Below are 72,089 nucleotides of genomic sequence, written 5' to 3' on the forward strand. Positions count from 1 at the left end.
TTTGAACTTGGAGTGGAGGTAAGATTAGGAATTGGAAACTACTTGTGCGGAGCTCTTAGTTCATGCGGCCATCTCGTTCAAGGGGTCACGTGATCCCCCCACATTTCACATTCTTAAAATAAAGTGGTGATCCTAACTGACCTATGACAGGGAATTTTAACAAGGATTAAATGCCAGGAATTGTGAAAAACTGAGTTGAAATGTATTTGGGTGACGGATCTCTGCTCTGCGTGTCTATGGTATGGATGGCAGCTGGCTCGGGAACAGACATAGAGATCAGTGGAGGCTGCTGAGGGGAGGACGGCTCATAATACTGGTTGGAATGGAGTTAATGGAATGGCATCACACACATGGAAACCACGTCTTTGATGTGTTTGATACCATCCCATTCACTCCATCCCAGCCATTATTATGAACCGTCCTGCCTTCAGCAGCCTCCACTGATACATATGCTTGAGGACTGAGCTTGAATGATGCCAGGACTTGTCACAGACACTGGAACTAGGACATTTGTGAATGGCCTATAAACATCTCTTCCCTCAAAAGGAGAATACTCCATTGAGAGAGTGAATGTGGAGAGTGAGTGGATGGACATATGTCAAATGACAGCCAGTGAGTGCACTACTTTTGACCAGATAGGGCTCCACTCTGGATCTGGTCAAAACTAGTGCACTGCCGTGTATACAGAACAAGGTGTGTTTTGAGATCTAGCCAGTGTGATGCTATATTTCTGTCAAATCAAATCAAAGTTTATTGGTCATGTACACAGATTTGCAGATGTTGTCGCAGGTGCAGTGAAATGCTTGTGTTTCTAGCCCAGTAATACTGAGACATGCATAACAGTACACATCATCAAAAACATCATCAAAAACATTCAAATAAAAAAATAAAGAAATATCAGAACGAGCAGAGTCCGGAATATAAATATATACAGTAGGGTTGGGTGGTATTCAGATTTTCATACCGTCATACCGTTTCTGTACCATACCGGGGTATACGGTATTATCGGAAATGCACACAAGGGGTGCAATTATTATGATTATTTTTTAAACAGGGATCTTGATCCAAGAGGAGATTGAATATCTCTGCTGTAACCAAGAAGCTTGATCTTCACATCTAGCCACTTAGCTAGCAAGTTAGCAAACCTGTATTGTCTTGAATCCATCAATAGCCTAGGCGTAGGTGTGTGGAGACACACATAGTGTACAATATGAGGAGGAAATTATAGTGTCCTAAAAAAAGATTTCCAGTTTTACTGACTCACCAAATGATGCTCAGCTCACTCACCACCGATGCAATCGTGCCAAAAGCTTTTCAAACAATGCTGTTTGCTCAATAGGCCTATTTGGAAGTTGATAACTTAGTAGCCTACAGACAGATTAGTCTTCTCTTTTCAACAGGATCCCATTTGCTTTACAAAAAATGTTTTCCCAAGATCGTATTTGAAATACACTACATGACCAAACGTATGTGGACATCTGCTCGTCTAACATCTCATTCCAAAATCATGGGCATTAATATGGAGGTGGTCCCCCATTTGCTGTAATAACAGCCTCCACTCTTCTGGGAAGGCTTTCCACTAGATGTTGGAACTTTGTTGCGGGAACGTGCTTCCATTCAGTCACAAGAGTGTTAGAAACGTTGGGCACTGATGTTGGACGATTAGGCCTGGCTCGCAGTCAATATTCCAATTCACCCCAAAGGTGTTCGATGGGGTTGAGGTCAGAACTCTGTGCAGGCCAGTCAAGTTCTCTCACACCGATCTCAACAAACAATGTCTGTATGGACATCGCTTTGTGCACGGGGGCATTGTCATGCTGAAACAGGAAAGGGCCTTCCCCAAACTGAGTTGGAAGCACAGAATCGTCTAGAATGTCATTGTACTGTGTACTGTGGTGTTGAGATTTCCCTTTACTGGAACTAAGGGGCCTAGCCTGAACCATGAAAACAGCCCCAGACCATTATCCCTCCTCCACCAAACTTTACAGTTGGCACTATGCATTCGGGCAAGTAGCGTTCTTCTGGTGTCCGCCAAACCCGGATTCGACCGTCGGACTGCCAGATGGTGAAGCGTGGTTAATCACTCCAGAGAACGCATTTCCACTGCTCCAGAGTCCAATCTCGGAGAGCTTTACACCACTCCAGCCGACGCTTGGCATTGTGCATGATGATCTTAACTTGTGTGCAGCTGCTCGGCCATGGAAACTCATTTCATGAAGCTCCCGGCGAACAGTTCTTGTGCTGACTTTGCTTCCAGAGGCAGTTTGGAACTAGGTAGTGAGTAATGCAACAAAGGACAGGTGATTTTTACGTGCTACACGTTTCAGCACTCAGTGGGCCAGTTCTTTGAGTTTGTGAGGACTACCTTCACAGTAACAGCACTTACAGTTGACCGGGGCAGCTGTAGCAGGGAAGAAATTTGACAAACTGACTTGTTGGAAAGGTGGCATCCTATGACGGTGCCATGTTGAAAGTCGCTGAGCTCCTCCGTAAGGTGATTCTACTGCCAATGTTTGTTTATGGAGATTGAATGGCTGTGTGTTCGTTTTTATACACCTGTATTTATTTATATATTTTTTTAAACAGCATTGATGGTTAAAGGGCTTGTAAGTAAGCATTTCACTGTAAGGTGAATGTTGTATTCGGCACATGTGACAAATACAATTTGATTTGATTTGAAATAGCCAAATCCACTATTGCGAAAGTCCTGTTTTGGCTGCATGCTGTTTACTGACAGATTTGCTGTGTGTTCCCGACTGTAGGCATGCCTTGTGATTGGGCAACACAATCTACAGCTAGGCTATTTAAAAAATATATAACCTATAGATCCTCTGTGGCAAAATGATAGGCCTACTCCTGGTGCAGTATTCAGCATTATTTCATTTCTTTCTGAACAGACAGCAGTAATTCTATTACTTATTTATCAGGTGTCCTGCGGCACCCCCCAGCACCCTTCCGGGGCTGGGATTCTATAAGGAAATAAATTATGAAGTGCAACGCTGCAGAGATGAGAGTTGCAGGCTCATGTCTATCAGAGCAGAGAGAGGGAAAGTGAATCTCATTCTTGTTCTGTGAGAGATACAGATGTACTTCTCTCTCACGCCACAGCAATGGCCACACTTTGGTCTACAGTATATAGGCTACAATGTTGGGCAGACTATAAATCCGGGCTGGCCCAAAACAAATACATTCTTAGAATATCAGGCACGTTTTCACATTGCGGTTTTTAGGCGGCAGCCAGAAGAATTAACAATGAGTCAACTTCAATGAACTCGGATTGCTTTTATTTGAACTCTTACATTGTGAACAGTGAAAAGGATTTTTCATGCCACTAGAGGTACCAGATAAGGTCAAATGGGTTCCGGAACGAAACAGTCCAAAACTGAGAGGTGCCAGATCCTGTTCCGGCAGGATCCAGCTCAAATTAAGGAATGTATATAGGATTAGCCATGACTAGAATGCAGTATATACATATACAGTGGGTAAAACAGTGTGTAAACATGATTAAAGTGGCCAGTGTTCAATAACTCTATGTACATAGGGCAGCAATCTCTAAGGTGCAGGGTAGAGTAGCCGGCTAGTAACAGTGACTAAGGTTCAGGGCAGGGTACGGATGAAGGCCGGCTAGTGATGACTGTTTAACAATCTGATGGCCTGGAGATGGAAGCTGTTAATCAGTCTCTCTTTCCCAACTTTGATGCACCTGTACTGTCTCCGCCTTCTAGATGTTAGCAGGGTGAACAGGCCGTGGCCTGGGTGGCTGTCCTTGACGCTCATCTTGGCCTTTCTGTGACGGTGGGTGCTGTAGATGGCAGTATTCAGCCGGTGATGCGTTGGACTGACCGCACCACCATCTGGAGAGCCCTGCGGTTTCGGATAGTGCAAATGCCTTTCCAGGCGGTGATACAGCCTACCAGGATGCTCTCAATGGTGGATCTGTTGAAATTCATGAGAGTCTTAGGGGCCAAGTCACATTTATTCAGCCCCCTGAGGTTGTTTCGCCTTCTTCACCACACTGTCTGTGTGATAGGACCATTTCAGGTCGTCAGTGAAGGCTGAGCTGTAGTCAATGAACTTGAAGCTTTTGACCCTCTCCACTGCGACCCCGTCGATGGGGGTGATTTGTTGAAGTTGAGGGAGAAGTTATTTTCTGCCTGTAGGCTGTCTTGTCATTGGTAATCAGGCCTACCACTGTTGTATCATCAGCAAACTTGATGATTGAGTTGGAGGCGTGTGTGGCCACAGTCATGGATGAACAAGGAGTACAGGAGGGGGCTGAGCACGCACTCCTGTGGGGGTCCCATGTTGAGGATCAGTGTAATAGAGGAGTTGCCTACCTTCACCACTTAAGTTTGGCCCTTCAGGAAATCCAGGACCCAGTTGCACAGGGAAGAGTTCAGACCCTCGGCACTGAGCTTAATGATGATCTTGGAGGGCACTATGGTGTGGAAGTCTGAGCTGTAGTCAATGAACATACATACTGTAGGCATGTCTCTTGTTCAGGTGGGATAACCCAGACGACACTGGGCCAATTGTGCGCCGAACCATGGGTCTCCCGGTCACGGTCGACTGTGACAGAGCCTGGACTCGAACCCAGAATCTTTAGTGGCACAGCTAGCACTGCGAGTCAATCTGTTATTAAATCCAAGGGTTCACATACTTTTCCAACCTGCACTGTGAATGTTTACATGGTGTGATCAATAAAGACATAAACAAGTATAATTGTTTGTGTGATATTAGTTTAAGCAGACTGTGTATGTCTATTGTTGTGACTTAGATGAAGATCAGGTAACATTTTATGACTAATTTATGCAGAAATCCAGGTAATTCTGAAGGGTTCACACTTTTTCTTCCCACTGTATGTCTCGTGTCTGAGCCGTTGGATTCTCTGCAAGGTGATTGTGCCTCTTTGATTGCCTTAGAGGTCATAGCTGGTCTGTTTGTACATGTTCCCAGTCAAATTAATATGGCTAAATGCGATGGTTCGCGCTTTCAGTTTTGAGCGAATGCTGCCATCTATCCACAGTTTGTGGTTTGGATAAGTTCTAATCGTCACAGTGTGAACAACATCCTCTATGCACTTCCTGATGAACCCCGTCACCAAGTCAGTGTAGACGTCGATACTATTCTCAGAGGCGACCCGGAACATTTCCCACTCCGTGTGATCAAAACAATCTTGGAGCATTGATTCCGATTGGTCCAACCATTGCTGAACAGTCTTACCACGGCTGCTTCCTGTTTAAGTTTCTGTCTATAGGTGAGACCTGATCAAAGACATTGGGGTAGAGCCTTACACAGTTAGTGGGCTGGAAAGTTCTGCCCCTCTGATGAAAGTTTGTCTTTACACAAACTACTTTGTGTCTTTACACATCTCTACTTCTCCAGACACTGTTGGGGTGGAACACATACCCCTGTCTACTGTCAGTCAGACACATACACATGCAGACAGCAGTGATATCCTCTGTGTAGAGTGACTTCAGAGGGGGCATTAGTGAAGGCTGTATAGACAGAGACCGAGACGGAGCGAGTTTAGGGAGTTTCAAAGACTCCAGGTAAAGCCTCCGTGACTCTTTTCTCTTTCTCCTACCATACCCCCCTCTTCAGTACTAATACCAGGCTCCAGGCCCAGTCTCTTTCATGCTGTGCTCTCTCAGAGTCTTCCAGTAAATAAAGAACACTCAGCAGATCACAGGAGAGAGTTGTGAGGAGAGGAAGGCTAAGATGGCAGCCAAGGTGAAAGAGTTTGCCCAACTGTAGACTTTAGAACTGGGTGCCATATTGCTGCCTCTGAAGATTCCTTTTTACCCTCCTGTCTCTCCCTGCTAATGCAAACTACAACTAAACAGTAGTCTCTCTCTATCCAGCCCTAATCAGTCTAGATCTCTCATAGTGTCAGAGTAATTGTGGTTCTCTCCCAGTCAGCCAAACATGACATATCACAGGCTCATTATAACAGCTTGTATGCTGTAATGTACGTTTCTATACTACTATCATCCATATGTTAATGCTTTTATTAGCCAACACTAGCGCTGTGTTGACAAGGTGACATTCCCTTGTTTACCCAAGCTAGGGGAGAGTACACATAGATATAGTATAGCCACACACACACACACACACACACACCAATACATGTGTACACACAGCCTGCTCAAGCATAGCTTTATTACTATGTTCAGATTTGAATTAGAGGCTCTTCATTCTCAGATCTCAAAAATCGCTCCACAGTTTGGTGGTTGAGAGGTGTGGAATGAGTGCCAGCATAGGATTGGCTTTATCCACGTTTGATATTCGGTTCAGATTTGTTTGGTCCAATGCTGGTGGTTTAATAAGGGCAGACAAAGGCTTGGAGGCACAATCCTATTGGTTTGACTTTTAACCTTCTGATGTCTGAGATTCATGAGAAACCATAAGATGTTTGCAGGTTACAGGACAGATAGAAAGAACAATAGAAAGAATGATAGATAAAATAATTGATAGAAAGATAGACAGATGGAGAGAATGATACAATGATAGACCGATCCAGGGGTTAAACTTGAAGAGGTCGTTTTTGAGACCAGCCTGAATCTAGCTACTATTGTTAATGAGTATTTTCCTGTAACTATTTATAGACATTGGTGTATGTTTTTCCCAATGCATTATTATAAAAAGTGACTTGTTATATATGAGAGGATGTATTGTACATGTGGAGGATGCATTATTGACATGTGTGTCTGTTCCAGGAGCGCACACATGAACACACCTGTATGTCGTTACCCTTAACGAGTTCACAATAAAGAAGCTTTCCTTCAGAGGAGACGCTAACAATACTGACGAAGGGCGAAACGCTTGTCTATCTACCTGCCCCTGAATGAAATGAATACTATAATGAAACCTTGAATCTCCTTTTTGGGTGCAGACCAGCTACACAATTTTGGAATTCTATTACATTTTGGTCGACACACCTGTTCTGAGCATAGTGGTCACACAAACGTTCATAACCGAATACAGAAGCGTGTCTGTTTTACGAAATATATTCCTAAATAAATGATTATTTTCATTGTTACGCTGTGTGAACTGAACTGACATGGATGATTGTTGCTGACAGCGCTGATGTTCAGATCAAAGAAATGAAACCGTCTATAATGTGCACCACTGTGGCGCTCAACTCAAACAACGGTGTGTAGCGTACTGGCGAGGAGCCTGATGATCTAACAGTATGATTCCACTTTAACATTATGGTGTATTGTGTGTAGGCCAGTGACACAAAATCTCAATTTAATCCATTTTAAATTCAGGCTGTTACACAACAAAATGTGGAAAAAGTCAAAGGGGTGTGAATACTTTCTGAAGGCACTTTATCCACCTCAATCTCAGAGAAATAAGTAGTACTGCCAGGTTGTACACAGTCACATGGAACAAATAACTAAACATTTTATCAAGAAATGTACAAATCATACACGTGTAAAACATTTACCTTTGACATTTTAGTCATTTAGCAGATGCTCTTATCCAGAACGACTTACATTTTGTGCATTCATTTAAAAATGACTAGGTGAGACAACCACATATCACTGTCAATATACTATCGTCCAGTAGCACCCACATCTATAACCATGAAATGCTTTGAAAGGCTGGTCATGGCACACCTCAACACCATCCAATTCGAATACTGCCCCAACAGATCGACAGATGAAGCCCTCTCTATTGCAATCCACACTGCTCTCTTCCACCTGGACAAGAGGAATGTCTATGTGACTACATCTTAGCATACAATACCATAGTCCCCTCCAAGCTCATCACCAAGCTCGGGACCCTGGGACTGAATACCTTCCTCTGCAACTGGATCCTGGACTTTCTGACGGGCCGCCACCAGGTGGTGAGGGTAGGCAACAACATCTCTGCCATGCTGACCGTCAACACGGGGGGCCTTTACGAGTGTGCTTAGTCTCCTCCTGTACTCCCTGTTCACCCACGACTGTTTGGCCACGCACGACGAGTTTTCTGACGACACGACAGTGGTAGGCCTGATCACCGACGATGATGAGACAGCATATAGGGAGGAGGTCAGAGACCTGGCAGTGTGGTGCCATGACAACAACCTCTCCCTCAACAAGACAAAGGAGCTGATTGTGGACTACAGGAAATGAAAGGGCGAGCACGCCGCTATCCACATTGACAGGGCTGTAGCGGAGGGGGTCGAGAGTATCAAGTTCCTCAGTGTCCACATCACCAAGGACTTAACATGATCCTCTCACACCAGCACAGTGGTGAATAAGGGACGACAGAGCCTCTTCCTCCTCAGGAGATTGAAAAGATTTGGCATGGCTTGGTATGAACTGAACCACCCTAGATCGCATGGCGCTACAAGGAGTGGTGCGGACGGCCCACTACATAACTGGGTCCGAGCTCCAAGCCATCCAGGACCTCTATACCAGGCGGAAAGCTTGGAAAATTGTCTAAGACCCTAGCCACCCAAGCCAGAGAATGTACACTCTGTTACCACACGGCAAGTGGTACCGGAGTGCCAAGTCTGGGACCAAAAGGCACTTGAATAGCTTCTACCCCCAGGCCATAAGACACCTGAACAGCTTCTACCCCCAGGCCATAAGACACCTGAACAGCTTCTTCCCCCAGGCCATAAGACACCTGAACAGCTTCTACCCCCAGGCCATAAGACACCTGAACAGCTTCTACCCACAGGCCATAAGACACCTGAACAGCTTCTACCCCCAGGCCATAAGACACCTGAACAGCTTCTACCCCCAGGCCATAAGACACCTGAACAGCTTCTACCGTCAGGCCATAAGACACCTGAACAGTTCATCAAATGGCCACCTGGACTATTACATTACATTTTTACTCACACTGACTCTATGCACACTGACTGGACTCTACCCACACACTCACACACAGTGCACTGACACTGCAACACATATACACACACTACATTCACTCACACACACACATGCATATTGACGCTTCACGCACATACACACTTTCACACTCTGCACACACGCTGCTGCTACTCTGTTTATTATCTATCCTGATTACCTAGTCACTTTTAGCCCTACCTACATGTACATATTACCTCAATTATGTCAACTACAGTATCTCGTACCCCTGCACATTGACTTGTATATCGCCTCATTATTGTTATTTTATTGTGTTACTATTTTTTAAATACAATTTTTAACTCTGCATTGTAGGGAAAGGGTTCGAAAAGTAAGTATTTCGTGGTAAAGTCTACACCAGCGCAAGTGACGAATACTATTTTATTTTATTTGACACACAGACACACAGACACACACACACGCACGTACACACACACAGAGCCTCTTCATCAGAGCAAGACCACTTTTCCTATTTACCCTAGCATGTTGTTTGGATGGCTTTGAAATGTTCTTTGATATATATACTGCAACCTGTGGTTACGGACAAAGGCACCCATCTTTTCTGTAAAAGTGGAACGTTACAGTAGTCTTAAAGATGGCTTATAGAGCACTCTCAACGGCAGTTTGAGGGATTTTATATACTCTGTTAAAAAAGTTTAAAATAACAGCTAGCAAGACACCTTGGTTTTTTACAAACCACAGAGAAACAACTGTAGTCTGTACTAGAGACAACTCAGAATTGGGTTGTTTAAAGATACAGCCCTCTGTTCGCTCTACCCACAAACACATACTCCGAGTATCTGTTTTAACAGCATCTGTCTAACTCTAATGTAGTCCAATGTGTTTCACCTTTCCTGTGTGTTTCTGATCAGAATAGGAGTGTTAGGGTCCAGATGAGAGAGAGGGCAACAAGACCTGGTCCATGGAAGTTTGGGTGTGTGGATTGTGTGTCTCATGAGAACTAGAGCAGTGAAAGGGATAATGAATGGTGAACAGAGCTGCAGTAGGTCAGAACTGCTGCTGTGCTGTGGTCACACTTAGCAGGCAGAGTCTGACTGGTCAGGGAATTAAAAAGTATATATCTGACCCCCCACCCACGATATGGCACTGAGGGAGAGAGAGGAGGAGGAAGAGGGAGTTGGGAGAGAAGAGTGAGAAAGTGAGAAACCGAACTGAGGGGTGAGGGGGGGGGGGACCAGACAGGACAGGAAAGAGAGGATGGGTAGAGAATAGAAGGACAGCGGTTAGAATAAATAAGCAGGGAAGGGGTGGTTGAGGCATTTCACTGTGTGTGTGTGTGTGTCTGTGTCTGTGTCTGTCTCTCGGATGGCAGATCAAACCCAGCTGTCTCCCATTTGCCCAGGAATGAGTCTGCACCTCTCAGAAGCGTGTGTGTGTGTAGTCCTGCATAATTACAGCTTCATCATAGACCGCCTGGCTCCAGTAAGGACATATAAAACACGTAATCTCACATACATTTAATGCAGTGTGTGTGTCCTCACATACACAAACACTGCAGGTTTCACAGGCATACACATAGACCCTTAAACATTCCCACCGGGTTGGATTTTACTGTCTCCAGATGCGCGCGCACACACACACACACACACAAACACACATACACACACACACACACACACATACACAATGATGCTCTCACTCAGTCTGTTTGAGCCAGATGAGTAATTGTACAGTCTGTGTTCCATCCAGTGTTCCATCCAGTGAATAGCTTGGAGACATCAGTAGATCAGGCGTAGGCAACCCTGGTCCTGGAGGGCTGCAGGCACTTTATGTTCTTCATTTAACCGACCTGGGAAACCAGGTGTGTTGAATTTAGGCATTCACTGAACCGATCAATTAGCTGTGGAGCCTAGTTGTCCACGTTTGTTTGTTATATGTGGTAGTCTTAAGCCATGTTCACATGGGCAATTTGAAGCGACTCAAATTCCCCCAAAAATGCATATCTGATTCGAATCTGTTCTTTTTCCTGGAGTCTGAACAGCCAAAAAGCACATGGGATTGTATACCAATCTGATTCCTGGCTATGTGACTTGTGTCTGAATGGTCAAATCTGATTTATTTGCTTTCAAGTGGTTTTTAGACTGTTAGGGCTTAATAGTTGAAAGTTTTGGGCCAGTAACCGAAAGGTCACTAGTTCGAATCCCCGAACCAACTAGGGGAAAAATCTGTCAATGTATCCTTGAGCAAGGCACTTAACTCTAATCGCTCCTATGAGTCGATCTGGGTAAGAGCCTCTGAAGTCATTTAGCAATGTACATTTGACATATCTAGGTGCTTGCTAGCTACTCTGAAAGTTTGACAATAACATGTGGTAACTTGTCGATTGTTTAAAGACAAATGAGTGAATGTGCTAGAAAGCAAAATGGCGACCTAACTATCTAGTTGTCTGCTGTGGCTAGCCAAAAAGGACTTGTTTTTAGAGTTGGATCATTTTATCCTTTGAGGCTTTAAAAGTGTTCTCATACGATGATTTTGTAAATTCATCCATGGCAGGTATTGTTGTCACCTTAGCCTGCTACACCACCAATCAGACTACACCACCAATCAGACTACACCACTGCGCACACACCCGTTGTTACTATGACAACTAGAGTAGCCATGTCAGCAAATGACTGATGTCTAAACATGCACAAATCCGATTTGGTCATTTGTAACTTTCTGTTTGGACAGTCAATATTCCAAAACGGATTTGAAAAACAAAACTGATTTGAGCATTAAGGCCTCCAGTGTGAACCAGGCTTAAGAGCACTGTACATTGGCAACTCTACCAAAGGCCAAACAACATAGCTTCAGTCAGTAACAAAATATTGCTGTTTCAGTTGTTCTCAACAACTTGAGGAGACATTCATTAACTTTAGAAGAATTCAAGTATAACAGTTCATAGCTTTTTTGTTTGTCGTCTTCATAAGGGTTTTGTGAATGTGTATGTCCTTCCTCTCTCAATTCAATTCAAGGTCTTTATTGGCATGGGAAACATGTGTTAACATTGCCCAAGCAAGTGAGGTAGATAATATATAAAGTGAATATATAAAGTGAAATAAACAATAAAAATTAACAGTAAACATCACACTTACAGAAGTTTCAAAACAATAAAGACATTACAAATGTCATATTATATATATTATACAGTGTTTTAGTTCTCTCTCTCTCTCTCTCTCTCTCTCTCTCTCTCTCTCTGACCACACCTAGCAAGACCATTATCTGGGAGAGACACATATATCTCGCACGCATGCACGCGCACACACACACACACACACACACACACACACACACACTATCACGCACACTAAATGTTTGGGTTCCACTGGTGTTGTGAGTCACACTGTCTCGACCCTGAATGAACACACACAGCCCCAAGAAATAGGTCAGATACACACTCACATACACACGCCTCTGAATGGAAATGTCAACAGAGGGAGTTAAGTGGGCTAGGTTCCGAATTGCTGCAGAACAAGTGTCTACACGCAACACGCCACATGCTACAACCAAATGAAACACCTCTCTCTACTCTCCTACATTTTAGTATTTTTGGTCTGTTTGGTGGTAACTGTGATTGTTCGGGAGTCGCTATGACTACTGTAGGGAGGTGAGTCTTGCAGTATAGTTTTTGGCAGTCTCTCTTGGGCATCTAACCATGTATGAGTGATGTTTGAGTTATCATCATAGTTGATGTACTGGATTTAGGGTTATGGTGAGTTGGGGCGGGTAGTATTGAAATCCTTATGAAACAGGTTTCTGTGTGTGTGGGTCTGGGGTGTGTGTGGGTCTGGGGTGTGTGTGGGTCTGGGGTGTGTGTGGGTCTGGGGTGTGTGCCTGGGTCTGGTATGTGTGTCTGGGTCTGGTATGTGTGTCTGGGTCTGGGGTGTGTGTGGGTCTGGGGTGTCTGGGTCTGGGGTGTCTGAGTCTGGTGTGTCTGGGGTGTCTGGGTCTGGGGTGTGTGTGTGTGTAAGTGTAGGTCTGGATCCAACATTTGATTTGATTTGATTTGATTTGATTTGATTTGAACATTATTCTCTCTTTTATTTTATGTCCTCCATCAAACCAGCTCCATACCCTGTGCTGCTGCCCAGCTCCATACCCTGTGCTGCTGCCCAGCTCCATACCCTGTGCTGCTGCCCAGTTCCATAACCTGTGCTGCTGCCCAGTTCCATAACCTGTGCTGCTGCCCAGCTTCTTACCCTGTGCTGCTGCCCAGTTCCATACCCTGTGCTGCTGCCCAGTACCATACCCTGTGCTTCTGCCCAGCTCCATACCCTGTGCTTCTGCCCAGCTCCATACCCTGTGCTGCTGCCCAGCTCCATACCCTGTGCTGCTGCCCAGCTCCATACCCTGTGCTGCTGCCCAGCCCCATACCCTGTGCTGCTGCCCAGCTCCATACCCTGTGCTGCTGCCCAGCTCCATACCCTGTGCTGCTGCCCAGCTCCTTACCCCGTGCTGCTGCCCAGCTCCATACCCTGTGCTGCTGCCCAGCTCCATAACCTGGGCTGCTGCCCAGCTCCATACCCTGTGCTGCTGACCAGCTCCATACCCTGTGCTGCTGACCAGCTCCATACCCTGTGCTGCTGACCAGCTCCATAACCTGTGCTGCTGCCCAGCTCCATACCCTGTGCTGCTGACCAGCTCCATACCCTGTGCTGCTGCCCAGCTCCATAACCTGTGCTGCTGCCCAGCTCCATACCCTGTGCTGCTGCCCAGTTCCATAACCTGTGCTGCTGCCCAGTTCCATAACCTGTGCTGCTGCCCAGCTTCTTACCCTGTGCTGCTGCCCAGTTCCATACCCTGTGCTGCTCAGTACCATACCCTGTGCTTCTGCCCAGCTCCATACCCTGTGCTTCTGCCCAGCTCCATACCCTGTGCTGCTGCCCAGCTCCATACCCTGTGCTGCTGCCCAGCTCCATACCCTGTGCTGCTGCCCAGCTCCATACCCTGTGCTGCTGCCCAGCTCCACCCTGTGCTGCTGCCCAGCTCCATACCCTGTGCTGCTGCCCAGCTCCATAACCTGGGCTGCTGCCCAGCTCCATACCCTGTGCTGCTGACCAGCTCCATACCCTGTGCTGCTGACCAGCTCCATACCCTGTGCTGCTGACCAGCTCCATAACCTGTGCTGCTGCCCAGCTCCATACCCTGTGCTGCTGACCAGCTCCATACCCTGTGCTGCTGCCCAGCTCCATAACCTGTGCTGCTGCCCAGCTCCATACCCTGTGCTGCTGCCCAGTTCCATAACCTGTGCTGCTGCCCAGTTCCATAACCTGTGCTGCTGCCCAGCTTCTTACCCTGTGCTGCTGCCCAGTTCCATACCCTGTGCTGCTGCCCAGTACCATACCCTGTGCTTCTGCCCAGCTCCATACCCTGTGCTTCTGCCCAGCTCCATACCCTGTGCTGCTGCCCAGCTCCTTACCCTGTGCTGCTGCCCAGCTCCATACCCTGTGCTGCTGCCCAGCTCCATAACCTGGGCTGCTGCCCAGCTCCATACCCTGTGCTGCTGACCAGCTCCATACCCTGTGCTGCTGACCAGCTCCATACCCTGTGCTGCTGACCAGCTCCATAACCTGTGCTGCTGCCCAGCTCCATACCCTGTGCTGCTGACCAGCTCCATACCCTGTGCTGCTGCCCAGCTCCATAACCTGTGCTGCTGCCCAGCTCCATACCCTGTGCTGCTGCCCAGCTCCATACCCTGTGCTGCTACCACAAGAGTTCACCAACTACAGACAACATGTACAAGCCCCTTCTCATCCAGACCCCCTCTTTCACCTGACATTTCCCTATACCTCCCTCCATCCCCCTATACCTCCCTCCATCCCCCTATAACTCCCACCATCCCCCTATACCTCCCTCCATTCCCCCCTGCCCCCTCCATCTCCCTATACATCCCTCCATCTCCCTATACATCCCTCCATCTCCCTATACCTCCCTCCCTCCATCTCCCTATACATCCCTCCTTCCCCTATACCTCCCTCCCTCCATCTCCCTATACCTCCCTCCCTCCATCTCCCTATACATCCCTCCATCTCCCTATACATCCCTCCATCCCCCTATACCTCCCTCCATTCCCCTATACCTCCCTCCATTCCCCTATACCTCCCTCCATCCCCTATACCTCCCTCCATCCCCCTATACCTCCCTCCATCCCCCTATACCTCCCTCCATTCCCCTATACCTCCCTCCATTCCCCTATTCCCCCCTCCCTCCATCCCCCTATAACTCCCTCCATCCCCCTATACCTCCCTCCATCCCCTATACCTCCCTCCATCCCCCTATACCTCCCTCCATCCCCCTATACCTCCCTCCATCCCTCCCCCCTATACCTCCCTCCATCCCCCTATAACTCCCTCCATTCCCTGCCCCCATCCATCCCCTATACCTCCCTCCATCCCCTTATACCTCCCTCCATCCCCCTATACCTCCCTCCCTCCATTCCCCTATACCTCCGTCCATCCCCTGCACCTCCCTCCATCCTCCTATACCTCCCTCCCTCCATTCCCCTATACCTCCCTCCATTCCCCTATACCTCCCTCCTCTATACCTCCCTCCCCTATACCTCCCTCCATCCCCCTATACCTCCCTCCATCCCCCTATACCTACCTCCTTCCATTCCTCTATACCTCCCTCCCTCCATACCCCTATACGTCCTTCATCCCCCATACCTCCCTCATCCCCCTATATCTCCCTCCTTCCATCCCCCTATACCTCCCTCCATCCCCTGTACCTCCTTTCTTCCATTCCTCTATACCTCCCTCCTTCCATCCCCCTATACCTCCCTCCATCCCCTGTACCTCCCTCCTTCCTTCCATTCCCCTATACCTCCTTCCATTCCCCTATACCTCCTTTCATTCCCTATACCTCCTTCCATTCCCCTATACCTCCCTCCATTCCCCTATTCCTCCTTCCTTCCATTCCCCTATTACCTCCTTCCTTCCATTCCCCTATATCTCCCTCCTCCATCCCCTGTACCTCCCTTCTTCCATTCCCCTATCTCTTTCTCCCTCCACCCCCTATACCTCCCTTATCCCCCTATACCTCCCTTATCCCCCTATACCTCCCTTATCCCCTATCCCTTCCTCCACCCCCTATACCTCCCTCCACCCCTATACCTTCCTTATCCCCCTATACCTTCCTCATCCCCTGTACCTCCCTCCACCCCCTATACCTCCCTTATCCCCCTATACCTTCCTCATTCCCCTATACCTCCCTCCACCCCCTATACCTCCCTTATCCCCCTATCCCTTCCTCCACCCCCTATATCTCCCTCCACCCCCTATACCTTCCTCATCTCCCTGTACCTCCCTTCTTCCATTCCCCTATACCTCTCTCCTTCCAACCCTCCTCCCGCTCCAGTTAAATGTTGGCCGTAGGTACAGCGTTCCCTCCCCCAATCCCAACCTTAATCATTAGAGAGACAATGTAAAACTGACTTAAGATCAGCATCTGCAACAACTGAATCCAACTCTACCTTCCTCCCTCCCTCTCATCCTCCCTTCATCCTTCCCTCCCCCCTCCCATCCTCCCGCTGTTACGTCTGGTTTTCTCTGTTGATGCAGATGGCTTGTGTGTGTGTGGGGCTCGTGCTGCATGTGCATGTTTGTGTGTGAGTGTGTGCATACATTTGGAAGTTGTACAGTTGTATCATCAGCACCCTACATGAACACTGTGACTAACTTTATAGACCCCCTCACTCTGCCTCAACCACATCAATAAAGAGAGAGAGAGTTTGTCTATGGCCGGTACACTGATTATGAAATATGAAATAGTGGCTCTTGCTGCTACTAGATGACTATGGTTTGTGTGTGCGCGATGATGTCATGATGTAAAGGACATGTGTAGATGAAAACAGAAACGAGATTGCATTCTGCAGCCCAGATGCTCTGTCTCGCAGTGATGACATCATGCTTGTAGCATGTGTCTGGCGCTGGGCCTCTGACAAGCTGTCTGAGAACAATGTGCAGAGTGAGCTGTTAGAGTGTGTGTGCGTGCTGTTGTGTGTGTGGTGCCACATGTGTGTATGCTATTCTCTTTGGTAGTTGGGTAGTGTGTTTCTGTTTCTCTAGCACATTGATTCAATAAAGCAGCCTCATAGTTGATACACGTCATTGACACGGTCAGTGGCTTAAGCCTACGTCACAGTCCTATTCAGACTGCCAGTAAAAAGCTCTGAATAAGTGAGTGTTGGTTACACTATTCTAACTCATGATAAATCCTCCTTTGGGCTCTACTGTTTTTATGGGAGTCTTAAAATAAGCTCTGTTAGTCATTTTTTGTCACTTCTGAGTAAGAGAAGGATGCTAGAGAGAGATGAGGGAGGAGCGGTGTGTTTGGGGGTTGGTAACTGGGTGAAAGGCTGTCTGACTCTTGACTGATCTTTACTTTGGGGACCTTCTGTTTCCATCCAAACCTCAGTTCTTCTGCTCCTACAGGTGGTCATCACTAGTTACCACAGCCACAAAGTAAAAAAACCTGCCTATTTATACAGTTTCTCTTCTTAAAATCGGATTTTAACGTTAACCCTAACCTTAACCACACTGCTAAACATATGACTAACTCGAATAAAAACAATAAAAAGTAACCATTTTTTTCACGAATATTTACGATATAGACGATTATGACTTTGTGGCTGTGGTAACTAGTGACAACCCCATTACACTGTCCCCCATCACCACCACTCTCACAGTTAGTCAGAGTCCAGTGCTCTGTCAGACCCCTCAGTCACACTTCCTCACTCACTTTCTCTGGCACCACAATGAAACACAGAGATGGGATTCATGACTCAATTTGTACAACTTCAGTCAGAAAACACTCCATACAGACAATAGCAATATTTTGTGAACTATTTTGTTTTTAGCTTTATAAGGCGTACAATCACGCACACACAATACTGCCATGGAAAGGCTGAGTTGGCAGTTTGGTGAGGTACGTATGATGCTGGGATCATTAAAGGGGATGTGAACTGGGTTAGCGTGTTGCCGGTGTGAAATGTAACAAGATCGTGACACAGTGCCTTTAATTACACACCAGTCTGTGAAGAATCTCTCCTCTTCCTCCTCTTTCTCCTGGAGGCCTCGGACCTGAAGGTGACACACACGCACACACACACACAAAGGGCCTGGAAAGAGTACATAATTTCTGTTGAAGGAGACCATTTGTCACCGACAGTGAACCCCAACTTAACCTCTGACCCATTCTTTCCCCTTCCCACTCTCCTATGTGTTAACTTTCATGTTTCCCTTTCCTTCTCTCCTCTGTGTTAACTTTCATGTTTCCCTTTCCTTCTCTCCTCTGTGTTAACTTTCATGTTTCCCTTTCCTTCTCTCCTCTGTGTTAACTTTCATGTTTCCCTTTCCTTCTCTCCTCTGTGTTAACTTTCATGGTTTCCCTTTCCTTCTCTCCTCTGTGTTAACTTTCATGTTTCCTTTTCCTTCTCTCCTCTGTGTTAACTTTCATGTTTCCCTTTCCTTCTCTCCTCTGTGTTAACTTTCATGTTTCCTTTTCCTTCTCTCCTCTGTTAACTTTCATGTTTCCTTTTCCTTCTCTCCTCTGTTTCCTTTCCTTCTCTCCTCTGTGTTTCCCTTTCCTTCTCTCCTCTGTTAACTTTCATGTTTCCTTTTCCTCTCCTCTCCTTTCATGTTTCCTTTCCTGTCTCCTCCTTTCATGTTTCCCTTTCCTTCTCTCCTCTGTGTTAACTTTCATGTTTCCTTTTCCTTCTCTCCTCTGTGTTAACTTTCATGTTTCCTTTTCCTTCTCTCCTCTGTGTTAACTTTCATGTTTCCTTTTCCTTCTCTCCTCTGTTAACTTTCATGTTTCCTTTTCCTTCTCTCCTCTGTTAACTTTCATGGTTTCCCTTTCCTTCTCTCCTCTCTCCCACTTCCTTAATTTGCGGCAGGGTAGGGTAAGAGCGTTGGACTAGGAACCAAAAGGTTGCAAGTTCATATCCCCGAGCTGACAAGGTACAAATCTGTCATTCTGCCTCTGAACAGGCAGTTAACCCACTGTTCCTAGGCCGTCATTGAAAATACGAATTTGTTCTTAACTGACTTGCCTAGTTAAATAAAGGTAAGATAAAAATTAATTTAAAAAACATCCCTGTTTTTACCACAATCTCCCAGTTAAGTAGAGCTTTTATCCTAAATCACTGTTCATCCTGCCTCCCTCAGCCTTCGTTTCCCACTCACAACACTCTACTTAGGGAGATAGGCTGCACTTCTTTAAGAATTCCACCCTTTAGGAATACCACACTTTGCTATTCCGAGATTAGATTGCCCATCCCTATGGATTGTGATTGAAATGAGCTGAATCAGACATTGGTTTATGGGGTCACATTGTTTTTGGTGACAGAGGTGAATAAGGTGACAGTGGAAGGACAAGGTGACAGTACCTACCATTGTAAAGCCCTAAATTGTGATTAGCTGTGATCCCTGGTCAAGGTGCTAGGTGTCACTCTGGTGTTCCTGTTTTAAATGTAGGAAGGGAGCACAATAGTCCAGGAAAAGCTGACCATGACTCCATTTTGTTGCTCCCAGCCAAAAGACAGAAACTAAAACAGGAAGCTCCTGCGCTCAGGTCTGTCCAACGCTGGTCCGACCAATGGATTCCACGCTTCAAGATTGCTTTGATCACGTGTACTGGGATATGTTCCGCATTGCGTTGAACAACAACATTGATGAATATGCTGATTCGGTGAGCGGGTTTATTAGCAAGTGCATCGCCGATGTCATACCCACAGTGTCTATTAAAACATTCCCCAACCAGAAACCGTGGATTGATGGCAGCATTCGCTCAAAACTGAAAATGCGAACCATTGCTTTTAATCAGAGAAAGGTGACCGGAAACATGACCGAGTACAAATAGTGTAGCTATTCCCTCCAAGGCAATCAAACAAGCTAAGCGTCAGTATAGAGACAAAGTAGAGACGCAATTCAACGGCTCAGACACGAGAGGTATGTTGCAGGGTCTACAGTCAATCACGGACTATAAAATGAAAACCAGCCCCGTCGTGGACCAGGATGTCTTGCTCCCAGACAGACTAAACAACTTCTTTGCTCGCTTTGAGAACAATACAGTGCCACTGACACGGCCCGCTACCAAAACCTGAGGGCTCTCCATCACTGCAGCCGACGTGAGTAAAACATTTAAATGTGTCAACCCTCGCAAGGCTGCAGGCGCAGACGGCATCCCAGCCAAGTCCTCAGAGCATGCGGAGACCAGCTGGCTGGTGTGTTTACAGACATATTCAGATAATCGTGGACTTCAGGAAACAGCAGAGGGAGCACCATCCACATCGACGGGACAGCAGTGGAGAGGGTAGAAAGTTTTAAGTTCCTTGGCGTACACATCACGGACAAACTGAAATGGTCCACCCACACAGACAGTGTGGTGAAGAAGGCGCAGCAGCACCTCTTCAACCGCAGGAGGCTGAAGAAATTCGGCTTGTCACCAAAAGCACTCACAAACTTTTACAGATGCACAATCAAGAGCATCCTGTCGGGCTGTATCACCGCCTGGTACGGCAACTGCTCTGTCCATAACCATAAGGCTCTCCAGAGGGTAGTGAGGTCTGCACAACGCATCACCGGGGGCAAACTACCTGCCCTCCAGGACACCTACACCACCCGATGTCACAGGAAGGCCAAAAAGATCATCAAGGACAACAACCACCCGAGCCACTGCCTGTTCACCCAGCTATCATCCAGAAGGCGAGGTCAGTACAGGTGCATCAAAGCTGGGACCGAGAGACTGAAAAACAACTTCTATCTCAAGGCCATCAGACTGTTAAACAGCCATCACTAACATTGAGTGGCTGCTGCCAACATACTGACTCAACTCCAGCCACTTTAATAAGGAAAAATTGATGTAATAAATGTATCACTAGCCACTTTAAACAATGCCACTTTTATATGTTTACATGCCCTACATTACTCATCTCATATGTATATACTGTACTCTATAGCATCTACTGCATCTTGCCTATTCCGTTCTATACCATCACTCATTCATATATGTTTTAATGTACATATTCTTATTCATTCCTTTATACTTGTGTGTATAAGGTATTTGTTGTGAAATTGTTAGGTTAGATTACTCATTGGATATTACTGCATTGTCGGAACTAGAAGCACAAGCATTTCGCTACACTCGCATTAACATCTGCTAACCATGTGTATGTGACAAATAAAAATGTGATTTGATTTGAACCTCACAGCGCTGATCTAGTTCAGATGGCCTGGTCTGAGCAGCTTAGCTGGCACAAACAGCACTCTGTTTACTGTCTACTGCTCAGAATGCTGAGTCACTGACGGAGGGAGGGAGCGAGGGCAAGGGGAAGGAGAGGAAAAGGGAGGAAAGAGAGAGGTAGGAGAGGAAGAGGGGAGGAGGGACGTTGGAAAGATAGATGGGTGCAGTGATCAGCAGTAATCATAGCCTTTCGCTAGAGGCCAGTGTCTTGGGAGGAGGCTGACGGAAGGAGAGATGATGGGGAGGGAGTGGGAGGAGAGCGATTTAGAGAGAGGGGGAGGAGGTGAGAAGAAAGGTTGGCTGTCTGTAGGGTAATGGGAGGTGAGCGGATGGAGGAATTTAGAGAGAGAGAAGGTAGGGGGGGTGAGCTGTCAGCAGACTGTGAGTCACACTCTCTCAAGCCAGACATACCACACTCCCATCGCTACAGGCAACAGGCTGGGCCTACACTGGGCCTTTCACTCTCTCAGCTCTCTCTCTCTCAGCTGTCTCTCAGCTCTCTCTCTCTCAGCTGTCTCTCTCTCTCAGCTGTCTCTCGCTCTCAGCTGTCTCTCTCTCTCAGCTGTCTCTCAGCTCTCTTTCAACTGTCTCTCGCTCTCAGCTCTCTCTCTCTCTCTCTCTCTCAGCTGTCTCTCAGCTGTCTCCCTCAGCTCTCTCAGCTCTCAATTCAATTCAATTTGCTTTACTGGCATGACGTAACAATGTACAGTGGGGCAAAAAAGTATTTAGTCAACCACCATTTGTGCAAATTCTTCCACTTAAAAAGATGAGAGGCCTGTAATTTTCATCATAGGTACTACGACAGACAAAATGAGAAGAAAAAAATCCAGAAAATCACATTGTAGGATTTTTGATGAATTTATTTGCAAATTATGGTGGAAAAAAAGTAATTGGTCACCTACAAACAAGTAAGATTTCTGGCTCTCACAGACCTGTAACTTCTTCTTTAAGAGGCTCCTCTGTCCTCCACTCATTACCTGTATTAATGGCACCTGTTTGAACTTGTTATCAGTATAAAAGACACCTGTCCACAACCTCAAACAGTCACACTCCAAACTCCACTATGGCCAAGACCAAAGAGCTGTCAAAGGACACCAGAAACAAAATTGTAGACCTGCACCAGGCTGGGAAGACTGAATCTGCAATAGGTAAGCAGCTTGGTTTGAAGAAAACAACTGTGGGAGCAATTATTAGGAAATGGACGACATACAAGACCACTGATAATCTCCCTCGATCTGGGGCTCCACACAAGATCTCACCCTGTGGGGTCAAAATGGTCACAAGAACGGTGAGCAAAAATCCCAGAACCACACGGGGGGACCTAGTGAATGACCTGCAGAGAGCTGGGACCAAAGTAACAAAGCCTACCATCAGTAACACACTATGCTGCCAGGGACTCAAATCCTGCAGTGCCAGACGTGTCCCCCTGCTTAAGCCAGTACATGTCCAGGCCCGTTTGAAGTTTGCTGGAGAGCATTTGGATGATCCAGAAGAAGATTGGGAGAATGTCATATGGTCAGATGAAACCAAAATATAACTTTTTAGTAAAAACTCAACTCGTCGTGTTTGGAGGACAAAGAATGCTGAGTTGCATCCAAAGAACACCATACCTACTGTGAAGCATGGGGGTGGAAACATCATGCTTTGGGGCTGTTTTTCTGCAAAGGGACCAGGACGACTGATCCGTGTAAAGGAAAGAATGAATGGGGCCATCGTGAGATTTTGAGTGAAAACCTCCTTCCATCAGCAAGGGCATTGAAGATGAAACGTGGCTGGGTCTTTCAGCATGACAATGATCCCAAACACACCGCCCGGGCAACGAAGGAGTGGCTTCGTAAGAAGCATTTCAAGGTCCTGGAGTGGCCTAGCCCGTCTCCAGATCTCAACCCCATAGAAAATCTTTGGAGGGAGTTGAAAGTCTGTGTTGCCCAGCAACAACCCCAAAACATCACTGCTCTAGAGGAGATCTGCATGGAGGAATGGGCCAAAATACCAGCAACAGTGTGTGAAAACCTTGTGAAGACTTACAGAAAACTTTTGACCTCTGTCATTGCCAACAAAGGGTATATTACAAACTATTGAGAAACTTTTGTTATTGACCAAATACTTATTTTCCACCATAATTTGCAAATAAATTCATTAAAAATCCTACATTGTGATTTTCTGAATTTTTTTTTCTCATTTTGTCTGTCATAGTTGAAGTGTACATATGATTAAAATTACAGGCCTCTCTCAAATTTTTAAGTGGGAGAACTTGCACAATTGGTGGCTGACTAAATACTTGTTTGCCCCACTGTACATATTGCCAAAGCTTATAAAAATGAGAATCAAAATTGTCAACGGGACAACAGTAACAACAATAACCAAGTGTCAAAATAACCATACATTCAACAATAAATAATAATAAATAATAATAATAACTCAACTGTCTCTCTCTCTCAGCTGTCTCTCAGCTCTCTCACAGCTCTCGCTGTCAGCTGTCTCTCTCTCTCCTACATTTTCAGGTCTAGGCTGGTCCTACACTTTCAGTCCTATGCTGCTCCTACACTTTCAGTCCTAGGCTGGTCCTACACTTTCAGGTCTAGGTTGGTCCTACACTTTCAGTCCTATGCTGGTCCTACACTTTCAGTCCTATGCTGGTCCTACACTTTCAGGTCTAGGCTGGTCCTACACTTTCAGGTCTAGGTTGGTCCTACACTTTCAGGCCTATGCTGGTCCTACACTTTCAGTCCTATGCTGGTCCTACACTTTCAGGTCTAGGCTGGTCCTACACTTTCAGTCCTATGCTGGTCCTACACTTTCAGGCCTATGCTGGTCCTACACTTTCAGGTCTAGGCTGGTCCTACACTTTCAGGCCTATGCTGGTCCTACACTTTCAGTCCTATGCTGGTCCTACACTTTCAGGCCTATGCTGGTCCTACACTTTCAGTCCTATGCTGGTCCTACACTTTCAGGCCTAGGCTGGTCCTACACTTTCAGGCCTAGGCTGGTCCAACACAGTAAAATATTTGCACAGTAAAATATCTCCTCTCCTCACTCTCACCCCCCTTCTCCCTCTCTCTGCTCTTCCTCCCCCTCTGTTCTCCTTCAGTCTGTGGTGTGCCAGTCTCATCATATTAAGCCCACAGTCATTTAGCTGTTTATTTGTTCTTATTTTTAACTATGAACTGCTGAATCATTGTGTTTCTGTGGCACGCCCTTACATCACTCCTGAACCAAAATAGACGAGAGCCAAAGCTAAGGGGTGTATATCCGTAGAGCAGATCTCTCTCACCCTCCCTCACACACACTCTCCTCTGCATCTCTATCTCACAAACACCCCCCCTCTCACTCTCTCACTCTCTCTCTCTCTCTCTCACTCTCTCTCTCTCTCTCTCTCTCTCTCACTCTCTCTCTCTCTCTCTCTCTCTCTCTCTCTCTCTCTCACTCTCTCACTCTCACTCTATGTGTGTGTGTGTGTGTGTGCGCATTTGTGCGTTCGTATGTGTACGCAGTCATGACTTCTCTGAAACTCAGTTTGTCTGTCTGCCAGATGCCCATGCAACCAGCCTTTTGCACACACACACACACACACACACACACACACACACACACACACACACACACACACACACACACACACACACACACACACACACACACACACACACACACACACACACACACACACACACACACACACACATTCACTCCAAACCGACTGACACACACATGCAAAGGGAGAAGGGTGAATGAACTCTCATACCACTCTAAATAATATCCAGATATTTGACTCTGTTCAGTGTGATGTTACTCCTCTCTCCATTTCCAACAATATATATTTTTTAAATACAATGGAATTCAGAAAAACAAACAATATTGTGTTCCTGCTGATGTTATCTTTACCAACCAAAGGAATGCACTGTTAACCAGACATGTACCACATAGAGAATGACTACAGTAGCAGAGAGATGTGGGGTAAAAGCCTGGCATCGCTCTGTGTGGTTTCACTAAAACTGACTATGATTAGGGTTGGTGGCTGCAATTGTGGCTCTGTAATTGCGCGTGTGCATTCTCTCTCTTCTCTCGACAAAACCAAACCCTTATACTGTATTGTACTGTAATTTTGGAAATATGAGTGGTTAAATTGAGAGACCGGGGGAAAGAGAGAGGGTGAGACAAGAAGAGAGGGAAACGGGTAAGAAAGGAGACAATGCAGCCGAGCAGGTATTGACTTTTGCCATTCTTTAGAAGAGAAAGATATGTTTCCCTGTGACTGCTGCCCCCTCCTCACTGCCAGACATCTGGAGTGAGGTTAAAAAATGCTGAATCACACTCGATTGGTGGTGTGAACCCGGCCAGGCCAATCACATCAGTCCTAGCATGGTTATCTGTCTCTGAACGATTGTCTAATGTTGTTTCACTGCATCTCAGCCCCCGGTATGTGTGTGTCTGTGAGTGTTTCTCTCAGGACATCCTGTAGTGGTATTCTACCCTGGGATGTTACACCTCTCTCCATCTGTGTGTTCAGGTCTAGAAAATATTTAGGGCCTCGATAGGATGGTATTAAATATTATCATAATATATCAAAACCATGGTTCCATTTTAGCCCTCTCTCTTTTTCAGGGCCTCTGTTTGGTTTGGCAGAGGAGGTCTGCTTTTCACCACGTTGTTCTTTCTCTCAGTGTAATTAGTATTTTGTGGTGCTCAGAGTAAAATATGTTGGCCAGCCAAGATCAACCCTGGTCTGACTTAGAGGAGGAACAGTACAGGGTTTGTAGGCTGTAAACACCCTGGGCCTGGGCTGAGGCTGTCTGAGTGTGTGTGCGTGTGTGCGTGTGCGTGCGTATATATATATGCGTAAATGTGTGTAGCCTACATTTCATACTGTGAAGAGAGAGAACCAGGCCATTTCAGCCTCTCTGTCCACATAAATCAAAGACTTAAAACTAGCAACCAGATACGCATCATAGTCACGAGTTACATATCAATGTATGGTGCACCTAGCAATGTGCAGCTGGCGTTAGTAGACCATGAAACACCAATTGTCCTTGGTAAATTATTTTAATAGATTCTTGAGTTTGTCAAACTGGATTGAGTTGGCCCAAGTTTAGGCCTATTTCTTAAGGGGATTATCTGAAATGATGTGCTGTCCAAGACAAGTTTCTCCCACCAACTTGTGTTTCAGCCCTGGCAGTGAGAGGGGAGGACAGGGCAGGAGGAGAGAGGAGAGGAGGGGAGGAGAAGAGAGGAGAGGAGAAAAAGAGGCGAGGAGGAGCGTAGAGTGTCTGGGGTTTGTTGTGTAAGCGTCTAGATGAGCAGGGTCAGAAGTCAGCACAGTACACATGGCCCTTCCCAGGAAGCGTTGGGGCATGCTGTATCAATGACTACGTTTCCCATGTGTCACACAGTTACAATGAAAGCAACTATTGTAATTGTTTTTCTTCTTTTTTTTGTTCCTGTCCTCAGGTCAACCCCAGACACGATCTACCCCCATACATCCCACCCAGCCTTGTCTAACCCAGCCCACCAGCCAGCTACGCAACGGAGCCAAGCCCCAGACACACACCCCGCACACACACACCCCGCACTGCACACACACCGCCAACACACATGCCTCTCACCCCAATGGAGTGAGGAACGGAGGGCTCCATGATCGGCCGGCCCCCAACTCTCTACCCAGGGCGGCCTCTTCCTCCTCCTCGTGTTCCTCATCGGAGATGAAGAACCCTAAGAAGCTCCAGTCCAACCCCTCCATCACCTCTCAGAGCAGTAAGAGGAGCAAGAGCTCCTCCAAGAGCAACAGCTCCCAGATACCTATAGAGGCACAGGATGGTGAGAAGCTACCTACTTCTGTCCATCTCACTGTAGTACCCCACCTCTCCTCTCTCTCTCTTCCATCTCTCCCTCTTCTCAAAATACTATGCATTGTAATCAAGTACCAGGTCAAATAAATATGAATAACTCTCCTTCTCTCCCTCAGACTGTTGTGTTCACTGTATCCTGGCCTGTCTGTTCTGTGAGTTCCTGACTCTGTGTAACATCGTGTTGGACTGTGCCACCTGTGGTTCGTGTGCGGGGGAGGACTCGGCGTGTTTCTGTTGCTGCTGTGCCTCCGAGGAGTGTGGCGACTGTGAGTTGCCGTGTGACATGGACTGTGGGATCATCGACGCGTGCTGCGAGTCTGCAGACTGCCTGGAGATCTGTATGGAGTGCTGCGGCCTCTGTTTCTCCTCCTGAGCCTTTCAAACTACACAGGGCGATAAATATATATATATATATATATATATATATATATATATATATATATATCTCACACACTGACACAGCTCAGGCTCAGTCAGAGATAATGTATATAATGACAAGATGGTCTTGTCTCCAACCTAACAATGGGAGTCATTGTCCCAAAGGCAGGCGGTCTGCTTATCACTTCACCTCTTCCGCTCTGGCTCAGTAGAGAGGGCAGTGGAGGGGCGGATCATTGGTCAATGTAAGGACATATCATTGGCTTTGACCAAGGTAGAGCGCTGACATTGTTCAATGTTGTGGACAATCCGTTGGAATTGACCAATCAAAGGACAGGGACTACTCTTTGGCTTCTCCTGCTCACCTCCTCTGTGTTGCTTGTCGGTTTACTATATCTCTCATTGTTATGCAGATGTTTTGCTTAGACCGATATGGGATTCTTGGGTCTGATAACGATAGGAGGGAGGCAAAGTCACTGATTTACTGATATATCACCCAATATATTGTTTTTAGAGGTGAATAACATATATTTTTTACACAAATTGTGCTCCAAAGGATTAACGGATACTCTAAATTATAATTTCATAACAAAATATTAAAGTAAACATTATTTAAGATATCCACGAAAAAGCAACTATATCCTCTATAAATACAACAGTAAAACTTGTTTAGTGTCCCTTCTTAAACAAATCTTTTAAGTTGTTCCTATCTATGGCAGTGGATAAGAAGTATGCAAAAGTGCTTGTGTTAAACCACCACAAGGTTGAATGAATTAAACTTAGTCTCTCTCAAAGTAAATCTGAAACTGCACTGTTCACAAATAAGCATTGAAATGCAGTAACATGCTGTTCCTAATCTCACCGCTAGGTGTCAGCGTCAGCATTTGTCTTGAGTAGATTTACCAGCGTCTACAACAGTCAGAGGTCATGTAAACAAACACTTTATGGCAACCTTGCAATGAGAGTAGGATATGACAAGCACAAGCTAGCTGTTCATTGCGACAATGTTTTCTTACAGAAACCATATCTACATCACTGTTATTCAATACGAATATATTGGCTGTAATTTTCAACTGCAAATGGCTTGCGCTGATGACTAAAAACATTTATGCAGGCAAATGATTGCCGCACTTGTTTTAGTCACACGTTCTCATTTAGCTAGCTAGCTAGAGTTATCTCATCATGAACGCAAGCACATGGCCTGCTTTTTGCAGATTGCATATTTCGGAAAACAAACTAAATAAGCCCACTGGCTAATATAATAGGCCCAGACAGTAACAGTGTTCTTTTTGTATCAAGAACGATTGTTCACTTTGGCGCCCGTCCAGTGTTGCACATAAGTAGCATATATTGCTAGCTAGCAAAGTGAGTTACGTTGCTGGCTAGATAGCTGAGCTGACGTTAACTAAGTGAGAATGTGATGAGGACAGGGGTGCTTGCTTGGTGAAGTGTACTTTTGATTATATACTTATTCAAATACGTTGGCTGTGGCAAGCTACTCACAGTCTAACCACCATGCCTACTCTCTCTCACGTTGTGACCTAGGCCTGAATGATGTTCAATGAGCAGCTCATAGAGCGCCCTCTTCAGGCAACAATTGACCATGAAAAAAGTGACCATAAATGAGCAGACGTATTTGTTTATTCTATGCATATAATGTAACGAAACAGCAGGGAGCAGGTCTCGAACCCACGACCTTCCAGCGCGCTATCGACTGTGCCACAAAAGCATGCTCAAGCGGCAGAGTCGATTTCCATGCTTATAAACCCAGGGTCGTTACAATAATATCTATGCTTTATCTGTGGAATAAATAGCGAAACAAATCTTTCTGCTAAAGGCTAATATCGGTCAACTGATTTATCAGTCGGGCTCTAGTTTTTCTACTGTACGGTCGCTGTGCTCCAGCGATGGTTCTGGACAGCTTCTCTCTCTGGACTGTTCTTTTGGACTCTGTGAGCCATCTCTTATTACAGCAGAACACCCTGTGTCTCCAAAGGCTCAGCAGCACAATGACTGGCTCTCCATGCATGAGAATGACCTTGAAGGCAAATGAGAAAATGGCCCCATTTAACAGGATTTTTGTGTTTCAGTAGATAAGACTGCAGAGTAATGGGAAAATGGTCGCTCAGATCTGAGCAGCACTCTAGTTTGTCCTTGGCAAGGTTAAAGTCTTCCAGTTTTAGTGCTAACCGTTTCTTTCTCGATGTGCACAGTCCATGTGGAGGGTCTGTCTACCGCGGTTGTCCTGTCAGAGTTGCTTGGACTGGGAGTAGGGGGCTCAGCTACAAACCAATGGAAATGGGCCAACAATGCTACAGACATTTTGTTCCATAGCCCATTATTAGCACATCTAATTCAGCTAATCAAGATATTGATTTTTAGTTGATGATTTGAATCAGGTGGGTTAGTGCTGGGCTGAACGAAAGTCTGCACACCCTTTGACTCTCGAAGATCAGGAGAAGAAAACTGGTCACTACAGTAGAGTCCCGTGTTTGTCCATGACCCGTAGGCGCATTGTAGACAGACCTAGCAAAGGACACATCCTCCATCTTACTCAAACATGTGAAAGGAGAGCTCTTTCTCTTAGGGCTTTCCTCTTTCTGCGATTTTATTTTGAATCTTAACCATACTGTCTGGATATTTTGAATGATTTCCATGTTGTAAACAGATTTCAGACCTAACAGGTAGACTGGAAGAGATCATTCAAACTCTCAATGCCTTTACCTGATATCTGTCATTCTCATGTACTGTACTGTATTTGAACGGAAGGCCTCCACTTTACTCCAGGCCTGGATTGTCTCTCCTCACTACAAAAATGATATTAATCCATCTTATTTTATGTCCATTTTTTTTCTTCTCTTCCAGTATGAATGTTTCAGCTCCAACCTCTCTCCCTGTAAAGCAGTAGTTCTTCAAAATGTTATTTTATTCCCAGACTTAAGATATCTGGGGATATTTTGCTAACTAATTTGAATGGTACGTAGATTAGTTGTATGATTATAGAATAGGTTCTGCAAACTCAAACACTACAACACATACACCTTTCTGCCCAGCAACTCATATGCAATTTGGACTAAATCATGTGTTTATATTGAATATCCTGTGGCTCCTGATTGCTCTGATCTGGCACTGTGTGGATCCTCGCATGACTGTGAGTTTTCTCATACCAAAGAAAATAGTTTTTGTAGCTTAGCCTCTGCCGAGTCTCCAACATCCGGATGTTCTGGTTTTCAGGGAAAATGGAAATAGAGCCTCTGATGCTATTCCACTTTTGGACGTTAACAAGACGACTTTCCATCTTAACTCCTCCTCCACATTTACTGGATTGGTTGAACATTGCAGAAGATAAACTTTTTTTCTTCTCATCAAGACCAGTATGTAGGGGATCTAGTTTCAGGCGTATATTTTACTCCTGCTACGTCAGGTTTGTTTTTTGATACATCTTTATCTCTGGATCCTATATTCTGTACAAGGTTTTCAGCTTGGTTTTAGGGTATAATTTGGCTTATCAAACCAGCCTCTTGCCTTTATTGATTCCAAGGGCTTGCAGATGTGTTTTACTGGGTGCTCCTGCTAATGAAAGATATTCCTTACTTGGAATACTAGCAATCTCTCAGAAGAGGGATATCTATCTGTACTGTACCTCTACACGGGGCCTGAGGTCAAATTGAATAGTTGCATTAAGATTATTATCCCTGATTATGTATTATGTAGAGAGAGAGAGGTGTTGTGATATTGTACATCCAATCAATGTTTGGTAAAGCCCTGGAAATATGCCTAGCCCTAACTATGTAGGGAGTTTTCATGGAATCTTTTTAAAATCAGAAGTGTGAATTTGAGAGATAGATGAAGCCTTAATGATATTCGTTGTCTTGGATGCACTCTGAATCAAACAGGAACACTAGCTAATCTAGTCAAGTTGTAGTGTTTATACTCAAATAGTTAGGAGACAACTGGAAAATAAATCAACTTGATAATGCCCAGATGAACAATGACTTTCTGCATTCCCTAACAGTGCAAGGTACCTTTCCAGTGCAATCTCTCATTTGAGTTTTTAATTATTATTATAATGTTTTTTTTTTAAATTTGATCAAATGTGCCTTCAAACATCTCATGGATATAAACTGTAATGTTAGCCTGCTCTGGTGAAAGCAGTCAATTCAAGCATTATGTCCAATACATGTGTGTAGTGTTTACCCAGTGCTGTGTGTAATAAAATGACTGTGTAAGAAGTGACCCGTGGTGCCTATTCCTTTTATTAGGTATGGATGCCCTCTATGTAGCTACTATTATGTCCAACAAGCTCATCCAAAGTAACAAAGACTACTTGTATCTGTTTATCTCTGATTGACATTGTGAGGTGTACACAGAGCATACGGCCAAGATGGACTCTTTGATGTTGTTGATGTGCGGTGAAGGCTCTCAGTGCTTAAATAGCTCTGCTCTGAACAGACTGAAGTCTCCTTAAAACACACACAGGAATAATGAAACCAATCAGGAATATACTGTGTATGACAAAAGGTATTGAGTAATTTTAATAGGCAAGTCAATCTTCAGATTTGTACCAGTTTGTTGAGTATCTATAGCTGTACATGCTCTACAATATTGGGTAGCACTTTGATGGTCCAGATACAGTATGTTCTCATATCGTATCCATTCTCCCTGTTTTCCCCATAACCATGTATTTGCACAGTTCTGTACACCTCCTCCATTCCTTGTCTTAGTAGAGAAAACAGAGCAACAACTGGCCTCATGCAGAACAGAGCGCTTTAATATGCTTTTTAAAGGTCTGCCAAAGTCGTTGAGCAGGAATGCCTGTTTGTGCCAATGCATCAATGTGTGTAGAAACACTGGGACTTTTTACTGTTTGAGATCTCCCCCCCCTCCCGCTTTCTCTCTGTTTCTCCACTCATTCTGTCCCCCTCTCATGCTTCTCTCCCACCTACTCTCTCCCCCTGTATACTATACCCACATAGATAATCACAGATGTGAATAGATGTTAAGAGTAGTGTGTACAGTTCCCCAGCCTGTCCATCCCACAGTGTGTAGAGGTCAGTTCCCCAGCCTGTCCATCCCACAGTGTGTAGAGGTCAGTTCCCCAGCCTGTCCATCCCACAGTGTGTAGAGGTCAGTTCCCCAGCCTGTCCATCCCACAGTGTGTAGAGGTGGCCTCGGGCCACAGGCAGCACTGGAGGCCACCCCTACAGGTCACACAGAGAGACCCTTCAGTACTCAGCCTCAGACACTCAGTGAGGAGGAGGAGGAGAGAGCGAGTGAGAGAGAGAGAACATCTCTGGACATCTGCAACTGTTTTGGAGTAAGCCTTTCTGGTGATGAACCCCATTTCCCTTTCCTAGTACACAAGCACACACAAAGACACGCACATACACACACATTACATACACCCCCTCTAGAGATTTCCCATGCACACAGCAAGCGCAGGGGACAAGTGGCTATTGAATATTAACCATCAAATTACAAAGGCTGCATTCTAACAGAGGTGACAGGGTCACAGGCTGTGATGAAAATCATAAATGAATACCCCTGACTTGAAGAGTGACTCGTTTTTGGCTTCTGTAAATTCAGCTTTCCCTTTTTCTCCAGGAGTCAGGGAGATGCAGAGCAAAGGATCTCCTCTGTGTTTTATTAATGTGCAGGTCAATGGAATGCAACAATGGCCAGAGAGCACTTCAAGCTAAGCCCTCTACATGCAATACGGTTAAACACTGTAGTGACGCTGTGCTTTGAAAAACAACACATCATATAATCTTCAGCGTGGTGTGCATGTAGAGGGCTTAGCGTGAAGTGCTCTCAGTACAGAGGCATTGTAATCCGCTTCGCATCAGACATGGAATGGATTGATGTATTGAAATCTATGCTTTCATCTCACAAAGCTCTTTTTAAGAGCATTTCTCTGTCTGCTGTATATACTTATAAAGTGGAGAGCAATCAGAGCCAGCAGATTATATTTATCCATGTGTGTGTGAATCATACTGTATTCTTCACAGTGAAGAGTTGTCGAAAAGTTAGAGGGAAGAGACCGCTTGAGTCAGCACCTTTTCTAGAGTAGACCCTGTACCTTTTTCATTCCACTTCAAACACTGGCTAAAGCTGATGGTAGAATATTAAACTATTTATTTAACTTTCTAGAAACTATTAAAGTGCTTTTCTGTTTTTAAATTTGTGGGCAGATGTTGCTGTTCTTTTCATATGGAACTAAATATTCTCTATAACTATTGGCTCTCTATCTGAGGCACAGAGACTTTAAAATCCCCACTATGTGGAACTAATTGATTGTGGGCAGAAGACACACACACACACACACACACACACACACACACACACACACACACACACACACACACACACACACACACACACACACACACACACACACACACACACACACACACACACACACACACACACACACACACACACACACACACACACACACACACACTCAAGCATGCACACATGCACACACAGACTGATTGTTGTGATGCAGGCAGATCTGTTTCTTAGTGGCTGGATGAGTCAGTGAGTTGTGGGACTTGTGCCAGACTGTCCCCACAAATATATTTTTTTGTAGCCACATGAGAGAAAGCGAGCGAGAGAGAGAGCGAGCAAGATGTTGCCTTGCTGCTCTCCCACTAAACCTTTTCTCCAAAATACACCAGTATTACAGAACACACACATGCTCACGCACACAAACACTCACACATGCACATGCACACAAACACTCACACATGCACACGCACACAAACACTCACACATGCACACGCACACAAACACTCACACATGCACACAAACACTCACATGCACACAAAGCAAGAAAGAGAGTTATGTGCTTCAATGCATTCCAGATGGTACAGTATATGTTGGCGTATATATGTGGACTGAGCACAGATGGTTGTTGAAAGTTTGATGCAAACAACAGGAACAATGTCTGCTGTGGAACCATGTTTGCTGTGGAACCATGTCTGCTGTGGAACCATGTCTGCTGTGGAACCATGTCCGCTGTGGAACCATGTTTTCTCCAAATCAAATACATTTTTTTGGTCACATACGTGTTTAGCAGATGTTATTGTAGGTGTAGTGAAATGCTTGTGTTTCTAGCTCCAACAGTGCAGTAATATCTAACAAGTAATATCTAACCATTTCACAACATATACCCAATACACACAAATCTAAGTAAAGGAATGTACTTAAGAATTTATAAATATATGGAAGAGCAATGTCAGAGCAGCATAGACTAAGATTCAGTAGACAGTAAAGAATATACTGTACATATGAGATGAGTAATTGTTGGTAAAATTATGATTAAATGACTGAACAAATCATTTTAAATGGAACTGTAACTAAGTAAACTTATACTCTGTTTTATTATATCTGATTAACAATATGAGTTCATACGATGGGATTGTGTGACACAGACAAGGAGTAATTAAAGTTAATGAACACCATTGCAACTAGGAAGAAAGAAGTGGACTGTGTAAACAGATAAGGTCGTTAACCTATGGTTGAACCGCCGAAACTTAGCTCTGCGGTTTTTAGATAATACAGTGAGTGCATTCCTAGGTTTTCTGTTAATTGGAACTGTCAGCTAAGTGGTGATTGATAATGTTGAAGGGTCAAAAGTTACCTGGGAGTGTGTTAGTAAGTTAGAATGAACTTTTCACTTGACTTTGTCCCTGTCGAGAGGAGGGGTTTCTGTTAAGCAATGAAATGACGTCATGTTTTGTATATAAACTGTTGCTCGTGGTGAAGTGGCAGCGCGCTCCGAGAATAAATTCTGTTACCTATTATTGAAAAGACTGGTCTCCGTCTATTTTATGCAAACAAGAATCTTACAAATTCTCAGAAAATAGATTAAGGGTTTTCAATTAATGAAAACACATTGGCATCATTAAATTACAGTAACAGTAATGCAAGATATGTAAACATTATTAAATGTTCTATTAATTGGGGCGGCAGGGTAGCCTAGTGGTTAGAGTGTTGGACTAGTAACTGGAAGGTTGCAAGTTCAAGCCCCTGAGCTGACAAGGTACAAATCTGTCATTCTGCCCCTGAACAGGCAGTTAACCCACTGTTCCTATGCCATCATTGAAAATAACTGACTTGCCTAATTAAATAAAGGTAAAATAAAAAAATAAAAATTAAAGTGGCCAGTTGTTTCAAGTCTATGTATATAGTGATGGCTGTTTGGTGGCCTTGAGATAGAAGCTGTTTTTCAGTCTCCTTGTCCCTACTTTGATGCACCTGTACTGACCTCACCTTCTGGATGATAACGGGGTAAACAAGCAGTGGCTCTGGTTGTTGTCCTTGATAATCTTTTTGATGGGAGCATGGAGAACAGCATGGAGAACAGTCCATGTCTCTGGAGGCTGGAGTCCTTGGTCATTTTTCTGGCCTTTCTCAAACATCAACTGGCATGTACTTCCTGGATGGCTGGGAGTTCACCCCTAGTGATGCTCTTGGCCGTCCGTACCTATATACTGTCGAGCCACTGCTTGTTTACCCCGTTATCATCCCCGTTATCATTCTGGTCGAGGGCGGGACAGTTGCCATACCAGACGGTATGGCAACCCGGTCTGCAACCTGTCAGAATGCTCTCGTTGGTGCAGCTGTAAAAGTTCCTGAGGATCTGAGCAGCCATGTCAAATTGTTTCAGCCTCCCGAGGGAGAAGAGACACTGCATGAGCCATCACCATATTAGACGATTCTACCACACAACCGAACCTCAACTCTTACTCTATATTGTTTGTGTGTGCGTGTGTCTGTGAGTGAGAGAAGGGGGGTCCTCACCTGTCTGTTGGTTGTGAGGCAGTATCAGTGCAGGGTAATTAAATGCCCTATCCATCCCATCTGCTTTTACTTCATCAAACATGAGATGGAGAGAAAATAATTAAAAGATGAAAAATTGGATGGAGGAGATAACCCAGTCCTTATTTATGGTAATGAAACTGCCATGCATACATTCAGCACACACACACACACACACTACCCCCAAACTCCAACCAACTCACCGCTTACATCTCAGTCCTAGCTCACTCTACAACCCCTGTGCCACATAGCCCACCTTCAAACCTTCAGCTAGCGTCCATCCCACAACCACACTGTAAACCCCAAAGCCTTCAAACCTTCAGCTAGGGTCCATCCCTCAACCACACTGTAAACCCCAAAGCCTTCAAACCTTCAGCTAGCGTCCATCCCACAACCACACTGTAAACCCCAAAGCCTTCAAACCTTCAGCTAGTGTCCATCCCACAACCACACTGTAAACCCCAAAGCCTTCAAACCTTCAGCTAGTGTCCATCCCACAACCATACTGTAAACCCCAAAGCTGTCAAACCTTCAGCTAGCGTCCATCCCACAACCACACTGTAAACCCCAAAGCCTTCAAACCTTCAGCTAGCGTCCATCCCACAACCACACTGTAAACCCCAAAGCTGTCAAACCTTCAGCTAGCATTCATCCCACAACCACACTGTAAACCCCAAAGCCTTCAAACCTTCAGCTAGCGTCCATCCCACAACCACACTGTAAACCCCAAAGCCTTCAAACCTTCAGCTAGCGTCCATCCCACAACCACACTGTAAACCCCAAAGTATGTTTTTTTTAATGTATTTCTTAACATTTACTTACTTTTTAATGAATATTTTTAGCCTTTTTTCATGATATCCAATTGGTAGTTACAGTCTTGTCCCATCGCTGCAACTCCCGTATGGACTCGATAGAGGCAAAGGTCAAGAGCCGTGCATCCTCCGAAACACGACCCGCACTGCTTCTTGACACAATGCTCGCTTAACCCGGAAGCCAGCTGCACCAATGTGTTGTCGGAAACACCTGCCAACCGTGCCCACCATAGGAGTCGCGATGGGACAAGGACAACCCGGCAGGCCAAACCATCCCCTAACCCGGACGATGCTGGGACAATTGTGCCATGCCTCATGGGACTCCCAGTCGGCATCGACATAGCCTGGGATCGAACCAGGATCTGGAGTGATACAGCTAGCTCTGCGATGCAGTGCCTTAGACTGCTGCACCGCTCGGGAGGCCCTCCCCAAAGCATTTTTAAAGTTGTGATATCAACTCCCAGCATGCTCTACTGTAGGTAGATGTTTTTGAATTATTTTTTATAAATGTGTTTTTTTGCTTGTACATTGACTGATTGATTGATTAATCTTATGCTACACAAAGATAAATGGCATACAGTTTTCTAAACTAATCCAATCATTTTGATTTTCTGCATCCGTTACTGAAATGGATGTTCCACTTTAAATGACTTAAGTAGTCTCCTCACACTATTCCTTACCCTGGCAGTCATTATGAATGCAGGTTGCGGGGGAATGAAAGTGTCAAATGTTGGATATTCTTTTGCAACCCTACTTGCAAGCCTGATGTGGCCTGTAAACCATGCGTTTCAGGCCTCTGTAAAGCTAGGCTTCAAAATAAGGCCTTATGGGATATGTAATGTATTGTCATAAAGAGTTTAATTATAATGACAACGTTCGCCTAGGAACTCAGTTGGTGAAGGCCACAGGACTGAAAATGTATTAATTCAACAACAATGTCTCTGTCACTAATAAATAAAGTAATGGGTGGTACTCGGAAATTCACTCGAAAAAAGTCACAGTGACTATCAGTTTGAGTAATGACAACTTAATCACGTTAAGTAACTGTGACCGACTGCCTTGATTCAGTCTTATGTGGAACAATTTGAAATTGTGGTTTTTACATTGGATAAAAGCAGAGACACAGAGCTGCAATATGGTATATCATACACTGCATTTGATGAACAATGGGAAAGTCTATCTGCTTTGAAAGTTGATAAACTTGTAACTTCACTTTTGAGAAAATGGCCTTGGAATGTTTTGGTATCAACTGGAGAGCTCTTCTTTGTCTACACCCATTCAGCATCGTTCACACCCGCTGAAGCTTTTGACGACCCAGCACACACTGGACGCTCTGGCTGATAAGTAGGCTTGATCCGAGCGTTCTGACCTCACAACGGCAGTCAAGCACCCAAGCTAATTGGTTAAAATTGGCTAGCTTGCTAGCTACTTCCAGACACAAATGAGAGCACACCCCACTCTGACTATTTTACTCGCCCTAGCAGAGCTGGTTAGGCTGTTTTCATGTTATCCAGAGCATTGGTGACTATAACTGTGATGCTGGCTTTTTTGCTGACGTTTACTGACACCAGCCGTATTCAAACGGGTGTTGAGCGTTCGTAAATTAATCAGCTATACTGCACTCTGGCACACTCAGACGAGAGTGCTCTGAAATCGGAGTAGATAGCCAGACTGAATTTACGAACACACCCGAAATGGTTACTTGCGTAGTGGAGTCTTTTGTTAAGACATGTAGCTAGCTAGGTAAACAATGAACTATAATCCCAACTCATTACATTACTAGCCTGCATGAATCTACAGGTAGCTAACCAACCAGGTTCAATGTTAGCTAGCTAACATTAGGCTATGACTAGCCAAGCAGATGGCTCTGAGATACGAATAATAAGATCATACACGTAACGTTAGCTAGCAAGCCGGCCAGCTAACGTTAGCTAGCTAGCTAACAGTACACATTAACTTGAAATGAAAATGACTTTGTCAAAATTAGAAATGTGTAATATCTGAAACTGTAGCTAGCTAGACTATCTTACCCATGTGCAGCATGTTTGGACATTTCTCCCTGGCACAGATGCTATGGTTGACCTTTATTTGATCCGGAGACAGGTGTTTTCTCTATCTCCTTAGCTATCACAGTCTAATTCCACTGATTTCAAAACTCGGCCCTCCAGAAAGTGGAGAACAACACGCAATATTTTTATTTTTAAAGCCGCATTTAAAAGTTTTACCTACACATATTAACCAGCTCAAATAGACAGAAGCGTGCTATATGGCAGACCAATCTGAACGCATCTCTCGGCATGTCCAGCCCACTCATTATCTCAGCCAATCAAGGGTAGCGGGAAGGTTGCCTCTTTTTCTGTGGCTAAACCAACTAGGCTCGTAATTTAACAATTTTATCCATATTTACCGATGGCATACAAGTTTCTTATTGGCATTTCTGCCAAAAAATGCATTTTGATTTTCTCATGTGAAGTAGTGAACTGCGACATATGCCTAGTTTCCTGAAATGGGTCTCTGCAGCACTCCACCAATCAGGCCTTTATGGTAGAGTGGCCAAACGGAAGCCACTCCTCAGTAAAAGGCACATGACAGCCCGCTTGGAGTTTGCCAAAAAGCACCTAAAGGATTGTCAGACCATGAGAAACAAGATTCTCTGGTCTGATGAAACCAAGATTGAACACTTTGGCCTGAATGTCAAGCGACACGTCTGGAGGAAACCAGGTACCATCCCTACAGGGAAGCATAGTGGGGGCAGCATCATGCTGTGGGGATGTTTTTTTTTGCGTCAGGGACTGGGAGACTAGTCATGATCGAGGGAAAGATGAACAGAGCAAAGTACAGAGAGATCCTGGATGAAAACCTGCTCCAGAGCCCTCAGGGCCTCAGATTGGGGGTGAAGGTTCATCTACTAAAAGGACAACGACTCTAAGCACACAGCCAAGACAACGCAGGAGTAGCTTCGGGACAAGTCTCTGAATGTCCTTGAGTGGCCCAGCCAGAGCTCGGACTTGAACCCATCGAACATCTCTGGAGAGACCTGAAAATAGCTGTGCAGCTGTGCAGAGTTTGAGAAGATCTGCAGAGAAGAATGGGAGAAACTCCCCAAATACAGGTATGCGAAGCTTGTAGTGTCATACCCAAGAAGACTTGAGGCTGTAATCGCTGCCAAAGGTGTATTGAGTAAGGGTCTGAATACTTACATAGATGTGATATTTCAGTTGTTTTTGCTGTTTTTGCTTTGTCGTTATGGGGTATTGTGTGTAGATTGATGAGGGGAAAAAATAATTAAATCAATTTTAGAATAAGGCTGAAATGTTACAAAATGTGGAAAAAATCAATGGGTCTGAATACGTTCCTGAATGCACTATAGTATAACGGGTTTCCTCAAACGTTTTGAATAATAGCAGCGCATTGGGGTTTGCAGTGCATCGTCATCACATACAACCATAGAACTGAGCTCTCTAGAGAGCACTCAACTGCTTCACAGCACTCACTATGTCTGTAGCTTGGTCTATTCTCTTACCCCTCCCCTGATGGAACTCATAGTGCTACTGTAGCTGCTTCATTTTGGTCAGATACCTAAAAATGGTTATAGGTATTTAGTGCCCTGTAGGAAACTGAAAACGCTAAAAGAACAGAAAGTAAAAAGACTACTAGTGCAGAGTGATGTTGACTTGCGACATGTGTGTGTTTCTGTGTGTGTGAGCTTAATGTCAGACAGGCAGTTGGCAGGCCGTGCAATAACAGGCTCCTGTTCGAGTCTTGCTGACTCATGCCATTTTAAGTAAACAGCCAGCATAGACCAGGGCCACACACACACACACACACACACACACACACACACACACACACACACACACACACACACACACACACACACACACACACACACACACACACACATATCTCTGGTCTAAACAGCCTCTCTGGTTTCTGCCAGTCCTCCAGTTGGGTCTCACACACAGAATCCTGTCCATTTCACAGTTCATTTTATCCTGATTTAGAGATATATGCTGCCATTTAAAATCGTCAATATAAAGACTTGAGTTTGGCCACTTGGTGAGGAAACACATCATAAATGACAAATTAACATGAAGGTCAAATGAGACATTTAGCATTGAAAGAGATCACAGAGACCAAGACAAGCTGAAAACAGCTCCTGGTCTGTGAGTGAAAAAGATCCTCTAGAAAAACAACAGCTCCATCCCCTATCCTTTGTAGAGAGAAAAAAAAACTAGAGAGGAGGGGGTTAGGGGATGAGCAGCCTGGTCTCATAGATGAGACGAACGTAGTTAATCAAATTACTGTAATACAGTATGTTACGTTTGGTATAGTTACATAGGACAGAATGTTACTTAAAAACAAAGGAGGGTGGTTGGTTGAGGTGAATGGGTAGGCATATAACAAGAACGTGTTTGAATCTCATCACGGACAACTTTAGCATTTTAGCTAATTAGCAACTTGTGACTACTTACTACTTTTTAGCTTCACCCACACAGCCAGACTAATGCTAGCACAGTGAGGAGCTCATATCACACAGTCTTCTGCTGCCAATCTATACCAGATAATAATTTTACTGGTGAAGAGATCATTAAGAGGCTTTTATATCACCTTCAGAAGTTTAGAATGGCTAACTTCCTTTACAATTGCTAAGAGATTAAAGGAAATATGATTATAGATTGAGACATTTACATATCTTGGATTATTCTCTGGAAAGATGTTACATTTATTTGCTATTCCATTTTATATTCACTATTCCATGTAATCATTATTAGTCACATGACAGAACAGAGTAGCCTATAAATGAAAACCCCTCATATGAAAAGCATGCTAGCTAACCCTTTCCCTAACCCTAACCTTAACTCTAACCTTAAACCCTAAATCAAACTCCTAGCTTAGCTAATGTTAGCCGCCTAGCTAATGTTAGCCACCAAGCTAACGTTAGCATTAGCCACTTGGAATTCGTAGACATAGACCAGAGAAGAGAAAGGGAGCAGAGAGATGAGACGGGGACCAAAGGATAGAGAGAAAATAACAAGTTGAGGAGTGTGGAGTGGGGAAGGCAAAAGCAAGAGCACACAATGAGAACCCAGACCAGAGGGAGCCCTTAGGGAGTGCACAGGAAGAGGCACCTCGTCCGTACAAACCAACAGTTCCTGCCATTAGTGTATGAGCATGTGTGTGTGTATGTGTGATCTCTGGCCAAGTGTGTGAGCGTGTGATGGCAGCTGCTCAAACGGATCCAGTCCATTTGACCTGGACACACAACATACACCCCAGGGAGAGAGAGGGAGAGAGGGGGAGTGGAGGGGGTGTAAAAGAGGTGAGGAGAAGATGGAGAGAAAGGGGGCAGTGAGGATGGGGGAGGGAGAGAAGTGAGCCCTGTCCTGTTTGGGTCATAACACACTGATCACCGTGTTAACGTCACAACCCTGTTCCGTAGCGACTGTTGCTCTTGCATTGTTGCCCACCTGCTGTCACACGTCCAGTTCAGCAAAGCATAAATATTTCAAACATATTTCAAACGTCTAAAAGGCCAAAATCACAACACTGTTTTCATCACTTCTGTCTCTCATTTTTAAACCACAATGAAAGAGAAACATCCATTTCATCTCTTCTTGTTGAAAGTTTATATTCATAGCTTTCTGTAAAGCTCAGAACTTTAATCATTTATTTAATTCACGCTTCGCTCCTTACTGTAAAAGAAGGAAAAATAACAGTCCTGAAACATAAAGCCTACTGTAGCTTGCTGTCCAACAGTTCCACACTACATGTACTTTATATTAAAGGAGGACTTAAATGTTCCAGACTACATGTACTTTATATTAAAGGAGGACTTAAATGTTCCAGACTACATGTACTTTATATTAAAGGAGGACTTAAATGTTCCAGACTACATGTACTTTATATTAAAGGAGGACTTAAATGTTCCAGACTACATGTACGTTATCTTAAAGGAGGACTCAAATGTTCCAGACTACAAGTACTTTATATTAAAGGAGGACTTAAATGTTCCAGACTACATGTACTTTATATAAAATCAAATCAAATTTATTTATATAGCCCTTCGTACATCAGCTGATATCTCAAATTGCTGTACAGAAACCCAGCCTAAAACCCCAAACAGCAAGCAATGCAGGTGTTGAAGCGCGGTAGCTAGGAAAAACTCCATAGAAAGGCCAAAACCTAGGAAGAAACCTAGAGAGGAACCAGGCTATGTGGGGTGGCCAGTCCTCTTCTGGCTGTGCCGGGTGGAGATTATAACAGAACATGGCCAAGATGTTCAAATGTTCATAAATGACCAGCATGGTCGAATAATAATAAGGCAGAACAGTTGAAACTGGAGCAGCAGCACGGTCAGGTGGACTGGGGACAGCAAGGAGTCATCATGTCAGGTAGTCCTGGGGCATGGTCCTAGGGCTCAGGTCCTCCGAGAGAGAGAAAGAAAGAGAGAAGGAGAGAATTAGAGAACGCACACTTAGATTCACACAGGACACCGAACAGGACAGGAGAAGTACTCTAGATATAACAAACTGACCCTAGCCCCCGACACATAAACTACTGCAGCATAAATACTGGAGGCTGAGACAGGAGGGGTCAGGAGACACTGTGGCCCCATCCGAGGACACCCCCGGACAGGGCCAAACAGGAAGGATATAACCCCACCCACTTTGCCAAAGCACAGCCCCCACACCACTAGAGGGATATCTTCAACCACCAACTTACCATCCTGAGACAAGGCTGAGTATAGCCCACAAAGATCTCCGCCACGGCACAACCCCATAGCACAACACCGCCATTTTGTGAATTACTACACATATCCAGCCAGGAAGCATCTTCATAAAATATATACGGATGGTTTTGAATAGGAATATTTTCTTTTGGCTTGCTATTTGGAAGTTACTGTAAGAAAGTGGTACTTTTCCATTGGCTCTATGAAGCTAGACCTGTCCTCCACAATCAGAATGAGATAGACTGGAGACATCTTTATGACCAATCTTTACCTGTCAGATGGGAATGAGCCTTTTCTCAAATCTCTTGTCTGTCTCCCCCTCATCTCTCTCTCCATTATCTCCCTCTCTTTCTCCCTCTCTCCATCTCTCTCTCTCTCTCTCGTGCATACACACATACACTTTTACTCTCTCTCTCAATTTTCTCCATCTCTCTCTCAGCCGTAGTGTTTTAGATGTGAGAGTGAGATAACACACAACTCGTCTGCTCTGCCGACAGTTCCTAATGATCTCCTCTCACATCCAGAGCTCTGACTCAAATGGCCTCAGAGATAGAATGAGTAGAACAGACAGTCCATCAGTCTACAGAGAGTTGCTTTGAATGGGTATGTTGATTCTACTCGTTTTGATTCTCTGCTTCACCCACACAGCCAGACTAATGCTCGCACAGTGAGGAGCCCATATCATACAGTATTCTGCTGCCAATCTACACCAGAGAATCATTTGACCGGTGAAGAGATCATTAAGAGGCTTTTATGTCACTTTCAGAAGTTTAGAATGGCTATTTTTCAAACTGTCTGTACAATTTCTAAGAGATTAAAGGAAGCATGATTATAGATTTAGAAATTGACATATCTTGGATTATTCTCTGGAAAGATGTTACATTTTATTCACTATTTCATTTTTATTCTATATTCAGTGTATTCATTATTAGTCTCATGACAGAACAGAGTAGCCTATAAAGGAAACCCCTTCAAATGAAAAGCATGAAACCATTTCCTTTCATCAGTTCATAGAATTTCATGTTCCAAGGTCAACGTTAAAAGTTACAGCTTTCAACAAATCCAATTGCAGAACTTCTAATGATGTTCTACTATTCACACTCTGATTGTCATGGCCTGAGGCAAAGAAAGCAGCCCAAGACTGGCAATGGTGGAGAACTTTAGTACAGGTCCTATGGTCAAATGTTCTATAAGATTTCAGAAGTTACATGTTCTGGCTAGTTCTCCCAGCTAAAATAGTAATATCCTAAAGAGACAGTGAGTATAACAGTGCTGGTGTCAGCTAGCTGTTTCAGGGATGGGGGCATCACTGAGGCCTGGTGACCACTGCAGCTCAACACAGGTACACTACAGTACCCCTCTGCTTCTAATGAGAGAGTGTGTGTGTGTGTGTGTGTAAGCACAGACACTTGAAGTACCACACACACACACACACACACACACACACAGGCCTACATCTCCCCTGCCCCCTACCATGCCCCCGACACCCCCGCCACCCTTGCCTCCAGTCCTCAGTTCAGCCTGAGTGCCTCAGTGACATGGTGTGTGTGTGTGTGTGTGTGTGTGTGTGTGTGTGTGTGTGTGTGTGTGTGTGTGTGTGTGTGTGCGTGTGTGTGTTACAGAGCGATCCCTCTGTCTCGCTGACCCCAGTGGAGAAAGGAAAGGATGAGAAAGGCAATTAAAGGAGAGATGTCTTGTGCGTCTCCAGGAGGGCCTCTGACCATTAACCTTTCTGGAGAAAGAGAGAGAGAGAGCAAACCTAACGATGGAGACAATCCGTTTAGACTAAAGCGCTCCCTCGTTTTTACAGAGCTAATATCCTGCTTTTTTAAACCCTTCCAATCGCAATTGTAACTTTGTGTGGACGGTTCATTTAATAGTGAGTTGAGCCCAGATGTATTTGTGTGTCCAAAGACCTGTACACATCAAGCCACTGTTACTCTGATACAAGCATTTGGCAGTATTTTAGGAAAGAAAATATTGTGTCATACTGTCAGAGATACATGCATGTCTGAGAGTCCTAAACAATTGCGTCTCTGATAGCCATGTGTTCCAGGTGTGTTTTGGGCCTAGAGGGGAGTGTGTAGGGAGAGTGTAGTGTGTAGAGGAGTGTTGTGTGTACGGGGAGTGTAGTGTGTAGGGGAGTGTAGTGTGTAGGGGAGTGTGTAGGGGCAGTGTAGTATGTAAGGGAGTGTGTAATGTGGAGTGTTGTGTGTAGGGGTAGTGTAGTGTGTAGGGTGGAGTGTTGTGTGTAGGGGTAGTGTAGTGTGTAGGGGGAGTGTAGTGTGTAGAGGGAGTGTAGTGTGTAGGGGGGAGTGTTGTGTGTAGGGGAGTGTATTGTGTAGATGAGTGTGTAGGGATAGTGTAGAATGTAGGGGAGTGTGTATGGGTAGTGTAGTGTGTAGGGGAGTGTGTAGGGGTAGTGTAGTGTGTAGAGGGGAGTGTTGTGTGTAGAGGGCAGTGTTGTGTGTAGGGGAGTGTAGTGTGTAGAAGAGGTTGTAGGGGTAGTATAGTATGTAGAGGAGTGTGTAGGGGGTGTAGTGTGTAGAGGAGTGTGTAGGGGGTGTGTAGTGTGTAGAGGGCAGTGTTGTGTGTAGGGGAGTGTAGTGTGTAGAAGAGGTTGTAGGGGTAGTATAGTATGTAGAGGAGTGTGTAGGGGGTGTAGTGTGTAGAGGAGTGTGTAGGGGTAGTGTAGTGTGTAGAGGGCAGTGTTGTGTGTAGGGGAGTGTAGTGTGTAGAAGAGGTTGTAGGGGTAGTATAGTATGTAGAGGAGTGTGTAGGGGGGTGTAGTGTGTAGAGGAGTGTGTAGGGGGTGTGTGTAGGGGTAGTGTAGTGGGTAGGGGTAGTGTAGTGTGTAGGGGAGTGTATAGGGGTAGTGTAGTGTGTAGGGGAGTGAATAGGGGTAGTGTAGTGTGTAGGGGGGAGTGTTGTGTGTAGGGGAGTGTCGTGTGGAGAGGAGTGTGTAGGGGTAGTGTAGTGTGTAAAAGGATGTGTAGGGGAGTGTATTGTGTAGAGGAGTGTATAGGGAGGAGTGTAGTGTGTAGAGAGAGTGTAGTGTGTAGGGGAGTGTAATGTGTAGAGGAGTGTGTAAGGGGAGTGTAGTGTGTAGGGGAGTGTATAGGGAGGAGTGTAGTGTGTAGAGGGAGTGTAGTGTGTAGGGGAGTGTGTAGGGGGAGTGTAGTGTGTAGAGGAGTGTGTAGGGGGAGTGTAGTGTGTAGGGGAGTGTAGTGTGTAAAGGAGTGTGTAGGGGAGTGTAGTGTGTAGAGGAGTGTGTAGGGGGAGTGTAGTGTGTAGGGGAGTGTAGTGTGTAGGGGAGTGTATAGGGAAGAGTGTAGTGTGTAGAGGGACTGTAGTGTGTAGGGGAGTGTATTGTGTAGAGGAGTGTGTAGGGATAGTGTAGAATGTAGGGGAGTGTGTATGGGTAGTGTAGTGTGTAGGGGAGTGTGTAGGGGTAGTGTAGTGTGTAGAGGGCAGTGTTGTGTGTAGGGGAGTGTAGTGTGTAGAAGAGGTTGTAGGGGTAGTATAGTATGTAGAGGAGTGTGTAGGGGGGGTGTAGTGTGTAGAGGAGTGTGTAGGGGGTGTGTGTAGGGGTAGTGTAGTGTGTAGGGGAGTGTATTGTGTAGAGGAGTGTGTAGGGGTAGTGTAGTGTGTAGAGGAGGTTGTAGGGGAAGTGTAGTGTGTAGGGGAGTATGTAGGGGTAGTGTAGTGTAGTGTGTAGAGGAGTGTGTAGGGGGAGTGTAGTGTGTAGAGGATGTTGTAGGGGAGTGTAGTGTGTAGGGGAGTATGTAGGGGAGTTGTAGTGTGTAGGGGTGTGTGTAGGGGGAGTGTAGTGTGTAGGGGTAGTGTAGTGTGTAGGGGAGTGTAGTGTGTAGAGTAGTGTGTAGGGGGAGTGTAGTGTGTAGGGGGAGTGTAGTGTGTAGAGAAGTGTGTAGGGGGAGTGTAGTGTGTAGAGGAGTGTGTTGGGGGTAGTGTTGTGTGTAGGGAGTGTGTAGGGGTAGTGTTGTGTTTAGGGGAGTTTAGTGTGTAGGGAGTGTAGTGTGTAGGGGAGTGTGTAGGGGTTATGTAGTGTGTAGGGAGTGTAGTGTGTAGGGGTAGTGTAGTGTGTAAGGGAGTGTGTAGGGGTAGTGTAGTGTGTAGGGGTAGTGTAGTGTGTAGGGGGAGTGTTGTGTGTAGGGGTAGTGTAGTGTGTAGGGGGAGTGTTGTATGTAGGGGAGTGTAGTGTGTAGAGGAGTGTGTAGGGGAGTGTAGTGTGTAGGGGAGTGTAGTGTGTAGGGGAGTGTGTAGGGATAGTGTAGTGTGTAGGGGAGTGTGTATGGGTAGTGTAGTGTAGGGGTGTGTGTAGGGGTAGTGTAGTGTGTAGAGGAGTGTGTAGGGGGTAGTGTTGTGTGTAGGGGAGTATAGTGTGTAGAGGAGGTTGTAGGGGTAGTATAGTATGTAGAGGAGTGTGTAGGGGGTGTAGTGTGTAGAGGAGTGTGTAGGGTGTGTGTGTAGGGGTAGTGTAGTGTGTAGGGAGTAGTGTAGTGTGTAGGGGAGTGTATAGGGGTAGTGTAGTGTGTAGGGGAGTGTATAAGGGTAGTGTAGTGTGTAGGGGGAGTGTTGTGTGTAGGGGAGTGTCGTGTGGAGAGGAGTGTGTAGGGGTAGTGTAGTGTGTAAAAGGGTGTGTAGGGGAGTGTATTGTGTAGAGGAGTGTAGTGTGTAGAGGGAGCGTAGTGTGTAGGGGAGTGTAATGTGTAGAGGAGTGTGTAAGGGGAGTGTGGTGTGTAGGGGAGTGTATAGGGAGGAGTGTAGTGTGTAGAGGGAGTGTAGTGTGTAGGGGAGTGTGTAGGGGGAGTGTAGTGTGTAGAGGAGTGTGTAGGGGGAGTGTAGTGTGTAGGGGAGTGTAGTGTGTAAAGGAGTGTGTAGGGGGAGTGTAGTGTGTAGAGGAGTGTGTAGGGGGAGTGTAGTGTGTAGGGGAGTGTAGTGTGTAGGGAGTGTATAGGGAAGAGTGTAGTGTGTAGAGGGACTGTAGTGTGTAGGGGAGTGTAGTGTGTAGAGGAGTGTGTAGGGGTAGTGTAGTGTGTAGAAGAGTGTGTAGGGGTAGTGTGTAGAGGAGTGTGTAGGGGTAGTGTAGTGTGTAGAGGAGTGTGTAGGGGAGTGTAGTGTGTAGGGGAGTGTAGTGTGTAGAGGAGTGTGTAGGGGTAGTGTAGTGTATAGAGGAGTTTGTAGGGGAAGTGTAGTGTGTAGGGGAGTATGTAGGGGTAGTGTAGTGTAGTGTGTAGAGGAGTGTGTAGGGGGAGTGCAGTGTGTAGGGGAGTATGTAGGGGGTTGTAGTGTGTAGGGGAGTATGTAGGGGGTTGTAGTGTGTAGGGGTGTGTGTAGGGGTAGTGTAGTGTGTAGGGGAGTGTAGTGTGTAGAGTAGTGTGTAGGGGGAGTGTAGTGTGTAGAGGAGTGTGTCAGGGTAGTGTTGTGTGTAGGGAAATGTAGTGTGTAGGGGTAGTGTAGTGTGTAAGGGAGTGTGTAGGGGTAGTGTAGTGTGTAGGGGGAGTGTTGTGTGTAGGGGTAGTGTAGTGTGTAGGGGGAGTGTTGTGTGTAGGGAGTGTTGTGTGTAGAGGAGTGTAGTGTGTAGGGGAGTGTAGTGTGTAGGGGAGTGTGTAGGGGTAGTGTAGTGTGTAGGGGGTAGTGTTGTGTGCAGGGGAGTGTGTAGGGGTAGTGTTGTGTGTAGGGGGAGTTTAGTGTGTATAGGAGTGTGTAGGGATAGTGTAGTGTGTAGGGAAATGTAGTGTGTAGGGGCAGTGTAGTGTGTAAGGGAGTGTGTAGGGGTAGTGTAGTGTGTAGGGGGAGTGTTGTGTGTAGGGGAGTGTTGTGTGTAGAGGAGTGTGTAGAGGAGTGTAGTGTGTAGGGGAGTGTAGTGTGTAGGGGAGTGTGTAGGGGTAGTGTAGTGTGTAGGGGAGTGTTTTGTGTAGGGAGTGTGTAGGGAGTGTCATCTGTAGGGGTAGTGTCGTGTGTAGAGGAGTGTGTCGGGGAGTGTAGTGTGTAGAGGAGGATGTAGGGGTAGTGTAGTGTGTAGAGGAGTGTGTAGGGTGTAGGGGTGTGTGTAGGGGTAGTGTAGTGTGTAGGGGGAGTGTTGTGTGTAGGGGAGTTTAGTGTGTAGGGGAGTGTGTAGGGGTAGTGTTGTGTGTAGTGGAGTGTATAGGGGTAGTGTAGTGTGTAGGGGAGTGTATAAGGGTAGTGTAGTGTGTAGGGGAGTGTATAAGGGTAGTGTAGTGTGTAGGGGAGTGTATAAGGGTAGTGTAGTGTGTAAGGGGAGTGTTGTGTGTAGGGGAGTGTAGTGTGTAGGGGAGTGTATAGGGGTAGTGTAGTGTGTAGAGGGAGTGTAGTGTGTAGGGGAGTGTTGTGTGTAGAGGAGTGTGTCGGGGTAGTGTAGTGTGTAAAGGGGTGTGTAGGGGGAGTGTAGTGTGTAGAGTAGTGTGTAGGGGGAGTGTAGTGTGTAGGGAGTGTATAGGGAGGAGTGTAGTGTGTAGAGGGAGTGTAGTGTGTAGGGAGTGTAGTGTGTAGAGGAGTGTGTAGGGGGAGTGCTGTGTGTAGGGGGAGTGTAATGGGTAGGAGTGTGTAGGTGGAGTGTAGTGTGTAGGGGAGTGTGTAGGGGGAGTGTAGTGTGTAGGGAGTGTAGTGTGTAGGGGAGTGTGTAGGGGAGTGTAGTGTGTAGGGGAGTGTAGTGTGTAGAGGAGTGTGTAGGGGTGAGTGTAGTGTGTAGAGGAGTGTGTAGGTGGAGTGTAGTGTGTAGGGGAATGTAGTGTAGTGTGTAGAGGAGTGTGTAGGGGAAGTGTAGTGTGTAGTGTGTAGGGGTAGTGTGTAGAGGAGTGTAGTGTGTAGAGGAGTGTGTAGGGGGAGTTTAGTGTGTAGGGGAGTGTAGAGTGTAGGGGAGTGTGGTGTGTAGAGGAGTGAGTAGGTGGAGTGTAGTGTGTAGGGGAATGTAGTGTAGTGTGTGGAGGAGTGTGTAGGGGAAGTGTAGTGTGTAAGTGAGTGTCGTGTGTAGGGGTAGTGTAGGGTGTTGGGCAGTGGATAGTGTGCAGATCGATGGTAGTGTGTAAGGGGTCTAGCAGCAGAAGATGAGAGAGAAAGTGAACTCTCTGAAATAGGTGAGGGATTTTGATGCAACATTTTTATGCAACATTTATTTCACCAGGCAAGTCAGTTAAGCACAAATTCTTCTTTACAATGATGGCCTACACAAGCCAAACCCAGACGCTGCTGGGCCAATTGTGTGCCGCCAATATGGGACACCCAATCACGGCCGGTTGTGATACGGCCCGGATTTGAACCAGGGTGTTTGTAATGACACCTCTAGCACTGAAATGCAGTGACTTAGACCGCTGTACCACCCGGGAGCCCAAAATAACCATGCTCAGTTATGAAAGGGGGTAAATGACAGAGTAGTGGCCAAGAGTAGGTTGTGCGCTCATGTGTGTGTTTTCAGAGAGTTAGGGGGATGAATCAGATACAGGAAGTCAAAACAGCGGAACAGAGGATCATCATCATTGCTTGATTACAGAGCAGGCAGCTAAAGTGTGAGCGTGTGTTCCAACAAAGACACAACACACTGGCAACACTGACACAACACACTGGCAACACTGACAACACACTGACAACAAAGACACAACACATTGCCAACACTGACACAACACACTGGCAACACTAATACAACACACTGACAACAAAGACACAACACACTGGCAACAAAGACACAACACATTGCCAACAAAGACACAACACACTGGCAACACTGACACAACACACTGGCAACACTGACACAACACACTGGCAACAAAGACACAACACACTGCCAACAAAGACACAACACACTACCAACAAAGACACAACACATTGCCAACAAAGACACAACACACTGGCAACACTAATACAACACACTGCCAACACTGACACAACACACTGCCAACACTGACACAACACACTGGCAACACTAATACAACACACTGCCAACAAAGACACAACACACTGTCAACAAAGACACAACACACTGTCAACAAAGACACAATACACTGGCAACAAAGACACAACACACTGGCAACACTGACACAACACACTGGCAACACTGACACAACACACTGGCAACAAAGACACAACACATTGCCAACAAAGACACAACACACTGGCAACAAAGACACAACACACTGCCAACAAAGACACAACACATTGCCAACACTGACACAACACACTGGCCACACTAATACAACACACTGCCAACACTGACACAACACACTGGCAACACTAATACAACACACTGCCATCAAAGACACAACCCACTGGTAACAAAGACACAACCCACTGGCAACACTGACACAACACCCTGGCAACACTAATACAACACACTGCCAACAAAGACACAACACACTGGCAACAAAGACACAACACATTGCCAACACTGACACAACACCCTGGCAACACTAATACAACACACTGCCAACAAAGACACAACACACTGGCAACAAAGACACAACACATTGCCAACAAAGACACAACACACTGGCAACACTAATACAACACACTGCCAACACTGACACAACACACTGCCAACACTGACACAACACACTGGCAACACGAATACAACACACTGCCAACAAAGACACAAGACACTGGCAACAAAGACACAACACACTGGCAACAAAGACACAACACACTGGCAACAAAGACACAACACACTGCTAACAAAGATACAACACACTGGCAACAAAGACACAACACACTGGCAACACTGACACAACACACTGGCAACACTGACACAACACACTGGCAACAAAGACACAACACACTGGCAACACTGAAACAAGACACTGGCAACAAAAACACAACACACTGGCAACAAAGACACAACACACTGGCAACACTGACACAACCCACTGGCAACACTGACACAACACACTGGCAACAAAGACACGTCACACTGCCAACAAAAACACAACACACTGGCAACACTGACACAACACACTGGCAACAAAGACACAACACACTGGCAACAAAGACACAACACACTGGCAACAAAGACACAACACACTGGCAACAAAAACACTGGCAACAAAGACACAACACACTGGCAACAAAGACACAACACACTGGCAACAAAAACACAACACACTGGCAACAAAAACACAACACACTGGCAACAAAGACACAACACACTGGCAACAAAGACACAACACACTGGCAACAAAGACACAACACACTGGCAACAAAGACACAACACACTGGCAACAAAGACACAACACACTGGCAACAAAAACACAACACACTGGCAACAAAGACACAACACACTGGCAACACTGACACAACACACTGGCAACAAAGACACAACACACTGGCAACACTGACACAACACACTGGCAAAAAAGACACAACACATTGCCAACACTGACACAACACACTGCCAACAAAGACAACACACTGGCAACACTAATACAACATACTGCCAACAAAGACAACACACTGGCAACACTAATACAACATACTGCCAACTAATACAACACACTGCCAACAAAGAAACAACACACTGGCAACAAAGACACAACACACTGGCAATACTGACACAACACACTGGCAACAAAGACACAACACACTGGCAACAGTGACACAACACACTGGCAAAAAAAGACACAACACATTGCCAACACTGACACAACACACTGCCAACAAAGACAACACACTGGCAACACTAATACAACATACTGCCAACAAAGACAGCACACTGGCAACACTAATACAACATACTGCCAACAAAGACAACACACTGCCAACACTAATACAACACACTGGCAACACACTGCCAACAAAGACATAACATACTGGCAACACTGACACAACACACTGCCAACAAAGACACAACACACTGGCAACATTGACACAACACACTGGCAACACAGATACAGACAGACTCTTACTGACAGTTGTGGCTGCTTTGCATTATGTATTGTTGTCTCTACCTCCTGACCTTTGTGCTGTTGTCTGTGCCCAATAATGTTTGTACCATGTTTTTGTGCTGCTACCATGTTGTGTTGCTACCATGTTGTTGTTATGTTGTGTTGCTGCCATGCTATGTTGTTGTCTTAGGTCTCTCTTTATGTAGTGTTGTATCTCTCTTGTTGTGATGTGTGTTTTGTCCTATATTTAGATTGTTTTAATTTTATCCCAGCCCCGTCCCCACAGGAGGCCTTTTGCCTTTTGGTAGGCCGTCATTGTAAATAAGAATTTGTTCTTAACTGACTTGCCTAGTTAAATAAATGTTAAATAAATAAATAAAAACAAATACACTGAGTGTACAAGATATTAGGAACACCTGCTCTTTCCATGACACAGACTGGCCAGGTGAATCCAGGTGAAAGCTATGATCCCTTATTGATGTCACCTGTTAAATCCACTTGAATCAGTGTAGATGAAGGGGAGGAGACCGGTTAAAGAAAAACTTTGAAGCCTTGAGACAATTGAGACATGGATTGTGTATGTAGACCATCGAGAGTGAATGGGCAAGACAAAATATTTAAGTACCTTTGAACCTTTGAAATTGTTGATTGTTGCATTGATATTTTTGTTCAGTGTATGTACAATCACATACTGGAGATATAAAGATATGGGCAAAAATTAGGGTATGAACATGATATATGTGTTTTTAGTGTTGGACTAAAATCAGGACCCGTGACCTCAGACACTCTGTAAGAGACGCACACTCCACTGAAGGAGAAACACACACACTGAAGGAGACACACACACTGAAGGAGACACACACTCCACTGAAGGAGACACACACAAGCTGTAGGACACACTCAATGTAGGAGACACACATTGTAGGATTGCGTGACTGGAGAGAGGGAGAAGGCCCAATTATGTGCCCCCCCACCCTACTCCCCCACTCTCCTGTGTTAATTTTATGCATGACGTGTGCAACCCTGCAGTGCTGCTGCCAGCACGACACACAGAGCTGCTCAGGATGATTGCAATTAAAGGGACTCTCTCCCTCCTTCCCTCCATCCCTTCTACCTCCTCTCTTCCCCTCATCCCTCGGTTCATTGTGCGATGGTTGTGAAGGATCGTCACTGGACTGGAGTGGTCTTAATCAGAGAGGAGTTCTACAAATACTCCCTATACCCCCTCCTCTCTCCTCCTCCTCTCTCTCCTCCCCCTCCCCCACTCCCTTTCTTTATCGTTTTCCTCTCTAAGAAGGAGTTGTCATAGCGGTCAGTGTTCTGACCTTCAGGTGCTGTTCATGTGTTAATGATAAGAGAGGAATAGAACATGGGGCTCCACTGGTTTGATGACAGAGAAAAGAAAAGCGATGAATTCAATCAGGTCATATTAGAAAATAATAGAATACTTTATCGTCCATTAAAACGGGTTAATATTGTATGGATATCCTTGCAGAGTATACAGTATATTGGTACACTGAAATCAACCGACTATACACACTCCCCCCTGATGGGCCACACTGGCATTACACTACAGAGTACAGAATGAGAGAGAAAAAGATAGAGGGGATAAAGAGAAAGTGGCAGGGATGGAGGAATAGAGATGGATGGTAAGAGAGGGTTAATGGAGGGATAGACGACGGAAAGGCAGTGACAGCTGGCGAGAGAGAGTACAGTGAATGTTGCCAGCCCCTGTGTTGATATTCCATCTCTCTCTACATCTCCCTATCTCTCTCTGTGGCTTGCCCGCTCACTGCCCCAGATGTTTCCTAATTACCACTGGTGTTAAAGATGCTCTTCATCTGGGCTGATTAAATAATCAAATAATTAATTAACCACAGGCCTACACAACCTCCTATGATCTGGCTCGCAGAGAGAGCAAGGGAAGACTAGACGGGAAGGAGAGAGAGAGGCGAGAGGGAGAGTGGGATAGAGAGAGAGATAGAGAGAGGGGTAGAGAAAGGGTGGGAGAGATAGGGAGAGACCCAAAACTCAACCATCAACCCACTGTCTGGGCTAAGGTCTTGACTATTTTGGATCTACTACCCATTCTCTTTCTATAACAACCTAATGGAGCCTTTCGAGTTAAGACCTTCTTTTGGTCTATGACGTACACCTGTGTTGGGGTCAAGTTCAGTTCATTTCAATGCAGTCAATTCAAGACATTAATAAAAATTCCACTTCAAGTAATGAAAAGTGTATTTTATTTTCAATAGGCAATTTTATTTTAAATTGCAATGAAGTTGGCCCCAACCCTGGCTGGCTCATATGGCACTGATAGACTAATGGTTGTGGGCAGGATGAGCCTAGTGGTTAGAGCGTTGGACTAGTAACCGGTAGGTTGCAAGTTCAAACCCCCGAGCTGACAAGGTACAAATCTGTCATTCTGCCCCTGAACAGGCAGTTAACCCACTGTCGTCATTGAAAATAAGAATTTGTTCTTAACTGACTTGCCTAGTTAAATAAAGGTTAAATAAATAAAAAATTAAAAGTATATTTAACAGCCCACCACTGTAGAACGGAGTACAGGCACCAAGGACTCAATTTCAAATCCTTAAAAAGCTCTGAAAGAACAAAATGGCTTGAAGCGAAGGTGCAAGAATGACAACTGGACAGACAAATTTATACTAGATAAGTGATAAAGCAGGCTGGTGGTGGCTGCTTGAAATGGATGCTAGACTGTGAGGTGTGTGTGTGTGTGTGTGTGTGTGTGTGTGTGTGTGTGTGTGTGTGTGTGTGTGTGTGTGTGTGTGTGGCATGGACCTTTATGTTTCTGGACTAAAAGGCTTCATTTAAAAGATTACCCTGCAAGCTTGTCTCACCCTGTAAAAACGTCAGAATAATATTCTAAAACCCGAACACAGATGTAAGGGTCTGTATTTATGTGTTTCATTATATCTTCAAAGACCAATGAAATTAAACAAACGCAGACGGCGGTACAAAAGGGCCTGGGTAAAAATAGCCCTGTTCTGAGAGAGAGAGAGAGAGAGAGAGAGAGAGAGATCCTCTGTTCTCTGGAAGAGAGGTGAGAGCATTACTTCCGTCAGCAGCAATGCCAGACAGGGAGTGATAGAGATGAGTAGTAGGATAGAGAGAACAGAGACAAGGGGGAGAGGAGAGAGGAGAGGGTGGGTGGAGATAGGGAGGGAGATGGGCAATGAGGATAGAGAGAACAAGAGAACATAACCATGAGGGAGGGGGATTGGGGAGACTGGAGAGACAGAGAGAAGAAGGGAGAGAGAAGGGTGAGGAGGGAGAGATGAGCACAGAGGATAAAGAGAGCAGAGACACTGGGGAGTGGGGAGAGAGAATAGGGGAGAAGGAGGAGGAATTAAAAAAGAGGAGAGAGAGAATGGAGACAGTATTAAAGAAAGGAGAAGAGGGATAGAATGGAGGCCGTATTAAAGAAAGCAGAAGAGAGAGATAGGCGGCTAGAGGAAATAGAAAAAGGGAGAGAGGAGGGAGAGAGAAGGAGGGAGAGATAGGTAGACAGGGCTAGAGGAGGGTGACAAAGATGTTTTAATCATGGTTATTTCCGCTGGCGTAAGGTGGGAGCGTCAGCCAGCCGAGGAGGCAGCCTGCACCTTATAACAAAGCCCACTGTACTTCCTACACACACGAGAACACACACACACAAACGCCTACACATGCGCACACACTTCCTCCTCTGCCCCATTTTAAACACTCCTTTAGCCATAATAATTTTCATATAATTCACTTTCATACAATTCCTTCTCCTAATCATTATCAGGCCCACTAACGTTTTAATGACTTCATAAATTTAAGCTATAAAAAGTAATGGAGAAAGACAAATGAGATAATTAGGAATAAATCTTAGTGGAAAGCCATTTATCAAAACATGGAGAGGCCCTGAATATTCCCCGTCATTAGCCCAGAGTGTAATTAAGCAAGCCTCTCAGTTATGAAAGAAACCTGCTAGCAGAGATATTACATCCAAAAGCCTCACTCTTATTAAATTGACCGATGAATCTGCACACTATAATAAGATGTGGATTATTAGGATCCTTTTTAATTAAAAAGTGTGTTAGATTTCTGTATTGAAATGTTTAACGCTTTAATGGTGGCTTGAACTCGGCTCTGTGGTTATGGGGCAATGAGACGGAGAGAGAGAGGAAACGAAAGAGAAGAAAAGAGAGAGTTCTGTCTGGTCTGCTGTGTGTCAGAGGGAAGGAGAAAGGGAAAGGGGGGATCAACAGATAAGATAAGTGATGGCTCATTCTTAGCATTATTTTCTTCCACTCCAGTGTGAAGAGTGTGTGTATAGTCTGTTAGAGTCTAATTGAACAAAATGTTAATTAATAGTGTCTTTAAAAGTGTAAAATAAAATGTATTGGTTTGGTCTGATTGTGAGAATTAGAATCATGTTCAGGGCTAAATCTCCCTCCCTCCCTCCCTCCCTCCCTCCCTCCCTCCCTCCCTCCCTCCCTCCCTCCCTCCCTCCCTCCCTCCCTCCCTCCCCCTCCCTCCATGAGAAACATATGTTAACATTGCCAAAGCAAGTGAAGTAGATAATAAACAAAAGTGAAAAGAATAAATACATTTCAAATGTCATATTATGTGTATATACAGTGTTGTGACCGTGTGCAAATAGTGAAAGTACAAAAGGGAAAATGAATAAACATAAATATTGGTTGTATTTACAATGGTGTTTGTTCTTCACTGGTTGCCCTAATACTAAGAATGAAGCATCACTTATCTTATCTGTTGATCCCCCTTTCTCCTTCCCTCTGACACACAGCAGACCAGACAAATGGTGCTGCTCTCTCTCTCTCTCTCTCCACTAAGAACAGATGTTTTTCAAAAGGATGTCGACAGAAAGTCACAGATTTTCAATTTTTCCTATTTGACCTTCTCTTGTTGTCTTGAACAATACCCCCTTTTTATGTTCGTCAGATCTCTAAATATGATTTCTGAGCTCAATTGTATTTTGGAAGATATCTCTTAATTGACATTTTTTATTTAAAGTGGAACTGACAGCGATTTAACTACTTGCAGATATTAGCCTTTAACTGTAGTGGGCTAAATCAGGGTCACACAGAGTGATTATTGGTAGTCTTAAATAAATCTACTTTGAAACAAAAGTATACACCTCACACACATGGTTATGGGCTTAAACACATAGAGTTGACATTTATTACATTTGTAATTTGCATTCCAATATTACACTTTATATACATCACAGAAGACTGAAATATCAAAACGGTTTGACAGAGAAACACCAGATTTTCCATTTTTCTTTAATAAACGTTATTAATGGTGAAATTAGTCAAAGATATGCATAACATTCCACCCATGAGGCCAAAGAGAGCGCGTTTGGTCATTGACTGCAGGAAGGGGGTACACAAACAGACAATCATAGGGTGTGTTCGTAAATTCAGTCTGGAATGCCAGAGAGCGCTCTGGTCGACCGGAAATTCAGAGCGTTTCGACCTCGGAGCGTTCAGAGACAAGCTGGACGCTCTGGCGGAGGAGTAGGGTTGATCCGAGCGGTCAAGCACCCGGCTAACTGTCTAACGTTGGCTAGCTTGCTAAATACTTCCGGACACAAATGAGAGAACACCTCACTTTGACCATTTTACTAGTCCTAATAGATTTGGTTAGGCTGTCTTCATGTTATCCATATCGTTGGAGACTTTAACTGTACTGCCGGCGACAATTTCATTAAGCTTCTTTTGCCGAAGTTTACTGACACCGGCTATATTCAACAAATGTTGAGCGTTTGTAAATGCATGAGTTATTCTGCGCTCTGGCACCCTCAGACGAGAGTGCTCTGAAATTGAAGCACAAGAAGTAGAATTTACAAACACACCCATATCAGCCAAAAATATAAAATCCCCAGTTTATGCTACAAACCAACTTCATAAGAGGTTTTAAAAATTGGTTATATTTGAAAACTTCCACACTCAATGACGTAGAGTAAGGCATTATTGGCAGAATAAATGGATGCTTTGGTAGTCCAACAAATATTGGGTTGTATCAGGTTGTAAATCACAGCTGGCCTGGTACATTGTTTGTTGCCTCCATCCATTCGGGATGCACTGTTTCAGTTTCAATGACTCAATATTTTGGACGAAAACGGACGATCGTAACAAAAGCTGTGAATGTCAATACAATCAAAGTAGCAAGTGCAATGATCACAAATCCGTCACAATTTGGCTAATAGGCTACGTTGATACTGTACTCTATATCATCGACTGCATCCTTATGTAATACATGTATCACTAGCCACTTTAACTATGCCACTTGGTTTACATACTTATCTCATATGTATATACTGTACTCGATATCATCTACTGTATCTTGCCTATGCTGCTCTGTACCATCACTCATTCATATATCCTTATGTACATATTCTTTATCCCCTTACACTGTGTATGACAGTAGTTTTTTTGGAATTGTTAGTTAGATTACTTGCTCGTTATTACTGCATTGTCGGAACTAGAAGCACAAGCATTTCGCTACACTCGCATTAACATCTGCTAACCATGTGTATGTGACAAATAAAATTTGATTTGATTTGAGGCTAGCTTACCTATGTATATAGCAAGCTAAAAACACGGAGTCTAATGTTAGCTAGCTAGCTGCTGGGAGAATGTAATGTATTTGGGTGAGTGGATGACTTTGGGTGGGTGGATGACTTTGGGTGGGTGGATGACTTTGGGTGAGTGGATGACTTTGGGTGAGTGGATGACTTTGGGTGAGTGGATGACTTTAGTTAGAATATCTTAGTTGTCAATCAAATGTATTTGGGATCGATCCAAAGGACGGGCAGGCAGGCAAGTTCCCAATCAGTTGACAAAACGTGGGTTGGGGAAAGGATGCATTAGCAGGCAAGCTGCAGAAGGACGAGCAGGCTACTATTCCCCATAATTTATCAGTGCAATTTTGACGACCAACTACAAGCTGAAAAAAGAGGGGGTTTATCTAACTTACTGTTCCCTAGTTAGATTTTTGCTCGTCTTGCTCTAGCTAGCATTAGTTGTTGATCTTGTTGATGTGTATATGCAACCGAGGGACTCCCGTGGTATTTACATACTTGCAGAAATCCATTCAAGTGTATTTTGTAGTTTTGGCGAATGCTTTCTAATGATCTAAAGTCACAGAGCTGGGACTGCCTGTAAACACACAGTCCAGTTCAAATGGAATGATATGTCTATTGTATTTCTGATTGGCTATGGCGCACCGGTCTGTGTAAAGTCCTGGACAAGACTGAGAAGTCTTTATTACGTTTTTTAGTTACTCCAGTTTCTATTAATTGTCCAAACGCATGGCAGCTTTCCCACTCTATATTGATATTTAACCTTTACAAATGCCTTACTCTACTTCTTTCCCAAGCATTATATGAAAGTTCGAAAATGTCTAAATGACCATATCTAAGTGCTTGCTTGTCAGAAAATGTAAAACAAATTTTAAAAAGGCATCACATTCTTCCTAGGGGTGTATATGAACATATTTTAAGAAGATTTAATGTTGATAAAACGCTGTCAGTTCCACTTTTATTGAACATGAGTGGGGTAAAGCACTTGGGAAGAATTGTCTTGTTTCTATGAGGATTTCAAGAAAACACCATAGAATCAATAAGAATGGAAGAATAAATATGAAAATGAAAGTGAAAAAATATATACAGTATCAGTCGTCAAAAGTTTGGACACACCTATTCATTGCAGGGTTTTTCTTTATTTTTTAAAACTATTTTCTACATTGTAGATGTCTTCACTATTATTCTACATGTAGAAAATATCTTTTTTAAACAAAAACAAAAAAACCTGGAATGAGTAGGTGTGTCCAAACTTTTGACTGGTACTGTATATATTACCAGTAGTTATATTACCAGTAGTTATTATTACCAGTAGTTATATTACCAGTAGTCCTGCTACCACTCACCTTTCAGCCCTGTTTACATGTATATATTACCAGTAGTGCTGCTACCAGTCACCTGTCAGCCCTGTTTACATGTATATATTACCAGTAGTACTGCTACCAGTCACCTTTCAGCCCTGTTTACATGTATATATTACGAGTAGTCCTGCTACCAGTCACCTTTCAGCCCTGTTTACATGTATATATTACCAGTAGTCCTGCTACCAGTCGCCTTTCAGCCCTGTTTACATGTACAGTGCCTTGCGAAAGTATTCGGCCCCCTTGAACTTTGCGACCTTTTGCCACATTTCAGGCTTCAAACATAAAGATATAAAACTGTATTTTTTTGTGAAGAATCAATAAGTGGGACACAATCATGAAGTGGAACGACATTTATTGGATATTTCAAACTTTTTTAACAAATCAAAAACTGAAAAATTGGGCGTGCAAAATTATTCAGCCCCCTTAAGTTAATGCTTTGTAGCGCCACCTTTTGCTGCGATTACAGCTGTAAGTCGCTTGGGGTATGTCTCTATCAGTTTTGCACATCGAGAGACTGAATTTTTTTCCCATTCCTCCTTGCAAAACAGCTCGAGCTCAGTGAGGTTGGATGGAGAGCATTTGTGAACAGCAGTTTTCAGTTCTTTCCACAGATTCTCGATTGGATTCAGGTCTGGACTTTGACTTGGCCATTCTAACACCTGGATATGTTTATTTTTGAACCATTCCATTGTAGATTTTGCTTTATGTTTTGGATCATTGTCTTGTTGGAAGACAAATCTCCGTCCCAGTCTCAGGTCTTTTGCAGACTCCATCAGGTTTTCTTCCAGAATGGTCCTGTATTTGGCTCCATCCATCTTCCCATCAATTGTAACCATCTTCCCTGTCCCTGCTGAAGAAAAGCAGGTGATGCTGCCACCACCATGTTTGACAGTGGGGATGGTGTGTGTTCAGGGTGATGAGCTGTGTTGCTTTTACGCCAAACATAACGTTTTGCATTGTTGCCAAAAAGTTCAATTTTGGTTTCATCTGACCAGAGCACCTTCTTCCACATGTTTGGTGTGTCTCCCAGGTGGCTTGTGGAAAACTTTAAACAACACTTTTTATGGATATCTTTAAGAAATGGCTTTCTTCTTGCCACTCTTCCATAAAGGCCAGATTTGTGCAATATACGACTGATTGTTGTCCTATGGACAGAGTCTCCCACCTCAGCTGTAGATCTCTGCAGTTCATCCAGAGTGATCATGGGCCTCTTGGCTGCATCTCTGATCAGTCTTCTCCTTGTATGAGCTGAAAGTTTAGAGGGACGGCCAGGTCTTGGTAGATTTGCAGTGGTCTGATACTCCTTCCATTTCAATATTATCGCTTGCACAGTGCTCCTTGGGATGTTTAAAGCTTGGGAAATCTTTTTGTATCCAAATCCGGCTTTAAACTTCTTCACAACAGTATCTCGGACCTCTGCGCTTTTAACGGACCTCTGAGACTATCACAGTGCAGGTGCATTTATACGGAGACTTGATTACACACAGGTGGATTGTATTTATCATCATTAGTCATTTAGGTCAACATTGGATCATTCAGAGATCCTCACTGAACTTCTGGAGAGAGTTTGCTGCAGTGAAAGTAAAGGGGCTGAATAATTTTGCACGCCCAATTTTTCAGTTTTTGATTTGTTAAAAAAGTTTGAAATATCCAATAAATGTCGTTCCACTTCATGATTGTGTCCCACTTGTTGTTGATTCTTCACAAAAAAATACAGTTTTATATCTTTATGTTTTAAGCCTGAAATGTGGCAAAAGGTCGCAAAGTTCAAGGGGGCCGAATACTTTCGCAAGGCACTGTATATATTACCAGTAGTCCTGCTACCAGTCACCTTTCAGCCCTGTTTACATGTATATATTACCAGTAGTTATATTACCAGTAGTCCTGCTACCAGTCACCTTTCAGCCCTATTTACATGTATATATTACCAGTAGTCCTGCTACCAGTCGCCTTTCAGCCCTGTTTACATGTATATATTACCAGTAGTCCTGCTAACAGTCACCTTTCAGCCCTGTTTACATGTATATATTACCAGTAGTTATATTACCAGTAGTCCTGCTACCAGTCACCTTTCAGCCCTGTTTACATGTATATATTACCAGTAGTCCTGCTAACAGTCACCTTTCAGCCCTGTGTACATGTATATATTACAAGTAGTTATATTACCAGTAGTCCTGCTACCACTCACCTTTCAGCCCTGTTTACATGAATATATTACCAGTAGTCCTGCTACCAGTCACCTTTCAGCCCTGTTTACATGTATATATTACCAGTTGTACTGCTACCAGTCACCTTTCAGCCCTGTTTACATGTATATATTACCAGTAGTTATATTACCAGTAGTCCTGCTACCAGTCACCTTTCAGCCCTATTTACATGTATATATTACCAGTAGTCCTGCTACCAGTCGCCTTTCAGCCCTGTTTACATGTATATATTACCAGTAGTCCTGCTAACAGTCACCTTTCAGCCCTGTGTACATGTATATATTACAAGTAGTTATATTACCAGTAGTCCTGCTACCAGTCACCTTTCAGCCCTGTTTACATGTATATATTACCGGTAATCCTGCTACCAGTCACCTTTCAGCCCTGTTTACATGAATATATTACCAGTAGTCCTGCTACCAGTCACCTTTCAGCCCTGTTTACATGTATATATTACCAGTTGTACTGCTACCAGTCACCTTTCAGCCCTGTTTACATGTATATATTACCAGTAGTTATATTACCAGTAGTCCTGCTACCAGTCACCTTTCAGCCCTGTTTACATGTATATATTACCAGTAGTCCTGCTACCAGTCGCCTTTCAGCCCTGTTTACATGTATATATTACCAGTAGTCCTGCTACCAGTCACCTTTCAGGACTGTTTACATGTATATATTACCAGTAGTCCTGCTACCAGTCACCTTTTAGCCCTGTTTACATGTATATATTACCAGTAGTTATATTACCAGTAGTCCTGCTACCAGTCACCTTTCAGCCCTGTTTACATGTATATATTACCAGTAGTCCTGCTACCAGTCACCTTTCAGGACTGTTTACATGTATATATTACCAGTAGTCCTGCTACCAGTCACATTTTAGCCCTGTTTACATGTATATATTACCAGTAGTTATATTACCAGTAGTCCTGCTACCAGTCACCTTTCAGCCCTGTTTACATGTATATATTACCAGTAGTCCTGCTACCAGTCACCTTTCAGCCCTGTTTACATGTATATATTACCAGTAGTCCTGCTACCAGTCACCTTTCAGCCCTGTTTACATGTATATATTACCAGTAGTTATATTACCAGTAGTCCTGCTACCAGTCACCTTTCAGCCCTGTTTACATGTATATATTACCAGTAGTTATATTACCAGTTGTCCTGCTACCAGTCACCTTTCAGCCCTGTTTACATGTATATATTACCAGTAGTCCTGCTACCAGTCACCTTTTAGCCCTGTTTACATGTATATATTACCAGTAGTTATATTACCAGTTGTCCTGCTACCAGTCACCTTTCAGCCCTGTTTACATGTATATATTACCAGTAGTCCTGCTACCAGTCACCTTTCAGCCCTGTTTACATGTATATATTACCAGTAGTCCTGCTACCAGTCACCTTTCAGCCCTGTTTACATGTATATATTACCAGTAGTCCTGCTACCAGTCACCTTTCAGCCCTGTTTACATGTATATATTACCAGTAGTACTGCTACCAGTCACCTTTCAGCCCTGTTTACATGTATATGTTACCAAAAAGTGTCATGTTTACTGTTAACTTCTGATTGTTTATTTCACCTTTGTTTATGATCTATTTCACTTGCTTTAGCAATGTTAACATCTTTCTCATGTCAATAAAGCCCTCTGATTTGCTTTAAATTGAATTGAGAGAGGAAGAGAGAGACAGAGGAAGGGAGAGAGAGACAGAGATAGAGGAAGGGAGAGAGAGATAGAGGAAGGGAGCGAGAGACAGAGATAGAGGAAGGGAGAGAGATAGAGGAAGGGAGCGAGAGACAGAGATAGAGGAAGGGAGAGAGAGATAGAGGAAGGGAGAGAGAGATAGAGGAAGGGAGCGAGAGATAGAGGAAGGGAGCGAGAGACAGAGATAGAGGAAGGGAGAGAGAGATAGAGGAAGGGAGCGAGAGACAGAGATAGAGGAAGGGAGAGAGAGATAGAGGAAGGGAGCAAGAGACAGAGATAGAGGAAGGGAGAGAGAGATAGAGGAAGGGAGCGAGAGACAGAGATAGAGGAAGGGAGAGAGAGATAGAGGAAGGGAGAGAGCGAGCCTATGGAAAGAATTCTTATTGTAAAGGCTGCTTGAAAGGATCTTAAGTGCTCGGCTGCCTTATGCAAATTGTCCCTCCAATATCCGACACACCAACCTCCAATTGCTGACCAATTAATGACCTTAAGGCTTGTCATGTGACACATCAGCAGCATAATTTACATATGACAGATCTCCTAGTGTGTGTGTGTGTATGTGTGTGTGTGTGTGTGTGTGTGTGTGTGTGTGTGTGTGTGTGTGTGTGTGTGTGTGTGTGTGTGTGTGTGTGTGTGTGTGTGTGTGTGTGTGTGTATGAGAGAGAGAGTGTGAGTGTGACAGGTTCCCTGGTGCGTGCCAGTAGAGCTCATTACTGTGGTAACCCGAAGAATTATGGGAAAGAGTGTGTGTCGGAGCTGGACTAGGGATGTCACTATAGCGAAGTCAAAATGTCACAGGGTGGCTGTTTTCTGTCGATGTACAGTATGTATGTGTTTTCGATGTGTATGTACTGTATATAGATAAAGGGTGTGTTATCTGACACATTAAATGCTCTTTTTGGAGCTGTGTGTGTGTGTTCTGTGTGTCTTTCTCTTGCAGCCACAGTTAGAGCTGAGATGATACTCCATAACCCTATGTTATCTCCCATCTACCTTTCTGTTTCTCTCTACTCTCCATCCCCATCTCCCTCCATCTCCATCTCCCTCCATCCCCGTCTCCCTCCATCTCTCCATCTCCCTCCATCTCTCCCTCCATACTGAGATATAACAGTGTTATCAGCGCGGCTCCACCAGTTCTCGTTAAGACATTAATTGAAAAAGTGTAATTAATCCTGAGAGGTGGCGAGACTGGACCCGAGAGAGAGCGAGATCATTATAACACTGTACATAGCCATAATGACATTTGAAATGTGTGTATTCCTTTGAAACTTGTGAGTGTAATGTTAACTGTTCATTTTTTATTGTTTATTTCACTTTTGTTTATTATCTATTTCATTTGCTTTGGCAATGTAAACACATGTTTCCCATGCCAATAAAGCCCTTTGAATTGAATTGAATTGAGAGAGAGAGAGAGAGAGAGGGAGGGAGGGAGGGAGCTTCTCTGGTCGGCATTGTGACCCAATACTGCCCCCTGTTGTTGCACTGTAAAATATTTTCAAAGTGTTTCGCTTAACTATGACACAGAAAGCAAGAGTGAGAAGAGGAAGGGAGAGATAGAGAGACTATCTGTAATGGTTAGGGCCAGGAGTTTTGCCTTACCATGTGACTCAGGGCCCTGTGGTTTTCCTGGTCAGGTCACATGTTCAGGAAAAACTCCTTGCCCTGCTGATAGGTGTATGTAGTATGTCATTTTATGATGGATGTTATTTTAACCCTGTGATCAACTCATTAGTAATGTTGTACTCGTACAGCCACAAGCAGCTTAATTCAAATGAATTGAGGGTCAGTGTGAAGGACAATCAGAGATAGGAGGTGGGACACACTGGGTATGTGTCGTAGATTAAACCTACCACCTGATGGACTAGGAGCAACATTTATAGATCAAATCTACAAAGATCATTTGCTTTTGCCCTTTTGGTTATGTGCAATATTTCAATTGGTTGGCCATGTAATAACCATATCTCTTGTACAGGAGAGAACACCCCGGTGATGTAAGTTCTACATACTGGTTGTAGTTCAAATGTGTGTCTTTCCTTACCTCTGATTTAAATACAGAGGTCTTGACTCCCAGCAGTCTGGAGAACTATTGAGAGAGGTGTTGTACCCCCTGTAGAGAGAGGGAGAGAGCGATGGAGCAAGGGAGTGAGCAAGGAGGGGAGGCCTACTCTATTATTATAATCTTCAGTTCTGGCTGTATGACCTTTCCTGAATGATTGTTTCTCATTTATGAGTGTGAGGTGTGATTTACCCAGTGGTTTGATCTCTCTCACCTGACCTTTGTAAATTGGCTGTTAAGCAGATCGGGACTCGACCCACCTGCCCCGTACATGACCGCCACCACACACGCACGCGTACCTACACCTAGGTGTGCGGACACACTCATGCAGGCACAAATGTATGGGATTCCTAATAGCATTTATTTTGAATAATCAAACTTCTTCTCCCAAACATACCTCCCAGGTTAAACATTTGACCATAAGAGATGTGCCATTATAAAGCATAGACAGCCACTCACAGCCAAGCTGCTATTTTGTATTCAAGATTCTAAGAAATACATTTGCTATATGATGATTTGATAACATCTTTACTGCATTGAATTGGTGATATGAAATTCCATATTAAGATATTATAAATTGATCTGCTTAATAGTATGTATATAATAATATATGTATAGATTCATGGTGAAATTTTCCTTCATGATTATTACCTTTGGTTTGTTAATGAATCTGGCAGATGAATGAAAGAAATGTAATTTTTTCCCCTGTGACTCCTAAGCAGAGCATTAGAGCGCCCAGCTTGTGGTCCTGTATAACAGTAGAAAAAGGGGCTGAATTAATTTAGCCTAGCCAGGCTTCTAATTAACCACTGAATTATACACCCACACTGCTGCACACGAGAAAGAGCTAAACTATTGTTTAACAGATATATATTCGCTATCATTCTTTTTCTCCATCTGTCTCTCTCCTTCGCCTTCTTTTCATCCATTTTCAACTGCTGTCTGCCTTCCATCCATTCTTTCACACTTCTCTGGTATCTCACTCTCTCTCTGCCCCCCCCCCTTCCTGTCCTCCTCTCTCTCTTTTTCTCCCTCAGGCCTTGCAGTCCATAGCGCTGTTTCTCTATAGTGTCCCATTGTTCAGTAAAGCCGTGAGATTAATAAAGACCATTTCCAGGATTAAAAGGGATGATTTCATTAGGACTAACCAGTCAGGTTTCATTTTGGGGATTTTATTGTGCAGATAATATGCCTGGGATATTCTAAGGCATCTCATTAATATCTAATAGCAGGGAAATGTAGTTTGTGGGGACCCTCTTTCTGATTACTAAACGAATGTATCCTTTTATCTGTAAGCCCTAAATGGGTATTTGAACACTGTTTCTGGGCAGGTCTTAGTGGTTCTGTGGTTCCCACTTATAGGCCAGGCCTCCCAATGTAAAGATATGGTGTATTGGCTGAGAAGGAGACCTTGTAGGCCTAGTGTACATATAGGCACATTTAGCATACATACACTCATCCTTGAATACACATACCTTGGTCTCACTGTATAAGGCTGTTCTGATGTCGTCTAAACATGTTTCCTTCCCTTGTCTCCTCTCCATCTACCCTATTGAGATGCACCTTTGTCCTGGCTTAGTCTCTCCTAGTCCCCATAGAGTTGTGGTCGATCGCTCCAAGGCATTCCTAGTCAATCACCAAACTGGTCAATCTGTTAAAAATGTTTATTCCATTCCCGTTGTTGGCGGTAGATGCACTCTAGCGCTGAAAAGGCAAAGTGTTCACATTTTAAAATAATTAATGTGTCTGAAGGTAGAACTCTGCCTACCCAGCAGGCCCAGAGAGCAAATCAAGTGCACCTATAGGCTTACTGCTGGCCAATCAGATAGCTCCGATCACTGTGTCTGCACAGTTTCCTCGAGCCACAGACTGTAAAAAAAAAGCATTGAACGCACAGCAAAGTTGATACTGTGAGATTTCAAATCTCTTAAAACCATGTCTAGAGAGAGATTCAACGAATACAGCAAAGAGCTGCTATTTGATATACTGTATATGTTTAGGCCTAAGTGGTTATTCAGCACTGTCAACACTTTATTCAAAATGTTATAAGCCATAAAATACACGTTCTCCCTACTTCCACTCATGCTACAACCAGCACTGCAGATGCAATGAATGACTACAGGAAAGTGTTCCATTGGCTTGCATTATTATTAGCGGTTCACCGCTGCTCCCTCCCACCCCTGATTGGTTAATGTTGCATAGGCTTATGTTTTTTAAGTCATGTTTATAACAATCTGAGCGGTAGATCTCGGCTTGCACCTGAACTCAAAGTGATCTTAACTCAGAAAAGGTTGGTGCCCACTGCCAGAAGGATGTGTCTCCTGGGGTACATCTCAATAGTCTAAACATGTTTCCGCCCCTCTTCTCCTTTCCTTCATGTGTCCTATTGAGATGCCCCCTCGGCCTCTCCTCCCAGTGGAGGCTGTTTTACGGGAGGGTCCTGTTTGTCTTCTGTCTGTCACAATGCCCCACAGCACACTGATGAAATGTGGACAACGGAGAGCAAGGTGGGCACAAGGGGAGCCTGCTGACTTAATGAGCCAATTTCTCAGATAATAAGATTGGTGGATATGCTAATATTTCTACCTTAAGGAGATAATTATGATGTAGGAGATAGAATATTCTATCTTAAAGCGACAGTGCACCGGTCCCAAACCTAGCGCTGTCTTGAGCTGTTATTTGAGGGGATAGGGATGGGAAGGGGATATGAGGGGAGGGGAGGGGAGTGTGTGCTGTGCAATATGCTATGTGCATGCTATGGAACAACAATTCCAATAAAGCCTTGATGTTTTTTAGTGTGTCTTGTGTTTTTTGGCGATGCCTTTGATCATGTGGAGTGTTTGACACAAGGAGGAGAGGCAGGGGACTTTTTGCCTTCATAAATATTTATCTCCTTACCAGAGGCAAAAATCGGAGAACAATTTAAATCAATTGATCTTTATCGTTAACTGACCCAAAAGTATACTCTTAAAAATGTACAACTAAAACATTGCTCTCTCTTTCTCGGAGTTACACACGTCAACTTTTTCTTTCCTCAGGGTTGTGCTGTTACTTTTGCACTATTTCATAGTCCACTATTCACCTGGCATTTACTTTAGCACTACATGATAAACATATCATTTAGAATAAAATACTATTATGTAGTGTCATGTAATTACCAATTGTGTCAAATTATTTTATTGATATTTGAATATTACCACAATCAAAGCTGCAACTAAGAAAACCCTCTGTTTGCACTGTGGAGTGTTCAATCAGTTTGAAAGCATCCTTAATGCAGGCCTTGTGTTGACACCCACTAACAGGGGCAGGACCAGAGAGAGCCTGGCTTAATGTGGGGGGTGAGGAGTTAATGTTGGGCTGTTGATCCGCTACCATGAACCTCGTGTTACTAGTCTTAGCCACCTCTTCTATTTCTCTCTCTCTCTCTCTCTCTCTCTCTCTCTCTCTCTCTCCTCCCTCCTTGTCTCTGCCCTGTGCTGAACCTCTCTAATTAAGCACATAACGAGCTCCATCATGTAATTAAGAGCTCAGCTGGGCCAGAGAACACGCGAGAGAACAGGAGAGGATACACAGCCAGAGCCTAACAGCTTGGAGACAGAATTTACTAGTCATATTGGAAAATGCCAAATAGAAAACAGTAGTACTTAATGCAGTACTTTATTGTCCATCTGTTACAATGGACAATAACCAACAGAGAAACACCTCAGTTGACAGGTGCACTGCAGCTGGTACTTCAAAGCTAAAATAGGGGGGGGGGGTCTGTCTCCATAAAACACCATACAAGACACACACACACAGGCAAACACACCACAATCGGTGTCTCCAGTCTCTTAGAGGGGTGTCTCAGCTGTGACAGTCATCCCCCAGGTGGTTTGTGCTGCAGCAACATTTTATTGTCTTTGTTCCTAAAAGGTGCAAAGTAAGAGTGACAGTGCAATGGCCTCTTCAGTGCACGTACATCTCTTTAGCATACTGATGAATGTGTGGTTCCCTCTCCGCGAGCGCTGCCTTTTGTGCCTCCTGTCCTGTCGAGCGACGCTTAATATAATTCATGTATATTTAAGGATCACTGCATCCTATTATGTACAATAAACTGGCTGCTTTATCCTTGACAGCACCTGGCGAGGCGAGGGGGGCAATCTGACAAACACACCCTTTCAAAATCTAATTTATTTAGTTAGAGTCGCTTTCAAAGACACTCGTGTAAACTATCATGTTTCCACTGTGATGTGAATACAGACAGGGAGGAATGGAATTCATTTCATATTCACAGGCGGGAGGCGCACCCGGCCCTCTTACAAGGGCTCTATCAGTAAATTGTCAACAGCCGCGTCCCAACATTACAATGCAAACAAGGTTAGTTTTCAAACAGCTGATTTGAATAAGCTCAACAAGGAAACATATCAGGAGGACCTGCTTCAATGGCCTTTGTGTTCCTGCCAGGAGGGAGGGAGCGACGGAGGGAGAGAGAGAGAGATTGAGAGAGCGAGGCACGGAGAGGAGAGCGGAAGAGGAGGTGCGGCGACACTTTCGGAGGTGATG

General features: G+C 44.5%; 1 protein-coding gene across 1 annotated transcript; it reads left to right on the forward strand.

Moving 5' to 3' along the window:
* The first annotated feature begins 26,406 nt into the window (after positions 1 to 26,406).
* Positions 26,407 to 27,350, forward strand: mdfi (MyoD family inhibitor). The gene is made up of 3 exons (XM_024404583.2): positions 26,407 to 26,422; positions 26,562 to 26,927; positions 27,076 to 27,350. The coding sequence occupies exons 1-3, from the start codon at positions 26,407 to 26,409 to the stop codon at positions 27,330 to 27,332; spliced, it is 639 nt and encodes a 212-aa protein (XP_024260351.2). The 3' UTR covers positions 27,333 to 27,350.
* Positions 27,351 to 72,089: the final 44,739 nt, after the last annotated feature.

This window comes from Oncorhynchus tshawytscha, linkage group LG07, assembly GCF_018296145.1.
Source record: "Oncorhynchus tshawytscha isolate Ot180627B linkage group LG07, Otsh_v2.0, whole genome shotgun sequence".
NCBI lineage: Eukaryota > Metazoa > Chordata > Actinopteri > Salmoniformes > Salmonidae > Oncorhynchus > Oncorhynchus tshawytscha.

Coding starts and splice junctions, on each gene's coding strand:
- mdfi (XM_024404583.2), top strand. Junction 26,928..27,075: donor ACCTATAGAGGCACAGGATG/GTGAGAAGCTAC, acceptor TCTCTCCCTCAG/ACTGTTGTGTTCACTGTATC.